Raw genomic sequence first — 68,915 nt, 5'->3', positions numbered from 1 at the left:
TTTCTTTGGTTTAAGCTTTCCTTACTGCAAATTAACAGTCCAGCTGGATTGGTTTTTGTCCAGGAAAGTAGCTTTGTAATGTCAGAAGAATGCAAATATTTATGTTTTGTTTTTTCAACTTTCTAGGACCACGGCTAGATTTTGACCCAGATATTGTTGCAGCTCTTGATGATGATTTTGACTTTGACAATCCAGAAAATATCCTGGAAGATGATTTTGTTCTGCAAGCAAATAAACCACAGAAGCGGTAGATAGAGCTTTGTTGAAATATTTGTCATATGTGAATAGGAGAGACGCTACTTGCTATTGCATGTGGTGGTGTAGGAAGCCACAATGGTTTCAGATTTCAAATTGAATACTTTGGTGTGTTGAAAAAAGTGCTACCTTGTGTTACTTGGATGGCAGCTTGCAAAATGAAATTTCTTACATTATCCTGGCAGTAGGTTTCAGATGTTACTTTGAGCTCATGGATTATATGCAGTATTTGGAATAATAGTGTTCTTGTTCATTGTCATCTATTACATGTAAAATACATTGGTAATAGTATTGATGAAGGCTACTGGGTGTTTTTGACCCCTTTACAAATGCTTTGTGTGATACCCCACTGCATTTTATCTACTTAGGTTTTGGTATCATTCTCATAATTTCATGAACACTAGCAATTTTTGCTTGTTTTAATAGTCAAGAATGCAGCTGATATTTTTCTGCTTTGACTTGTACAGCTGAATATAAAAATAACTTCAGTCTCAGTGCACAGATGCATGGTCCAGCTAGAAATGCTTTCAGCTCTCAGAAAAGTATCTCTCTCAAGATTTAAATCTGTTATTGCCAAGTTGTTTCAGATAACCCAGGATAGGTCAGAGCTATGTAAAGGTCCATGTATTATTCTAAAACTGTTTTGTGCTTCTGTTCAGGGGACCTGATGCTGAGGATGAAGATGAATGGGAAGATATGGAAGATGATAGTGATGAAAAGGATAGCTGCAGTACTGATAAAGACTATGATTCAGAAGGTCCTTTGTCAGATGGTGAGGTTAATGGACAGACAAAAGAATTCCTTTTTATGCAAGAAGAAACTAGGAGTCGTTTCACGGAATATTCTATGACATCTTCAGTAATAAGACGGAATGAGCAGTTAACCCTGTTGGATGACAGATTTGAGAAGGTGAGGCTGCTCAAGATTGTAACTGTGAAGGGTGTTAAATGCTTCTTTTTCTATTGATTCATTTCATCAGGCAGTGTTCTGTATACCTGTGCAGATTTTGCTGCTTTTAGCAGTCAGGGCATCAAGCTACTGCTCTTAGCATGTATTCTGCATTTAATACTGGGTACATTCAGAGGCTTGTGTCACCTAGGCTGTAGTGTTAATTGCTATTGGAAGGCCTAGCACTGATGGAGGTAACCAAAATTACTCCAGTGACTGTATGAGCATTCAAAAGTGTTACACTTTTGTCTGAGAGGCTCAGTTCAACACAGCAAGCCATTTACAGGGCCCTGGTAAAGTATAAATTCATGAACAGAGCATGGAAATAGGGTGTAACTTTTGTTGTGCGCAGTGACAGGCTTCTTAATTCATAGATTGAAATAATGCATCAGAATAAAAAACGTTTTTTAGAAGCTGGTTTATATATTATTATAAGGTAACTTTGTGAGTCCTATGTGGAAAGAATACTGACAGTAAGGAGGAAATCCTACTGCAGATGTGTTTGGCAGTTGTTCAGCAAATGAGAGGGGAGAGGGAAAAGAGGCAAAGGAAATGTGTGGCTCTTCTTTAAGCTGTCAAGCAGTTGCATAACAAATGTGGTCTAATTACAGATATCCACTTCTTTATTTTAGTTTTATGAACAATTTGATGAAGATGAGATTGGAGCCTTAGATAACGTGGAGTTAGAAGGCTACATTAACACAGACAATGCTCGACTGCAGGAAGTCCTGGATGATTACTACAAAGAGAAAGCAAAGAAGTATGTATTCCCAGAAGTACTGCTTCACATAAGTAGTTCTGTAATCTTCTGTTTATATGGAAGTTTTGGGCGTGTTGTTTCAAGTTTATGCACTCAAAAGATTGCATCCCAAAATAAAAGCGGCTGTATATGAGTATTATCCACTTGCATGATAGAATTAAGTGGAGATTTTTATTAGTTTGAGTAGGTCATGCTCCTTTTGTATAAGTGTGTTGAATGTAATGTAAGCAATACCTATTAGAGGCATTCATCCTCTTGAAAAAAAATAATTCTTTTGTTGACTGTGTCTTTGTCCTAATGTTTTTAGTTTATTTTGAGGAGGCTTACTTAAGGAAACTTCATTTTTTCTGCAAATTGGATTGGAAATAGCTGTATTGGGTCTGGGGCTTGACTTAAGGGAGTCTGAGCTTACATAATTATACATTTTCAGTAAGAGATAAACTGTATTTTTTTGTTCTCTGAACTTCGAAAAAGTTGTGTGAAACTGGATGCTCTTGAACCTGATGAAGATTTGGACTCTCCAGCAAATGAAGAAAGTGAGGAGGAAAAGGAAGAAATAGTAACTGTAGTTATTGAGGAGCCAAAAGAAAAGTGGGATTGTGAATCCATTTTGAGTAAGTATTTTGGAGTTTGCTTATTTGCTCTTAGGATTTCAAAGTAAATGATAGGTGATTTCAGAACTTCCCTGGCAGTCCTTCAGGTAAAATGGTTTATTCTCTGAGCACAACAGGAGAAATTCCCAAAACCTATGTAGCAGTACAATTCATAATTGCTATTTGCAAGCCTTTCTTGACTACTTTCTTTTTTTCTTTGTGACTTAGGTACCTATTCAAACTTATATAATCACCCAACACTTATTAAGGAGCCATCAAAGGTAAAATTACTAAACTTACTCTGATGAATAACACTGGGAAAACATGAGATAAATGTGTTTGTTTTCTCAGTGGGTATCAGTTTTAAAAGACAGGGAGCAGAAATGAGGGTTGGGGAGGGCTCTGGTATTATTTCTTCACTAAAGAAGAGTTTGGATATATTTTTTCTTATTAGAAGGAAAACTCAGTCAGGTAAAAGTTTCTGTTATAGCTAGGCAGAAACAGAGCAAGGAATTTCCTTTGTTGTTGTCTGTGAGACACCTGTGAGACCTGTGTAATCTGTGTCTCACAGCCACATACTTGCTCAAGTTTATTTGCCTATGGTCTGGCACAATTTATTCTAGTTCTCTGGTCTTCCATATGTTCCCTGTCATTAGAGCACAGCTTGATATCCCCAGATTTGAAATGAAACATTTTTCTTGCAAGCTTATGAAGTGACTACTAGAGTTCTTTATTTTTTTCAGTAATATTTAAATAGAAGGAGAAAATGTTTGTTTTTCTTGCTCTGGAAGGCCAGATTCTGTCACAGATGTTTTGATTTCTTACTTTGGGATTAATGTGTGTTTTTGTGGGGGAGTTAAATAGTATGAGGAGACTTAACATTTATTACTGTTAAATCTGGATCTGAAGTTTTTACACTGATAATGCAGTGCCACGTACACTTCTTGGAGGGGCCACTAATTCATATGCACTCTCTATTTTAGCCCAAACCAATAAAAATTTCTCAGAAGACTGGAATTCCCCTAGACATCCTGCCTCAGAAAGGTCTCACTGCTAAGCAGGTGGAGCGCATGCAAATGATAAATGGCAGCGACCTGCCAAAAGCATCAACACAGCCTCGTTCCAAAGCTGAGAGCAAAGAGTATCGCAAAGCCAGAAAACAGGCAATAAAAGAGGAGCGAAAGGTACGCCTGACTGCAAATAAAACCTTGCAAAGCATTTTATGTCACCTGAATTCTGTCTTACAAACTTTGTTTAAACAAACTCACTTGTCATGTCTGAAGGTAGTGGGAAAATCTTGATGGTCTCGAAGGACTAATTATTGCTTCTTAAAAAAAAAAAAAATCTACTGGAAAGAAAGTTAACATCACGCTTTTGTCTTACTGATTTCCAGTATCAAAACTTCGGGTCTGTTACTGTGGCCGCTACTGCAGATACAACTGCTGAAGGAACATCAGATTTCCTTGCAATCTAGAGTAGCAAAGGAAATAGTTACTTCTCACTTTGTGTGATCTGAAACATCATATCTGAAAAAAATGTGGAAAATCCTAATTGGCCACAGTGAAATCCTAGCTGTCTTACTTAGGAACAAAAATTGCCAGCGTATTAGAAGCTTTGGCTAACTAAAGATGTTTATCCTGGTTGTACATGGATTAGTTTGACTACTAATAATTAGTGCCATAAATAATACTATTGTCCAGATTGCTCTTACTTTCATAATCTTGAAGAGTTAATTGGAATGGTTTGATTTTGCATGTCAATTCCTATTTTGTAAATTTCTCATTATTCCTATGTACAGGAACGCAGAATGGAGAAGAAAGCCAACAAGCTGGCCTTCAAACAGGAGAAAACAAGACAAGAGAAAGAGTTGCTCAATCTGAAACAAAATGTGCAAGGTCTGAAGCTGTCCTGATGAAACTGAGAAACTTATTGTGGAAATATCCCCAATTTTTCATTTGTGTTGAGAAGGAAACTGCTAACTCACACCTTTGCCAGTCCTGATCAAAGAGGCTTCTTCAAATCTCACTGTCACAAGACCCAGTAACTTGTCATTTTTCTGAAGTGAAATTCTATATAAAATGATGTATTGGTGATATCTGTTCTGTCATGAGTGACATGGCAGTTGCTGCAAAGTTTCATTACAGTAGAAGTGTTTTAAAATTACAAATATTTTTCATACAAGTTATCACTGAACAAAGTTATATGTGTATATTTGTTGAATGTATTCAACAAATCAGCAGAATCCTACAGATTTGATCTGATTAGATTATTCTATTAAATTATTTCAGTTTACAAACAGTATTTTCATTTATGTCTTTTTCTCTCTTATACTGATGGTTGAATATAGTTCCTTGCTATAATACAGTTTTGTATGTCAAGGAGTTTACACTCACTCCTCCTTGGGGTTTTTTTTGGGTAGATTGTTTATTGTTTTGGTACTATGATGGGAGCCTTTTGTAAACAAAGGCGTCTGAAAAGCTGTTCTCCAGCTAGACATCGCTGTTACCCAACCGAGTTTTACATTTCTGGCAAATAAAATGTGTCACAAGGAGTGTTGCAGTTACAGTAGTCAGTAACCCTTAATGTTGCCATTGGAATTGGCTTTGCTGGAAGTACTCAGTCTGAGTAGGATGGCAAGCAAACAGCAGATACTTGGATAAAAAGTGTGTGTTGCAGATAGTCACCGTCTTGGTGTTTCTAGAATACCCTTCCTCAGGTCTTGTGTTTAACTTGGTTTAGTTGGAATACAAACTTAATACCCATTACTATTATAAAAACTTCCTAAAGATGAGCTGAGGGCCAAAATCTGTAGGTTTGGTGTGAACTTAAATGTTTATGCTGTGAATATGAATTATTTTGATAGTGACTGGTTCATAATGTGAGGGAAATGAATAGGATTTGTAGTCAGCCCTGAAACCTTCTGTATTCATAAAAAAGCCCCTCAGGTTTATGTCTGTATATTACAGACATAAATCTTCTGCCTTTATGTGAAAAGTTAACTTTTACTGGAAGGGACATGGTAACCAATACATCAGTGCAGTGGCCTGACTACTGGTGAATTCAAAGCATCTTCAATATTCTTCAATAGTTTTGTGTATACTAGATGGAGACAAGCTAAGACTGATAAAGTCTTTTAATGTACAGAAAATTCAAAATACTTGTTTTTATTGGAAGAAAGCTTTTATAATATATTTTGATTGGTAAAGTGTCATGATTTTGGAGAAGGGAATGAAGAGGCATCTGAATCTGCAAGTCTTGGTCACTGCTCAGAAAGCTAAAGTATCGTGTACAGTATACACATCTAGATTAAGCCTTCATTTTCTAGAATTGTCTGTCAACAGAATCAATAGAAATTATCTGTAAGATTAGAAAAAGTTTCAGCATTTTCCTTTAGCTGATGCCTTATACTAGTTTTCATGTGTTTGACAAGCTTAAGCGGGATCTGCCTGTGTCTTAATTGCTAATTGTATAGTCACTGATTCTGTGGTAACTGGAACACTGACCACCCAGTACTCGTGACTCCTGACAGCAAAACAGAAAAGGAAATCAGAGAAGCAAGTCTGTTGAGGTGAGTCAGATACCAGGAAATAAGTTCAATGGAACAAGTAAGGAACAGATGCTGTTCAGTGCTTTGGGGTGGAATATGATTTTGTGGTTTACCAAAAAGGACAGTCTTACTAAAGCCAGTGCACACGTTCTTTGCTAGGCTTCTTGTCACTGATTCAGTGGTGCTGTGCTTATACCTAAAGTCCTTTAAAATAAAAACAAAAACAAAAGGAAAACCAAACATCTAGAGGGGATGAGAACAGAATAAAGAAGTGGGAGAGGCAAAGGAAGGCACTTGAAATGAAGACTGTAGTCTGGACCAAGGACAGACAGCTGTGCTTGGAAACAAAAGAAGAAAGACATTTAAACAGAGGCAATAGGAAAGGAGTCAAAAAGATTACAGAATTGCTTTGTTCCTCTTCACTTGTAATCAGTGAAACACTGCAGTAACCTTAACAGTGCTTTGGAATGTGGTAAAATCCCAAGGAAAAGGAAAAAACAAAAGCAGTCATTCATCTGCTTAGCAAGACAAGGATTTCTTTTGTTTTAGCAAGCAGAGGTAAAGAACACTTACACGAGAAGTCCTTACAGAAGTTAATTTAATGAAGTACCTCTGTAGGTTGCAAGTCAAATGAAGAGAATTGTCCTTTTCCTGAAGTTTTTCTAAAGGCTGTTTTTGTTTAATAGAAGTCATGTCCCTGCTCTGAAATGAGTGTGATTGTCTTTGGAGTTAGAAGGGCCTGAAACTACTTTCCATGTAACTTCAACACCTACTTTTTCCAAAAATAAAAAGGTGATTTAAATGCAAATCTCAACAAACTTAACACCTGCAAAGTAAGGTCATCTTGGAATGCTGTTTAGCGTATCATGGAAGCATTCCACCTTAATAATGGAGGTCGTGCCATACTTTGCATGACATTTTCTACCTAAGCCGTTACTGGGTATCTACTAGCTGATATCCAAACCATAAATCGGGGTGGGTGCAGGTCACCTGCCCTGAATTTAGGCAGTGATGAACTTAAGTATTGTTCCACCACCTCCTCTGCCAACTGTGATGTCATAGTGAAAGCACGTACCTAAGCAGTCATGTGGAAAACAGAACGCTGCCTGTCATAGCGAAGGAGAGCTTGTGCTGTGTTGGAGCAGGATAAATGAGGAGGGAGTTCTGCAAAAGGGAAGCCTGGTATGCAACGGGAGAGTTGGGTTTGATAGTTCTTGGGTCCTTTCCAGTTCAGAATATTCTGTAATCCTATGGAGATGTCCCTTTCTGACAATGAGGTACTGTTCCAGCAAGAGCCCTGTCCAAATGCCGACTGCCGCAGTCATGACACCCTGTGCTGTGTAATCGAGGCTCCTGCATGCTTTGCATTTTGCACAGCAGCCTGAAATCAAGGTCTGGCTCCTTCTACAACCCGTGGAAAACACTTTGCATATTTTGTGGTAAAAACTTCTTTTTAATGAGGATTTCAATGCATTTAGCTGAAATGGGTAATGAGCACTGAGGGAAGGAGGAGGTGACTGCTGGTAGAGAAGTGGGTTGAACAAGTTTAAACAGCAAATTATCTAGTGACTGCTTTCATTAGTAAACTTGATTAGAGAATTTATTGTGCACAGACACACTGAATTCATCTTCAGTCTTTCACTGGCTTAATTTACCTGCTTGTCCAAAACCATGTTTACTATACACTGAATTTAAAAGAATGTATTTTCTCTTGGTGAGGCATAAATTACTAACTTGCAGCTCCCTATTTTGCTCCAGGATTTTAGGCTGAATTTGTTGTTTCAGTCTTCTTGGGAAAAAATAGACTAATAAACCATCTGATAAGTAGTTCCTTTTACAGCATAATGTTGGCACCAGGCTCTGTTCCAAAGCCTGCTGAAGTGAATGAAAAGATTCCCCTTGACCTCCCTGATCCCTGGATTACAAACTGAATGCCTGATGGCACCGTTTGCCTGGCACAACCCAAATGCAGGGTTTTTCTGCAAGGAGTGGGACTCTGCACATAGCCCTCTGCTCTTCAGTTTGCGTTACTGATCCTGTGTCTCTGTGGTAGATCAGATCAACCCTGAAATAGTGCTAAAACCTGATTTGGCAAGGAAAAACCCAAACAAAACAAAACAAAACATACACTGAAATCAGAGTGACTGCGAGAAGCAAGACAAAGGTGCAATTACTTTGCGTTAGTAGTCCCATGTTTGGTATCTCAAGATTTGTGAAGAGCATAATTGTTTTATTGAGCAAGATAGTTTGAAAAGAGAGAGCTGTGTGTTGTAAGAGAGGTGACAAGTTTTATGTCACCATGACTAGGGTGAGATCCAGCTCCTTACAGTGGCTCTCCATGCCCTGGTGATGCAGGACTGGTTTGCTCCTCACTGAGCAAGGCACGGGTGTCTGCTGCACTTCCAGTACTGCAGAGGAACATTCCTCTCAAGTTTGCTGTCAAAAATGTCTAGAAACAGAATGTAAGGACCTGAGTCATAGGAGTAGAAGGTTCAGAGGCAAATGAGGATTTGGAAGTGTGTGTGTTTTTGTAGAATGAGGTATGTTTTAGTCCAGCTGAGCTGTAACCAAAATTCCTTGCTTAAGCGTCTGCTTAATTCCTATGGAAAGAGAGTGGACAGCATAGAGAAATTATTAAGAAGATCAAAAGAATAACTGAGAACTAGAAAGGGGGAGTAAGCAAAATAAGATAGGAACAGGGTCTTTACCAGCTGTGGATGGACTCATGCAACTCACAGTGCAGGAAAGAGGCTTTAGTTTGATCCTTGCTTCCATGGTGTTCCTCACAAAGGGCATTGCCCGTCCTGTTGCAGGAGAGTGATGCTAAAATCTGAGACATTTCTGAACCTTACAACCTCATTTGTTGTGAGGCATGTCCCTTATACAAATTTGGCACTGGATATCGTATCTACTTAAAATTTCCCTGTGCTTCCAGCTGCAGGTTATATCCCTCGTTTTCCTTCTGTGTGTCAGGTTACAGGTGCTGGTAAGCAGCTGCTCCCATTCAGCCTGGAGCTGTGGCTCTTTCAGTGGTGTTGGTGGGATGGGCAGCACTGCTGTTTGTCAGGGGAGGCCCCACTCTGGAATACATCTAAACTCAGAGAACTAATAATGAAAATATTGGCTCTTGAACAGGATCAGACTGGTCTCCATCTTAATTAAGAAATTAAGAAATAAAGAAAACCAGGTGTGGGGGGGGGCGAGGGGGGAGTCCAATGGGACAGCTCCTGTTCACAGACCCAATCTGTTCTTGTCTGCATGTCATCATTTGGACTGCTCTCCAGTCTGTTCCTGAGCAGAACAAACTGGAAATGGCTTCTATTTCTTATTTGTGTTGAACCGCAGCTGTACTTGGACAGCTTTTGGAAGTTTTGATGAAGTTCTTCAGGAGTTAAACTGAACCCAAAATAAATACTGCTGCAGCTCCCTGCTCCTGGATGTAAGTAATTTTAAAGCCTGGGTAAGAAAGCATCATTAGCAAAGCATCACTCCAACACATAAGCAACAGTTTTTCTTTGCATCCCAGCTGATCCAGTGTTCCAAGGAAGCCTTCAACAGGAAGTGCAAGCCCTTCATCATTTTGAGACAGAGACTATAGGCAACAGAAGTCACCACTGTGAAGAGACAGTCCCTGCAAAGGATATAGTTAAAGCTGGTGTGTGTGTTATCTCCATGTGAAGTCTTTCATCCAGTAACACTATTGTTTCCTCCAAGGACAAAGCCTGGATGTTGTGGATGAGTGTCACATATGTGCTTGACTGGGTGCCAGATTCGTTCCTCCCCCTCCCGGTGCTGCTGGTGTTTGGGAATATGAAGAGCCAAATCAGTAGATGTCATGCCTGCCCTGGGCACATAAGTGTCTCTGCTCTTCGAGTAAATGTTCAAATATATTTTTTAAAGGCAAGGTGAATCTCTAATAGATTTCTCTTCACCTAAATCTGAAAGAGAGCATGATTCAAGACAGTTGATGCATGAATGCCCAAGGTTGAACCTGAGAGCTGCCCTTGCACAGATGAAGTTGCAGGGATTCACTGCCGTTTTACTGAAGGGTTTAAAAATGGGTTTGAGCTGAACTTATTTACCAGAGATGGAGGAAAAAGATGCTTAAGCTCTTACTGGAACAAGTAATTTTTCTAGGGAGGAAGTGAGTACGCATGGACATGCAAGGATATTATTTTATCCAGAGATGCCAATTCACTACTGATTTGGTCAACTGCTGTTGTAAAATGTCCTTTAAAATCAATTGTGGGAAGAAAGAGAAGTGCACATAGGTTTGAAGTTAAAAGAATGTGACAAAGGGAGAAGGGAAGGTGTCTTTTCTAATAATTCTGATTTTCTGATTCTTCCTAAGTGCTCTTATGTCTGCCATAACCATGGTATTTTGTTGGAGTGCATTGGGTTTTTTATCCTCCTTCTTGTGCTGTCAATAGACAGTGAAAGGCTGTACCAGCTTCCCTATGCCTTTCAAAAAATGGAAATTTCTCAAATTTCTTTTGTTTCTAATGTTTTCTTTTTCCCTCAGGAAAAAAACAAAAAAAAAAAAAAAAAAAAAAAAAAAAAAAAAAAAAAAAAAAAAAAAAAAAAACCCAAAAAAAACCAACCCTTGCTCTAAGATATTTCTGTCCCTTGCAAGAGGGAAGTGTTGTTTGTATTGTCTTCTATTTCCATTACAGAAACAGTCAGGGAAGAAATCTAACTGGAAGCAGCATTATGAGTATTTTCTTAATACTATTCAATCAGCCAAGCAGGTCACAAAAGCTGTGAAGGAGAGCTACCTTCTTCCACCTTCTCCCCCACCAAGCACCAATCCACATTCCTGGTCTGCTTTCTTATTGTGGTTCTTGTACTGATCTTTGATAAGGCAGTGACATCTTATTAACCACAGATGGGATTCAGTTTTGCACCCCTGGCACAACAGAATGTGAACATTAATTCTCTCCATAGACTCTAATTTTCAGCTCAGTTTTTTGGATTGAATTGAGTAGGAATGCAAGGCAGAGGCAATGGAAGAGGCAGAGGAAGAGAAAACTAACCATACATTTTAAACTTAAAAGCAGTACATTTGGGGTCTGATATTACCACTTCAGGAGGAGAGTCAGGATAGCTGTACTATCCTATACCAGAGGGTGAAATACATCCTCTCTCCATTCAAAACAAGTAGTGTACACAGGCTTCCCCACTCCCACGGGGTGCCTTTTCCACTGTCCCCTTCTCCAGCCAGCTTTGCAGACAGGGAAAGGCATTTAGGAAAGGACAGGTCTGGTTTACTACTTAATACCAAGTTCAGCCTCTGCACAGAGCTCCCTGTGTTAAAAGTTACAGATCCAAAAAGATGCACACACAGACAATATCTCATGATGGTGTGATTTATAAAATGTGGGAGAAATCTTGGAAAGGGTGTCAGTGGAGTCCTGCCTGCCTCAGGAAGGCAGAGAGCAGAAGGGAGAAGGATCGCTTCCAGAGCAGGAATTCATGACTGATGGCAAAAGCAGCTGCCATGATTCCAGCCTCTCTCCTCTCCTAGATGCCAGCAATGCAATATAAGCAGCAGGACACATCTTCCTTCCTTGATTGGGGTCAAGCTTCTCTCTGAATTTCCGCTGCTGAGTTCTTTAATGACTCTGTTACTTCTGGTCTTACTTTACCAGCTCTAAGAGCAGACCCTCCCTTTCCTTCTCCCTCTTGGAGGAAACCAAGTTGTGCAAGAGCAGCAGCAGTTGTGGAGAAAGGAATTGGATTCTTTTCTCCACAACTAATTGTCTTCCTAAATGCTTTTTAGGAAGGAAAATTGCTGAATGGCCTAGTGAGGGTGTATATCCTATACTACAGGACTGTATATCCTGTACTACAGGACTGGTGAGAAAGTACATGGATTGTGGGAAGGAAAGAAAGATTTCAGTTTTGTCTCATCCTCCTCCAAATAGAGCCTAAAATTCCCCATTCTCCCCTTAAGTTCCAGGTGTCCCTGCTGCACCCCTGAAGCCAGGAATCTGCCCTGTCTCATCCTCCCCTCCCCTGTGCTCAGAACCATTTTGCCCACTCTCCTGGTGGCTGTTTGGGCCATATTTTCAGTATTGTTACTGAGAGAAATAATTTGTAAGCATACTGTATCTTTAGTATTAAGGTAAGGACGCTCGGCCCGCTTTTGTAAAAGGCACTGGCCACGGAGGAAAGGGTCTGAGAACATCAGAGGCAGTGTGATGGCTGAATGTGACTGCATTGACCCTGAACGCTGATTGTTCATTGCAATGAGTGGGACTGTACCTGCCATAACAGTTGCTGAAGAGCTTTTAGCAGAATCAGGACAGTAATATTGTCAAAAGGGATTTTAGAAAGCACCACTTCATGTTCTTCATAATGCTGCTTCACACCCAGAACCCTGGCTCTTGGATGTGCCTCAGCTGATGGGGCACAACTGCTTCAGCAATGTTTTCCTAAATCACAGAATCAATTAGGTTGGAAAAAACCTCTGAGTTCATTGATTCCAACCTATGACCGAGTGTCCTTGTCACTGCCCACCTGGACAGCCACTGGTGGGTAGGAATCTGTGTGCTGAATTAGTGCAGAGAGTCTCCTGGCAATATCCCTTAGCCGGGCTCCAGCAAGGAGCAGACTTCCCCATGGAATGAGTCTGGCTGACATACAGGACACTCAGTTCCCCTCAGGAGCAAGGCAGCCACGACAGCCACCCTTCTTTTATTACCTGTACTTGTTATCCCTCTGCTTGACTGCACTGATGTGGGACACCCCCCAGACAGAGCTTCTTCTCTGTCATCTGCCTGACCCTTGGGGTCCAAGGATTCACAGCTATTCTGTAAGGGCCCCTGGGAAGGCAGGGGAAGCCAACAGGGAATTCTTCTGCCCCCCTGAGCGGGGACCTGTTTCCATTTCCTGCTTTTGAGTCTCCTTCTTCACTTGATGGCAAGAGCGGTGGAGCTCCTCAGACTCCTGCTGATCTTCCATCCACTGCATTTCTCTCAGGGATGGAAGGGTGCAATTCTGAGTCTACATCTCTTTCGCACTCTCTGATAATTCTCGGCCTCCCCACCTCCTCTTTGAGCTCTGCTACAGGCTGAGCAGATCATCCAGCTGTTCACAGTGCATGCAGGTGCCTTTCCCACTATCCTCCAGCACTTCACACCGGGCTCAGACACTCCCTGCAGCCAGAGGCCTGGATATTCACATGCTTCTTGAGGAGCTCTGCTCAGACTAGTCAATTGTGAGGTTGGGAAGGAGTAGGACTAGGACAAAGATAATAAAATCTGCGTTTATTAATCCCCAGGATTTATTCCTGGGGATTAATAAAAGCAATTACTGTTTGCAGGGTTAATACCATAAGCAGCATTTTAGTGTCCCAAGTGTTTTTCTAAAGGAAGGTTCTGTAGTTCTGCTAAGTTTGTACTTTGGAAGCTGAATGGAATTCATCATAAACACCTGCTGGTGGGGCCAGGTGTTGAACTGCATCTTGAGTGTTCCAGAAAGGCAGGGGGATTCTTCTCCTGTAGCGTATAAACTGTGACACCAGCTGATTTTTTCTGTCAGACTATATACAGTGTCCTTTATACTCTCAAAGGTTTGCTGAGGCTCCGTGACAGAGGGACATGGAGTTTTGTGGAAAGCAAGCTGTCAGCCATGCTGCAAACTCAACCAGACAGGCTTTGGTAAGCAAACACAATCACACTTGTCTTGTCCTGGAAGGAGATTTGCTAAACTAGAGTTTGTGGCCAATAAAGGCCTATATTAATACAAGAATTGAAATTCCAGGGAAGTTGATGAACTCTTACAACAAAACGCATGCTGAATATCATCTGGGAGTTGCCCATAACTGGAGCTCTTTTTCTGACTAAAAAAGTGACTGAATATGACAGTACAAAAAACTTGGGACAACAACTTCAGACTCTTCTGCAGCTATATTCCAGGGTAACAGCTGTAGAGAATCAGAAATCTGACAGCTTTTGCAGTGCTTTGGGAAAGCTCTACCAGTTCTTTAGGGCTCCCTGCTGTTGGAAGGTTTGCTGTTCCCTGGTCACTAGACACAAGGCCAAAGGGCAGAGCCCCTTCGGGGAATCACAAAAGTACAGCTAATCATCAGTGTCTTGAAGTGAGATCCTGTTTTGTTATAGAAGAGAGAATAATATCAACAGTTCCTTTAGGAGACTACTGCTGGTTAGGGGGGGATTTTGGTTGGTTTCTTTTTTTTTTTTTTTAAGATGTTGAAAAATCTTATTACTCTTTCACCTATTCAGAGCAGCAAAAATGGCTTACAAATGTGAGAGGGTGGACCTTTGGCCTGTTCCTTCCTAGCACTGCTTCAACAGCAATTTGGGGAGTTTCCACTGGGGTCTATGAGCTCGGTGCTAGAGTTGAGTGATGATTGTGCATCTTGTTTTACTAGGACAAGCAATCATTGACTGAGAGAAAAACTCCAACATTAACACCTGCTGTGTTAGCACTTCTGGAGAGAATACAAAAAGAGAAACATACGCCAGGCAAAGAGCTCATTTAATCATATTTGTGTGCTTCTTATAACAAACTCTGAGGTATTCTAGGTCGGGGAGGCATTTTTTAAAGTAGATCCTAGGTTTTGGAATCTTGCTTTCTGATAGAATAATGCAGAATTATCAAATTCGACTTTTTTTGCTGGGCTTTTTTTTGCAAGTCCTAACATGGAATCCTAAACTTATTTCTATACAACACTTGCTATAAATGAGAGAGGACAAAAATTTCCATGGGGATGTTGTTGATAGTGAATGGCTTTCCTGGTCATTATCTTGATCCCTTGTGTGGATTGTATGCACAGAGATTTTCATTGGGTCCTCAGGAGGGACCCAAACGTGTTTTCAGTTCGAGGGCCTCAAACAGAACTATCTATATAGACCTAAAATATAGAGTCTGACTTTGAGGTTCTTTTTGCCCATAAAGAGCTCCATAACCTTTATTGTTCAACTTTGAGATTTATTCCATCCTTTTTACCTTAAGTCCATTTAGATGAGGTACAAATCTTTGTGTTTTGTTTGTTCCGAATGCCCTTGTTTATTCAGCTTTAAAATTAACATCACCCCATCCCTAAAATAGTTCCCTCTAAGCAGGATACCACATAATACATTTTCTAGGAACCATTGCTACTGGTAATCATGACCTGTATTAGTCTATGTTTAGAAGGTTCTTTTAAAGTTCTTTTAAAGGTTATTTGTAGTATAACCTGTGAATGATAGTACACACTGCTCCTTGTATCAGTATCTTTGATCCCTACATTTATAAAGTTTGGGAATTTATGTAGATTATCATGTTTTATGGCAAGTAAATTTAAAACATAATGATCTGCAGAGACCTCTTCAGAAACACCGAAGAAAACAGGAAAACCTACGAGTGTATCTCCTGTGAAAACTTCCTCAGGAAAGTCTGGGTAAGAAATTCTTATTTTTTATTTCAATATTATAATGTAAAAAGAACTTGTTTGCTTTTGTTATACAGAATATCCTGTTGCAGTGTTTGCAGTATGAAGTCCTTTGTATTAATTGAAGTAATCAATTTCACTGAAACCTGTTGCAGAGCTCCTCAGGGCCTGCAACAGACCTGTTGCAGAGCATCCTCAGGCTGCTGAGAATACTAATTTTGGTGTTGAATGTTCTTTGATTTGGAACAGCCCCATCCCAAGCAGGCAGTGACTGTGCTCTGCTGTACCAGACATCTCTAGAGGATTTGCTACTCGATAGTGCAAACCTCTCCAGCAGATCTTATGCACTTCCATTGTGCTTCCATTGTCCAAGTGTGGAAGCTGCCAGCATTATTTCAGTAATTATGCCAGGATGACAGCGTGGAGGTTCTTCCTTCTCCTTGATGTTTTGTTTCCCAGACCATGATGTTTGGTGCTCCTGCTCCTCAGACCATGCAGTCACTGGGGTTCCCATCTCTGGACATGCCCAGCCATGTCAGAGCAGCAAGAAGCCCTTACAGCCCCTGTTTAAAGGTGATTGTGGTGCTGTTGCTCAAGAGGATGGCTCAGATGGTCAGCATCTTGCAGCCCTCTGAAATGTATACAACTGCAGAGCATGAGTCCTTAGCAGGAAATATGGCCAAGAATGATTCCCCATAGCTGGCAAGGTATTTTGAGCCTGGGAGAAATCCTTGTGAGAGTGCTTGGAGCAGGGGATGAAAAGGAACATGCACAAAACAGCCAGTTGCAGAGACTCCCAGTCAAAGTTGTTGCAGGATTCCTCTGTGTGTGGTTTTACTCTCCTTGGTTGCTGCTGGCCAGCGGCTGGAAACCTCAGCTGTGGGGAGCACTGCAATGGGCATGGGAGTGTCCAGTCCACAGTGCCATTATCAGCTCCACCCACCTCTTTGGCTTTGCCAGCTACAGGAAAACTGCTGTTAGTACCCTGGGGTGTCATCTGTGCTACCTGGGACTATGTTAACAGCTGTCAGCTCCTGTGGTTATCACACAGGTCTTGCAGATCTCCAACAGGGATTTATTGATACCATCACCATTCTCAAGGTTTAGTCACTGAATTCTGAAACCTGGGGCTTGACACCTCCTTTCCCTAGGGAAACTGGCTAGTCCAGGTATCACTGGGGTCTTAGTTGCAGCCAGTTTGCAGAGGCTTGGTACAGCCACTGCCCCCAGCGGGTCCCTGGGATGGACACCCACACTCACATCTGAAATAGAGGACAGAGGAGCTGTGAAAAAGACTGGTTTAGGTGAGCTTGCAGGTGCTGGGTATTGGCAACTGCTGCTGCATTTTCTGTAAAACTTGAGCTTTTCCAAGTGCTTTACAGAGCAGGTGAGAAATCAGTTTCAGAGCTACCCATGAGCCTTTTTTAGCTGAGAAAGGAGATGTGAGAAACTGGCTTTGAGTGGTGCAAATAAATGGTCTCATCCCTAATGTGCCTGGAAATGGTTTCCAGGATGAGCTGCTCCATCACCTTCCCACAAATACAGGTTTAATCTTCTTGGAGAAAATAGAGTAAAATATAAAAGCTCTTTCTATAATAAGAAATACAAGTATATGGCCTGTTGCAGCTTTCAGAGCACAAGTGGACAACAGAAGATAAGAGTGACAGGTCAGCAAGGATGTGTTAAGTCTTTCTGCTGACACATTATGGAAGACCTTAAGCAACGCAATTTTTCAGCTCCACTTCCCCCTGAAATACTACAGCTACCAATAAAATAAGCAAACTGTAATTCATTGGCTCAGGTTTGGTTGGGGCTTTTTCTCTCTAGGCTACAAGTCTTATTATGCTATCCTGTTTAAAGCTGTGAGACTCTTTGTATCCGCTGCCAAGATTTAATTAAATGATTGCCTAAAGGGGTGGACGTTACCAGCAGTTCATTCAATGGTTTTAACAAAATGTAGGAAGATGCAGTACCATGTGATTTTCGTTTTCTTTCCCCTAATGCTCTGATATATTGAACAAGACAAGTGGACATTGTGGACCTTCATGTGAATATTTAATAGAATCTTCCAGTAAACAATAAATGATAGTGATTGATACATGATAAATGGCCAGGTGTGCTGTGCATCTCTTCAAAGCACATTGAGTTTAGACTAAAACCAAATCTCATTCTTGCATTAAACTCTTTAATTGCTTTTAAAAATTAATCAACAAGACAGAAATGTTGTAGAAGAATATTCCTTCTTGTTTTTTTGGTCACTTGATCCACTGTCAGCCTCGGATCACCTTCCATAAACTTTCAGTGATGAAACAAGTAGGAGCTTTTTAGCCCAATAATCTTCAGTAAGGCTTTCAATTAAAATCGATAAGGAATTTTCTTACCTATTAAATGCTCATTAAGTAAATGAAGATGAAAAATAGTTGGACATGGCAGTAATAAATACCACATTTTAAAGGGTTTAATTAAACTACTTAGACTAGCAAATAATGATAAGATGGATACAGAAAGTATGAACTGAAGCAACTGTAACTCCTAGGGCTAGAAAAAGCAGGCATGACAGTAGACCCAGTATATTAAAGCATTGCTGCTTAGCCTTTCTTTCAGTCCAGGAAGAAGAGGGGAAAAACCCCAATTATACTGTGCAATGTTACCACAGTTGCTTTCTTTAACAACCAAACAAATGAATCCTCAAATTTAGAGCAAGTTTTACTGTATTTGTTGTTGTTGTGTGTGTGTCCCCATTATTTTCTGTCTGTGTACAGAAAAGTAGGATTTCACGGCTTAGTTTCCAGTATCTTAAAAAAAAAAAAAAAAAAAAAAAAAAAAAAAAAAAAAAAAGGCAGGAATGGTGTATTGAGGAAACAATTTTTAAACATTCCACTAGAAATGAACCAATCATTAATATATGGAATGTACAACCCCAGTTCAGACTGACTATGAAAAACTCTCTGAATATAACAGCAACCCATTGACTAAGAAAATGGCAAGTTCCAACAGGAAAAGTTGGTAAATAAAACTGAAGGAAAAAGAAATGAACTTGGTTTCTGATAGAGGATGGGAACTTAGCAATAGATCTACTTGTGATTACATAGAGGATGCAGTCCTTTATTCCATGTAGTATAATTTTAGCTTCTTGACATTATTTCAACAGGTTCAGGTCTTTTTTCTTCTTTCATAAAACGAATACTTTTTTTTTATGAGACCAAGTCTTTACTAAATTTTGTTCTTTTACAGTATAATTTGATTATAGTAATTCTGTTGTTTATTCACCACATACTGCTCTGCTTCTTGTCGGGTTTTCAAGCAGAGTTCAGATAAAAGCTATTTTTATCTCTATTTGAATGCGAGATAAAATATCCTAAGATTTCCCAGATCTCTTACCTGCTGTGCCATGGCCTATCCTACCTTCTCCATGGCAGTTCTCTGCCCTTACATCCACTTCTGACATTTGGAGGAGGAATGAGCTGTGCCAGAGAGGGAGCACTGGTCAGTGCTTGGGCTGCTGCCCCCCTCCACCGTACCCACAGTGGATGTGGGGCTGCCTCTCCCCACGCTGGTGCTGTCACAGCCCTGCATGAGCCAAGGGCAGCGCCACCACAGAGATGTCCTGCAGCTCGAGCCTCAGCTACTGATGGCCTCTGAGAAATGCTCTCAGAGGTCTCCTAACGAATACATTCAGAAAGTCCAGTCCTCTTACGGTATTAGATGACTCGGGGGTATCTCATGTCTCTTGAGTTGTAAGACTTTTAAAACAAAACAGGCTTTTTTGACAACATAACTTTTTGAAATAGCTTGACTTTCTTTGTCATGGGACATCATCAGCTTCTGCTACATTTATGATGTCAAGAATCTGGAAAAAGAAAATTGAATGGGCTGATGGGTTTAAGCAGCATTGCACATTTAAGGTTTGCTTCTGTGCTTTACTTGCAGACCATCTCTGTGTGCTTTTAATGTACTTTAAAATGCATCAGAAGTGGCTATTTTCTTTTTATCTGAATGAGACGGTCTTTAATCTCTAGTTACATATGCACTGGTAAGAAATGCTTATCATCTTTCCATATTTTGGAGGAGGCTGAGATCAGGCAGCAGCACCTCTCTCAGCAGCCCAGAGCTCAGGTACCATGCTCCAGGGCTGAAAGATCAGCTGGAAGAACGTGCTCAGTGTCTGCATAATGTCTGCTTCTTAACATCACATTTAAATTCAAGGACAAGTATTTAGGTAATTACTGACACCTCTTATAAAAGCACAAACCAAAATGACAAAATGTGTATGATCAGGCAGTGCTACAATTTTTTTTTTTTTTGTAGCAAAGAATTTAGGTTTTTGGGGTTTTTTACAAGTACATAAGCTTGCGTGAAGCGCAGTGAATACAATTTGCACGAACAAGGAAAAAAATACAGTTAAGTGAATATACACACACACACACCTTTCCAAGTCCAGATGAAAATAGAAGCCTAGCTGTTTAATGTGCATGTAACACTGTTTGCAACCTTTTCCCTATTCCGGAACTCATAATTTCAATAACTACTCACTGGACATGACTGTGCAGTACCTGTTTCCCTCCTGCTGTTGTCATTACAGGAATGACCTTAAAATTCCTTTTGGCTTGTCTTACGCCAAAAATTTTCACAACAAGAAATACCCCTCAGCACTGCATCTGCAGAACATATTCTTTCATGAGCTGCAATAAGACAATCCTTAATCCACGTACCGATCAACTTGTAAGAATATTCAATGACATTGTACAACTACAATGATCCGTAGCTCAGTAACAGCAAAACAGCAACAATTTAAGAATTATTTTTTATTTGAAGCTCTCTGGAGATATTCCTGTGATTAACGAGGGAGAGGAGAACATGCTTTCTCCATGTTATATTAGTAATGGCCATGGGGTACTATGAACTCTCTTTGGATTTAATGGAAGAGTAGTTCTTGGGGTTTGAAAATTTACTCAGATTCAGAAATTCCATGTTTTATTTTAGATGAAACAGAATCCATTAGTAACCGAGCCATCCACTAAAACCATGATTATTTTTCGTAACTATGGGTTAGGTAACAAACTAAATTATGAAGAGTTTGTTTCTTTGTTTAATAATGTCATCTACTGAAAAATGTGATCTTTACAATTTCTGCTTGTTCATGCATCAGGTGATAGGACTGTCACACCAACACACTGTCCACAGGAACTGTTCATGGACAATTTACCCCAGGAAACAAACATAAGTCCCCATGGTTCTAGTCTGCAAGAAACAACGCCTGAAGTCCAACTGCAGCAGTCCCAATGTTTCTGAGCAGAACCCCCATGAGTGCAATGGCTTCAACCATTATCAAACCTGCTAATTTCAGCTGACACTTGTAAGGCAGGTTCAGAACCTGGTTTTGAGCATCAGCTCACCACCATAGCCCCTCTGTGCACGGACTTGCCCCTGGCTCCACACGGGTCCTGCTTGGGCACAGGCTCCCCAGGGCCAGGGCTGGATTTCTGTGAAAGCCCATATTTTCAGATGGTTGCAATTATTAATCATTTCCCAGACTAAACAATGGCCATTTTTATTAACAAAAGGTGAATAAAGGCCCCTTAGGTAGGATGCATTATTTTTTATTAATTGTTGAATTAATCAAGCTGTTGACCCAATGGGATACCATAAGCTTAAATTTAAGCAAATGCTCAAGTGCTTTACTAGAAAGAGAAAGAGAGAGAGAAGTGTCTGATGTCTGGACAGATCCAGCTCTAAAGGAAAATTAATGTTTTGTTCTAACTTGAGTCAATTCCCTTCCCATTCTGAGAACTGCATGTATCCAAGACTGCAGTTCTTACACAGTCGTTCAGAAGTGGTAGTTATTTCCAGCCCTAGGGAAAAGGCACACAGCTGAACTGCCCTCGAGAAAACAAAATCTAGTTTAACATAATCATAATAGTGGTGAACTTCATTGAAGAAAGTGAAACAAGGCTGTAAGATTTACTCTTGGAATGATTCTGATTTAAATGAAGGATTAATAAAGTTCATCAATTAAGTGCTTAACAGAAATCTATCTGATGTTGATAAATCATTTGTTACATTTGTCATGTGTACAACTTTGCTGTGATTTATGGCTCATTAAATTGATTTCGTTGTGATTTCCCCCCTCTTCCCATTCACCCTAACCCTATTTCTCCTATTGCAGCAGCCATAGTTTTATTGTGCCTGTTATGATACTTTGCTGTCACTGAAGATAGTCATTCAGTTGTTTGCATGAAAAGAAACAAAAATATAGAGGGAGCTGAGAGACATATGTTAGTTCTACTGTCGTCATATGCTAAAAAACTAACAGTATGAAAAATAGAGCTTCTTGTTTATTAACATCCTGAATTTAACTACCATGTTCATAACGTGCTTTGAAAAAATCTGGGGCAGTTTTTCTTCAGAACAAAACAAAAACACCCCGGTCCTAACAGATTTAAGTAAGAAGCACAGTCTTAAAAAAAAAAAAAAAAGGAAAAAACCCACACAGGATGATGGTTACTTGAAGGCATGGTGAAAGTGAGGCAATGTTACAGAATTTGTAGTGGATGGAAAGGAGCGAGGAAATTGATGCAGCTGGTTTATGGCCATCCCACCAGCTGCTAGCTGAAGACCTTGCTGTTGGCCAAGGCCATTCAGCCTGTGTGACGGCTCCTCTGAGCCAAACGCCATTGTGATGTCCCCAATAGTGTTCTGGTTGTCACATGGTGGGAGCTGCCAGAAGCCCATCACATGAGTGAGATCCATGAAAGGCAGGCTTGCAGTTTCAGCTGCTGCCTCTGTCTCTTTGTGCACTGGGTACTTGTTAGTATCCCCTACAGGCCCTGAGGAAGCTTCTTCCATATTGATTTTGTGGAGAGACTGAGGTTCTGGTAACGGCAGGTCCTCGAGAAGATGCACATTGTAACCTTTAACATCCACTTTTATCGGTAGATTCTTGAGGGATCCTGCGGCAAATGAGGTAGAACTAAGGTCATATTTGTTAGGCTGATGAAGGTTCAGGTTGAGGGGGACAGCTGCTGAACATGGTGTGGGAGGGACAGCCGGGAGGCTGTCTGCACAGCCCATCCTTTGCAAGTGAGAAGACTCAAGAGGAAGAGCAGGTTGTAAGCTTGACTGGGAATGAAGATGTGAACAGTTGTATTCCTCTGCTTCTGAACTATTCACAATCCCATTCGGCACAGGGACCCTTTCAGGAAGAGGGGACAGCATGCTGGCATCTTCCTTCAGTCTGTATGAAAAGAGCTGGTCAAGGAGACCCACTGAGTCACCATTCTGCAACCTGCTCTTCAGCAGTTCTTGTGGATGAGTCTTCCTAGTATGGCGTGTCAAGTGGTCCTTCCGCCCAAACCTCTGGGCACAGAACTGGCACAGGAAATCTTTGCAGCCCGTGTGGACCACCATGTGACGTCGCACATCTTTACGGGTATAGAAGTGACGCTCACAGTGGTCGCACTTATGTTTCTTTTCCTTCATGTTGCCAGTCGGTTTCCCTGCATGACTTTTGAGGTGTTCCAACAGAACCTCAGTACCACCAAACTCTTGGGCACACACCCTACAGGTGAGGTCCCCGCTGGTGGCAGCATGAAGAGCCAAGTGTCTCTTATAGCCTAGCTTGGTGTTGTACTTCTTGCCACACTCTTCACACTTGAAGGCCATCTTGTTGGGGTCATGAGTCTGAAGGTGATTCTTCAGATGGTCTTTCCTGTGAAAGGTCTTTTCACAGTAGCCACACTGGTGAGATTTCTGTGGAGAATGAGTGGCCGAGTGCCTAAGAGGAAAAAAAAAATACAAAACACAGGCACAAAAAAGTTATTTGTGTTCACCTTTATTCTAGTACATTAACTCTTGCAGCCTCAAAACTTGAAAACACTGGAATTCTTGAAAGAAGGCATTCCCATCATTTCTCAGGTTATTAGTAAAACCTACATTTTGTGAGGGGGAGGAAGGTGTTAATCATAAAGCATAGAGTAGCTTAAAACTGCTCAACATCATCTTTTTCAGTAGCCACCATAATTAAGGGAGACTAGTTTTCTCCAATTCTATCAAAAACAGTAATAATAAAAACTGGACCTTGGGGATTAACTGTCACTAGAACACCCCAAAGAAAAATATGTCTTTTTCCCCCCCACACACCACCAGCAGAAAAGGAATGCCTTCGGAGCTGTACCTGAGCAGTTTATATTTGGAAATGAAGGCTTTCGTGCATCCGTGCTGTGAACACTTGTAGGGACGCTCCCCTTTGTGCGCATAAGTGTGGACGGTGAGCTTGTCAATGGAATCAAATATCTTCCCGCAGAGTCGGCAGGGATAACTATCTGGCTGCTTCACTTCTTTTCCCTTCAGCAGTGAAGACCGACCATTTCTCCATTTAGGTATAAACCTTACGAGAGCACCACAAGTGCTTCCTGAGCTGGCACAGCTGAACTTTGCAGCAGAGGAACAGGAAATGGTCCCAAAGCATTGAGTAATGCTTTTGCCTAATGATGCTCCTCTCAGTTTCCCTTTGAGTTTGTTTTTTGCTTTTACAGGTCCCAATTTATTTGGTGGTCTGAACCTCGTAGGAAGGACTCGGTCTTTATGGATGCACTGGTGAGATTCCAGCAGAGCAAAAGTTGCAAAAGTGCCTCCACAGCTGGAGCATATCCAAGGGTCTACGGGCTCTTTCTGCAATGAGAACAGAGACAGGTCTTTCTTACTAAACATTCTAAGGAAGGGTCATATTCTTCTCACTCATCTTGTCCTGTGCTTTTCTAAGATCCATTATTGTCTCTGGTGATATTTACTTCCATGTGCTACCACCTAGTTGTTCAACTGGCAATAGATTGTGTCTAGGAGTAAAAACTCAAAGGTAAGGTAAGGTTGGCTAAATACTAATTTATATGTTTTTATTAAGCATTTACTGTAACAGTCCTGAGTCCTTCACCTTTGTTTACCTGTGCTTACTGAATTTCAAAGTCTCTACATTTGTTGCATTTATGGAATTACTCATAAACAGTTGTAAATTGTACTTTATCCTTGGTCTGAAGTAGTTTATCTGCTATTTCAGCCACACAAAAATGGGATGGGTTTCTGTACAAAAATGTAGTTTAGCCATACAGATTTCCTTGTGTCTCAGGCTGACTCCATGCTTTACCACACAGCAATGGCCAATGGCTCCAGGAGAGACTTCCTCACTTTGCCTGACATTTGGCATTAGACTTCCATTAACTGGATAAGAAACACCTTAGGTTTAGGGATCTCAAGCCTATCCTGACTTAAAACCTTTTTTTTTTTCCTTGTTTTTGCAGACAGTCTATTATTTGGACGTATTACTTCCATGGAAATAAGAGCTCTACTGGATTCAGTTGAATTCACTTTAAATACTGATATTATAAACATGCTGATGAAAACCAATTACCAAAAAACTCCCATCACTGATGAAATACACTTTCAATTAATGCATGACTGTGCACCTCCTCAACTTCATCTACCTTTTATCTAAGTTTCTCATAAACTGTCCTTCTTTTCCCTTGCTCTTGGGCTAACTTGCTCTAGAGAGCATGGTGAGGCTGTATGCAATCCATCTTTATTTCCAAACTGAGCCCTCCTCTTTGCTCAGACTAGTGTCTGATGCTGTGGTTCTCCCTCACCCTCCTTCTGGGGAATATTCTGAAGGCCTCACAAGCCTTCTTGGAACATGAATTCCTGGTTCATTTGTATTCCTGGTTCATTTGTTTCACATTCTTTCTAGATTAAGTATTGATTTTCACAGCCATGTTTTCAGCACTTAACAAACTTCTTCTATCAGTTTAAGGATTTCTGCTGTGATACAGAGGGGAAGGTATTTGAATTAGTAGAGAAGGGTTACTGAACAGGAAAGACTGAAATAATTAGTGGGTACTCTGGCCAATCAGTCAGAGCAAAAGAAGGGGAAATGGTGAAAAAAGTCTGAGGCTTGACAGCTTGGTTATCCAAAAATTAGTGCCCAGCTTAAGTCTTTCCAATACATCAAGTGGTGCCAAGTACTTTGGACTACATCTGATGGCTCCATTGGATTACAAACACAGGACAGGAAGATCAGCCTTTCTCTGGGTAGCTGCTTGGCTAAAATTGCTAAAAGTACTCTGGCCTACACTTGCATTACTAGAGTTATATAAACAGAGCAAACATGTAAATAAACCATAATTTACTATTTCTAGTGATGGCTTCAATGCAGAGTAGGGGTACTTACTGCTACTGGAGGCAAAGGAGAAACATCTGATTCTTCTTTAATGAAGACAGCAGAAGCTTCCATAAATTTGGCATAATCGGCAGCATACCATACTTTCAATTCTGTGTGGGGTTCAATTGGCTGTGAATGTTAAAAAACAGAACATGTTTACTTGTGTCAATTTTCCTAAACCAAACAATAAGAAAAATAGGAGGGGCAGGGATGTGCAGTGTTTTGTCCTTACCCAAACTGCATTTTTTGACTCTGTTTAAATTATTGGTAACTTAGTTTCAAGATTCAAGCACTTTTTGAGCATTATTGTCCACTTTCTTGATTGACACTTTCTGTTTCTAAAAGTGGAATTGTATATGCAGAGATTTTGGATGGGGGGGGGCCTGTAGCAGGAGGGATGCCTCAATGCTCATAACCTTTGCTCAGTGAGATATATTTGTCTGTGATATTCAGACATCCATCAGTCTTTCCAAGCAATATCCCATGCCCATTCCTTGATATCTGGAAGCCCACTGGACACAACACTTAACTACAGAGTACAGGCAAAGGAAAAATGCCTTGCGAATGCACAAGATCTTGGATGCCTCCTGGATATGTCACACTGAGCATGGGTGCAGAGCTGATCAATATGTGGACTGCAAGGCAAATTGGCACCTTCCTCAGGCTGGCTCTAATGTGTCAGGCTTGCTATGAGTGTGCTTTACTGTAACTCTGCCCTCCTTCCACTGAAGCCTTCCCCCACAGGATTAAGGGAGGCCATAATCTGCAGTCTTCCATCCAGTCATGCTTGCCCAAATCTCTCCTTGGACTGGACTATGACCTCTTCTGACAAATACTTTCAGTCAATAATATAGCAGAGAGAAAAGGAGAGGCATGATTACCCTCACTGGCTAAAGATCTATTAGTTCTTTAAATGCTAAACTTTGGGGTCATGATTTATATGACTCCCTGACCCTGTACACAATTTTCTTCATCTATAATAAACACCAACATTGCTGCAACAGGAGTAGAGACAAACTGCACTGTACTTGTAGTTTTATTTTAACTAAGGTAAACTCATGCCACAAAAAAATAAAAAAAAAAAAAAAAAAAAAAAAAAAAACCAACAACAACAAAAAAACCCCACCAAACAAACTGGCCTGGAAGGAGAGGAGCTGAGTCTTATTCCAGAAAATGTGACATTATAAAATCCCTTTATTTTGTAATATTGGTGTGGGATAAGCATGGTAGGGAAAAGACAATGTAGATCGTGAATACAGACAGGTGAGGGGTTAATTGTGGGTTTAATGCTGAAAACTGAATTTTTTACTGTCTGTTAGCAGACACAAGCCTGCCTGCTAACTACAACCAATGTGGGTTGGGTGTACATTTTGATAACAGCTGGCCTAAACAGAAATGGTCTGTCCTGAATTCTCCACTCAATTAAGGACATGAGGCAGAGCCATTAAGTAGGATGTTCATTATGCATTGTGAGACAAAATGTTTAAGGATGTCTTCAGACCTTGGCCTGTGACAGCTGAGACTGATACCACAAAGAAACTGCACAGCATGACACTGTCACTGCTTTCTGCCCAGTATTCCTAGATCAGCAGCCATGTCCTTTATGGGAAGCTGAGAGCTGATCAATGTGACTTTGTGGGGAGAGCAAGTGCATCAGTGTGTGAAACAGTCAAGTAATTCAAAAGCTCTAATCTCAGTAAAACTGACATTAAATATCAGTAACCAAATCCACTACAAGTGGATTTTACTCTGTGCCACCAGTGACAATAAGAGAATAGGGATCAGAACTGGGATCAGACCAACAGCAACCATGGATGATTTTTATTTCCTCACAGTTATATACCTTTTAAAGCACTTTTTTCTAAGGATTGCAGCCATTAGGTCAGAAAGTAAGCTAATGGTGGTGTCAGGATGCCACTTACACATCTGCTTTAGTAGCTGTAGTTTCATGTCATGAAATCCCATTTTTTTGTAAAAATAGTGGGAAAGGAGCCAATCCTACTCCATCTTAATCCACTTTACTAAAAATGTCTTGAGAAAGTATCTTCAGAATCAGCCCTAAGCCAGCCCACAGCATGACCAGCAGGGTGTGCCTAAGTGTAGCACAAGGCCATCGCATTCATTGAACAGGACAAATCTGCAGGGTGCCACAGCACCCTGAATGATACTGGGACTTGGGAGAAATAAAACCCAAGCAATGCCCTATGACCCACAGCACAGCAGAGGTTCCAAGACACATGCATCATCCTAGGACACTCTTTGTGTCAGTGTAGAGGATGCAGCTCTCCATTAATGCCAATGTGCAGAGTTCTGCTGAAGTCAGCAGAGAGCTGGTTCGACAGAATTTAAATTATACTGGAAATTTTAAGTTACCAGTTTGTAACAATTACTTCTTGGAAAAGTTCATGCTTCCCAAATAAAGTATGAATAATCCTGTCAATTTCACAAGCATGTAATGCATTTCAAATCAAGTTGAAATCTCAGATTATATGGACTGCATGAGAATCTCAAACACAGCCTAAATATGTCTCAAAGTAGCATATACTATTTCACATTTTCCTTTTTTTTTTTCTTAATAATTATGCTGATATTAATCCCCAAATCAACTATACTCCATACTGTTATAAAAGACTTTAAGGGTATGAAATGTTATTCTCTCATCACCACTATACAGTAAATATTTTTCTCAATGTGCACTGAGAAAAATGGAGGAAAAAATGTAAATACTACTATGCCATAGAAATATGTGTCAATCTTGGATATGAAACTGAAATGCTGGGTTTTAATTCATAGTAACTACTTTTCACTAATAATATTTTTTTTTATTTTAATGTTGCTTCCAATGATATACCAGCATGATGTTCAACAGATAGATTTCTGTTTCCCAAGTGTGCAAGAGTTATTTCTGATTAAAACCAACTCTGCCTAAGAAAATGGCCAAAACAATAAAAAACAAGACTGCATGTTCTAGCTTCATTCATAAACACAGAGTACCTTGTTCTCTCTCTTCAGACAAGGATGCCAGTTCAGAATCTCTAACATAAACTGCTAATTTCATGGCATCATTGCAGAATTCTAAGTTTTGCAGTTAAGTTTTCAGATTTAGTGTGCATGGAAAATTGTACATGAAAATTCACTCAACACTTCGTTCCTGAGCACATGGTAAGGTGCTCAGAAAACAATATGTGTCCCGAAATGTAATAAAAGAAAGGAATTTGTTTGTTATTTCCAGAATGAAGTACTGTTGAATGTAATAATGCCAAATAATCCCACCATATCCACCTACCTGGCATTAAAGAGCATTCAGTTTAAACACTGTCATCATGAATGATTTTTATCTTCCCTCAGCTCAGTTTCTTCACTACTCACAACAGCAAGTACACAACACCTTTTCCTGACAAACCCCATACACTGCTTGCTTTACTACAGATTAAATTACATTAAAGGTGGTATGTAAGTAATGATACAGTTAGCAGAATATAATCAATCTGTCATTGTAAAGAGCTAGTCTTTCAGAACCTTTGTCTATAAATTTCCTTTTGGATGACAGGTGGAGCAATGTAGGTTTAACTACCTTAACTGTTGTGAAGTAGACTTCTCCACAGTGCTGATAAGCCACAAGGGTCTGTTCTTCTTGGTTCCGGGCTAGCCGGACAAACATCATCCAGTTTCCACAGTCCTCATTGGGAGTATCCAGAAAGTACTTCCCTCCATCTTTCAATACCTGAAACAAAGGGGGGAGAACAGGAGGATGAATATGATAAAATCAAGTCCTGTACAGAGGCACATTTGTTTTCTTTAATTTGCAATCACAGCTATCAATTATCTACCTTGTCTTGGTCATATGTCCCTTGAAATCATGGCTGTTTTGAAATAGATCACTCTTAATGAACACTGAGCACAAAAGAAAGTGAAGAACGAATACCTGCTGAGCAACCTGCTACTAAAATAACTGTAGGCCTTTGTATGTATTTTCCATTTATAGTTCATCATTTTTATGTTATATAAAGATAATATTATAAGAACTAAGTGCAGGCAGGTAGAAAGATAAGCTTTATGCCTTAATCTACTTCCTGAGCAGTCGATAATCTCAAGCTTCAGTGCTACCACATTTTGCATGGAACAATTGTATGGCTTGTGTTAATAAGTTCAGAGAGGTAACATACAACATAATGGCATTTTAACAGTCTTCTCTTTTTCCTCTTAACAATGCAAAAGTAAATACAAATGAACAATTGGGCCAGAAAGATCTTTTCTTTTTCCTTTACTTCATTCTTCCTTGATTCCCCTCCAAGAGAATGCCCCTATGAGGCAAAAACTACCGACCTCAAACAAGTCAGTTGCTTTTCTGCAACAGTGTCTCAAACATGGACAGACAAAGCTGCACAACTGATGTCAGCACAGCTTGTATTTGTTCTACTAACCACATAACTGAGCAAGTAACTGCAAAAAAAAAAAGAGTTGCATTTTCATTGCTTCTGGGAACTATTTTATCTAACTTCATCACGTTTCCGATGAAAGCACCTGCCTGTTGGACAAGTTTGGTCACATACTCATGCTAGGGAGAAGTCAAGGCAGCTACTGCTGTCATGTAGGAAATCTGGGACTCTAATCTCCTCTTCTGAAGAAACAGTCCATTCATCAGCCAGAGCTGCGCTTATCACTGTACACTTTTAAGCAAATGGTGCTGACTGATAGAGGATAGGGTGTGGTTTACAATGGCTTGGTGAAGAGGAAGGAACTGGGTGCTTAGCTCATCCATCCATTGTTAGAGAAGTACATTTTCTGCTTTTTTAATAGTGTCTAATCAAAAGACTGATGATATTTAGTAATAGAGAAGAACAAACCTTTTCTGGCGTTCACATGCTATGAAAATCCCATAGACAGACAGTGTTATTTTCCAGGCAGATGATTCCCATGATTTCCATGTGCAAATCGAGTTTACAACAACTACTGAAGCTATTACTACTTTGAAGCTCTCAAACTAAAGTTCTGAAGAATTTCCTCACAACACAGTGTTTTCCAGTCCCAGGCTATGGGAGAAAGCTCAAATGAAGCCACAGAGTGTGTCACAGGACAGCTGCTGCTGGTGTCTCTCTATTCAGGGAAGAGAGGGCCTGACAGGAAATGCAAATTCTGGAAGAACCATGACCTGTTGGGAAGTCCTGACAGAGGCTGTGGCTTGACCATGGACTCACTGTATGACACAGAGCTGTGCTCAGCCACGACCCTGACAGCAAAATGCAAAGACTGGGGCTCAGAGGACTGCAATCAACTGCAGCTCCCAAGGAATCCCTGTGGGAAAGGATGTCCATGTAGATTTGTCTAAGCTGGGCTAGTCTTGAGAGGCCAAGGTTTTTGCTGGATAAAGTACAAATAATAGTGTAATGGTCCAGGTGCAACAGTCGGTACCTATGTGTGCAGCAACAGAAGGTACCAGCCCTAAATAACAATCTGATTAAATAAACTGAGGTAGTGCACTGTGCATCAAACTCTATATATAAATTAACAATTATTATTAATTAATAATAATAACATTTAAAAATAATTAAGAAGTGTTTCCCTATCTGTTTCTCCCTACTAAGCCAGTGCCTTAGTGTGTATTTCCGTCACTCTTGCTAACTCAGTGCACAAACTCAAACCTCCCAGTGGTATGGTGCAAAGCACAAACCCTTTTGTGTTACCTGGGAAGAAAGTTCAGTAGCCATGCTCCCTGAAAAGCTTACCAAGAGCTATCAGACTGATAGGCCTAACACTCTAGAAATGGTAAAACTAGAAAGCAGGAAACCTAACTTCTAGAAAACAGAGTATACAGGAATATTTGGGTACTTCAGGTTATGCTGTATTGCCTAATAATGTGATTTACACTCACACATCAAAAGTACAAATAATGAACTAGATCAGATGGCAAATTAACTGACTAAAATACCTAAATAAGTATGAGCTGCTAAAGACACATATGCACTCCATAGAAAGGCAGTGGGTTTTTACCTGCAGGACTAGTCTGCTCTCATCATAGCAGGTCAGTTTTGTAGACAGTTGACCAACATAAGGGCCAAATTGTGTTCTCTTCTGTATTACTTTCTTTGCAAATACACCAAGAACTGTGAAGAAAACAAAGAGCAGTCTAATATTAGTACAGACATCACAAACTATGTCTTGTATGCTTACAGCTGTGAAAATGGAGATAAAAAAATAGTGCAGAACACAAGGATTCCTTCTCTAGACAAATAAACCTACTAAATAATTCTAAGGTGAAGAATTTAAAAAGGATGTAAATAGGTACTGATTTTTTTTTTAATGGAACTATATTGAATAAAAAGCTATCAAAAATCCATGACAGGATGTTAAACTGAGTATGCAACACAAACGTGTTGATACTCCTCAATCTACAAACTGATGTTACCATAGTCCTCTGCCTTTTGGCATAATTTGGGAGGTTGTTCTCTCCCAATAAGAGCGGAGAGAATCTATAAAAACACAGTATTAGCCTTCTTAATCATTCCAGTTATTCCACAGACAGATCAATGGAGTGACAGTGTAGGCATCTTGTCATTCTCTGTCTGAAAAGCAATCTAGGCAGGACTAATTTTCCACAGGTAGCTGTGGAAAATTTGCACACTAAACATCATTCCTCTGTTAAGGTTTGGGCATTCAAATTGCTTTGCTTTCACAAGGAAATAACAGTCTTTCTATAATATGAACTGAAAATGCTGCAAAAGGTAAATTACCCCACTGTGATCTCTTGAGTTTGCAGGGGGTGGATAAGGGATGTCATTTACCATTTTGTTTCTGACCTTTCATTGGATACTTTTTCCTGTTTTGCATGCTTGGGGAAAAGAGAAAAAAAGTGATAGTGCATGGCTGTTATTATTAGATACAAATTCAACATTCATTAAACTTGAATTGACTGAACAGAGCTAACTGGTTGCTCACAGCTAAATGTCACACCAGCTCTGGCTAATGTCCTGCCATCAGTTGATGCGTCTGTTACCAGAAATCAGTCACAAAAAACAGTAGCTGACTGTGAGCTTTAGCTGTGCTCAGCTGAAAACAGCCTTCATAACGTTAATGCCCAATGATTATGCTTTGAGTTACTCATGAAAACAGGCCAGTTTCTTTGTCTCCTTTTTCTCAAACGTGGGAAAAAGAGCTAAAATACTTACTCTGCTGGTTTCCAGCTCTCAGCTCCAACACTCGCAAAGTGAGGTAGTGAGGTAGGGTGAGGCGGGCTCGGCTGGGAATAACCCTATCTTTAGCCCTGATGAGTGGTCCGTGGAGTTTGCATTCTCCTATAAGGCTTTTACCGCAATCCTCACACCCTACAAATCCAGAAAAGGGAACCTGTTACTAAAAATGACATACTGCTTTCCAATTTGGTCTCTTCTAATTTTGTCATCTTGAGAACACATCTGGAATTACGAATGCTTTTCTTCACATCAGTCTTCTACATTAGGTAGTGAAAAGATTATCTGCAAGTCAAAAATAAACAAGGAAGGTTTAAAATAACACCTCCAGTTTCTGCATTCTCTCCTGAGCAAATTGGTGGGTCCTGACTGCCAAAGATTTATACATTTGCTCATTCGGAGGTGTCACAAGCAGTGCCTTTAGAGACCAGGATGGGAGCAAAACTGGACTTCACTGCATGCCCAGCTGTAAAGACACACATATTTATACAGAAATGTGGACAAACTTGTTAGCAATAAGCTAGGTAAGGTTGGTCCCTTCCAACCTTACCCATTTTGTGAATATGAAATTCTGAAATTTGCAGAGATCCAAGGAATCCAAGAAAGACATGGTGTCTGCTGCACAGACCATTCTCAGTAGAAGACGGGACCCTCAGAGTCCCACGAGAAATGAGTATGATGGGCGCTACAGCCACAGCTCAGTTGACAATCATGCAGGGGCAGCCTCCTCATAGGCTGCTCTGCCTGTGGAAGTAAGGAAAAGGGGCACACTGCATCTCCCAGCTGTTGGTTCCCAATAATGACATCTGCAGGCTGAACACACAGACCATCCAGAGAACTCATTAAAGAGAAATACATGTCTGCAAACTGACTTTCCCCTGGCACAGTGAGATATTTTTGGTTCAGTGCAGCTCAAACTGGTTGCCAGGGAAACTCATACAGAGCAGTGACAAAACTGAGCAATGAGACTTTCCAGCAGAAGGTCATCTCAGCACTGGTGTCACACAGGGCGATGGGAAAAAGGGGACTTCTTGCACAAAACCTTTTTATAGACAGTAGAAACCAAACCAGTGAGCCAACAATGCTTTACGACTGAGTTAAAAAGAAAAGCTGATATTGGTCATCCATGACTACCTCGTTTTGTTTTCCTTCTGAAAACTCTGCTGAGCAAGTCTATTCAGTAAGTGACAATACAGAGCAGAGGAGGGGAGCCAGAACAGCCAGGAGAGCCCAAGGGAGCACTGTAGCAGAGACTGGGCCAGGAGAGGTGAGCCTTCCTCACAGACAGGGGCTCATAACCAAGGGTCATAAAGGGCTCGGGAGACACTGCCTGGGGAGACATCAGAGATAGTCTTTGAAAAAGGACAGTAGCACCAGAAATATCATATTCAGGGTACCTCAAAAAGGTTTCTGTTTGTAAACACAAGCAGGCACTCAAGTAAATCATGCACCTTGAGAGTCTAGTCCAAAATCTCCCCAGATAAGCCTGAAGTATTCCTACCTAGTTCTTTGGGCTCTCCATCAACTCCAGCTGAGGAGATAGATAGACTTGTGTGTTGGTCAGGCTGCAGGCACTACCATAGTCAGTATGTTTCAATAATTTGTGGACCATGGAAGTTTTCTTCTTCCATGGCTTCCAGGCTGCACACTTGCACTGTGAATAGCTGAAAAACATTACTTATTTTTGCTAGTGCTACAGATAAAGAACATGCCCCTTACAGCCATCACTTAAAATGCACAAAAAGCCCAACAATATAGCTTCCAGGTAGATTTTTCTTGTTATACATTTGTTTATGTACCCATAAGTCCTTTACAGCTAGGTTGCAAGAAAATAAAAATATTTTCTTGGTGATTTAACTTAACTGGCTTTTAAATAAATTCACCCTTCTGAGGGGCAACAAAATTATGAGGGCTTCCTGAGCTTGCTTGGAATAATAGTGACTTTGTCTCAAGTCAAACAGCTCCTGCTTGGAGAGTCATTGTATGCAAACGGCCGAAACACATTACCAAAAACAAAATGGAGACAAAGAACTGCTGTTAGAGGAAGGATGTGTCTAATCATAAAGTACACGACCTTATCAATCCATGCCATACCTCTGTGATTCATCACTAGCAAGCTCCTGAGCAAACCTTCCTGCTGCCCCAAGGCAGTGCCCACCTCCAGGGCTCCAGGGTGGGCAGCTCCCAGGAAAGCTGTAAAGGGAAAGTAGGGGGGGAAGGGTATCCCTTGAATCAGCTTCCAGATTCTGCAGCAGTGCTCCATTAGCTAACCCTCCTTGGTCCTCCAGATCCAAGACATAAGGTCTGGAATGATTCACAGATGGGTAGTAGAGAGGCTCTCCTCTAAAATCAGGAACCGCTTTGCATCTAACTGGGTGTTGAGCAAGGGTCTCCAAGCTGAGCAGCTCCACAGACAGCTGCCTTGGCAGCACACTCAGCAGCAGCACAGAGACATCAGCTAGCCCTGCACAAAACTACCTGCAGAGCTGGAAGTGCTATTAAGCACCTTGCTAGCATGGCCTGGGATTCTGACCTGGCACAGCTGCCCAGCACCTTGAAATATGAGATTAGCTCAGTTGGTTAGAGCATGGTGCTAACAACACCAAGGCTGTGGGTTCAGTCCCTGTACACTTAAAGAGTTTGACTTGATCACACTTGTGGGTCCCTTCCAACTCAGAATATTCAGCAATTCTATGAAATATCCAGAGCTGTCCAACACTTGTTCTAAGGTTTCCTATGTATATGGGTCACGAACATAACTAGAATGACTTAAGTTATTTAATAACAGGCATACTGGAATTACATTCACTACACAGTATTTCTGACCCTACACTAACATGTTAGTACCCTGACTGCAAATTTATTGCATTCTAAAAGTTGCCAGGTATACCAGAAAAACACGATTGGAATATTGCAAACAGAATAACTTCAGGAGCTACTGAAGGAAACTGAGATCTTTGTAATTTCTCTCCCCAAAACTAACAGTACAAAACTGTCAAGTTCTTTCTCAGAGACAATTACAGGCCAAGTAATGATCCTTCATGTTTCAATGCTAAATTAGAGATGCCATTGGCAAAGGAATGTACATAGAGCCACAGCACAGAGTTTATAAAGCTCACACACATTTTATGCCACTTTTTAACTTGGCTAATTAATCAAAATATATTTTTTCAAGAACAGCTTCAGAACACGCTTTAACCTGTTCTGAAATAGGGTGCATCCAGCTACGGAAACAACATACACTTTGTTGTATTCGCACTAGAAATGAAAAACACTTGGTCAGAAAAATCACTTTCTGCAAAGAAGACTTCTTCTGCATTTTGCTAGGCACCTTAATACCTCAACACTTTTTCAGTTTCCTTCCTCCCTTAAATTGTATTTACACAAAAAAAATTAATGGATTTGAGGTCATGTGCAAACATGCAAGAAAAAGTAAAATTGCCACTATTCCTCTGCTTTGTTGTGATTTAGATGAGTAGGCAACAAAAAGAAATAAACAAGATTTACAGGAGTTACAAGCTATTAAAAACCAGACTCTGTCATTTACTACATCCTTAGAAAAGCAATGCTATATTGTCCCCTAGAGGGTACTTCTTAATTCTTCCTCTGTCCTTGCAATGATTCTGAAAAAATTCCTTTATAAAATAATGCATTTTTATCTGTCTGTATATAAAACTGCACAAGCTAATAGATCTTGCAGCTGTTAAGATATTTATTTTGCTGGACCTCCCTGCAGCAGAGGCAAGGCAGGCATACAGAAGAGCACCTGGAGCAGGTGCAGGTTCTGACCAGGTTGCGGGTGTGCAGCCACCACCTCAATCGCAAGGACAAGGCGCTCAGCCCTGCCAACCACCGCTGGAGGGGCAAAGGGAAGGGTACATCTCCCCAACACCCCCCAGCTGGTATCCCTGCACCTGAATGCCTCTGCTCCCAATTCTCCCACATATTGGGAGGCATGGCTGGCAGCAGCCAGCCCCTGGCTTTCCCCTGCTCTTTGGGTCATCACAAAACTGAGACCCACTGCCCGCAGGATGCGCTCCCACCACATGAGCTGACTGGACACTGGTAGCTGAGCTCCCAGGGAGGAGAATGGGCTGTGAGTGTGGCTCACCTGTACTGGCCTCACCATGCTGGTGCTTCACCCCAGTCCAGGTCTAGGTGACAGTTCTCCTTTGCTGCAGCCCATACAGCCTGACAGCCTCAGCTGTCAGCCTGCCTCGTCCTGCAGACAGCCCTGGGACCGCCACGCTGCACTGGGACAAGCTCCCGCAGCCAGCGGTAGCCAAGCTGGCACGGCAGCTTGGGCAAGCTGGACTTGAGCACAGTCAACAAACTGGTTTCCAAAACAGCAGCACGGCTGGAGCACTGTGCCACCCCCACAGGCACAAGCCCGGCCTCGGGGAGAGCTCATTAGAGCGGGCGAGGAGCCACGGGCTGCGGTTACACAGAGCCCTGCTGCTGCACAGATAACGGGAGCTATACATAGCCATACTAGGAACTGCAATCACTGTCCTGATAGCTCACACATGCCACCAGATCCTTAACCAGTCAGCAGCAGAACATCGCTTCTTAAAACCAGTTTGCTAAAAACTAGATGCCTATCAGGACCTCCTCCTTGCGTTTTCTCCAACCCCTGGTTTCAAGCGAGACTTTACAGTACCTGAACATTTCAGTGGCCCACAAGATGCCTGCGGTGCAATTACGTTCCCTGCGAAGGCAGAGGTAAATAATTTCTTTCCAATTGTCCACTTGGAGCAAATGCACCCTGTGAGAAATGATCAGAGGCTGAGCAGACCTTGGCATTTGCTGTGCTGTTTTGCAGCATTAGAATTAGCTCCCATGTGCAGAGGGAACAAAGATCAGTGTACACAGCAGTTGAAATCCTAGCCTAATTACAATCATAAGATTTGCATAGCAAACAACAGTAATTTATTCCAGAGTAAAACTGTAGCGCTCCGTTAGCCTTGTTCAGCCTTCACAGAGAGCAACTCTGCAAAAACACCTTCTGGATATTTTCTGAAGTACATTACAATGCCAGTCTTGGTTCTCTTAGCAAAAGGTGCATGAGGGTTTCCAGCCTGAGGTTTGTTCTGCAGCACTCTGCGCTGGAAAAGCTTGAAATCCTTGTTCTACAATTTATTTGGCAAAAAAATTCAAAGTACTCAATTAGCAAACAGTTAACCATGAGTTATTTTCCCATTATTGTGGGCCGCTGACACACATTTTCTCTGAAAAAAAACATTTATAAAAGAAGAGACTTATAGCCTAAGTTTGATGCGCAAAATGAAGCTTTTAACTGATTAATAATTGATTCTATTTATATTGAAGTAAAATAGAACTTGTCATAATTACCAGAATTCAGAATAATTTTATTCAAATCCTATTAACTTCTGATATTTTGTTATGCTAAATTGTCTACAGAATGATCTTTACTTGTTAACTGGAAAAACTGATCCCTAGTCCAGCATCAAAATAGGTGAACATTTCCTCAATGTCTCCTTTTCATGTCTTTTACACTAAAACCTTCTGTTAGCAGAGACATACAACTGCTCGGCTCTGCACGGAAAAAGAGAAAAAATACATAAATCAAGAAAGTCCACTATAGGCTGACCTTGCAATCATAATCATTCACCTGTATAAAGACTGAAAACTTGCACTTCTGTGCATGACACTGTATTATTTGGGAAGCAGGTGCAGTGCTTTCCATAACCCTGCACCCAAAATAACACCACCCTGACAAGGAAGGGAAAAAAAAAAAAAATAAAGAAGGCAGATTTACTCCTGGGTGCTTGAGAGGGAAACTTTAGATTTCAAGCAGAAAGCTCCCGTCTTTGACACATGGAAACCCTGAAGCCTTGCAGCCTCTACCTGGTGGCACCAGCACAGAAACTGTGGACATGCTGCTGGGGCAACACTGACCCCTTACCAAGGCCTTGTGCTGCCATGCCAAGGCTTTCTGGTGAGAGGACGGGAGCTCCTGAGACAGAGGTGAAGGATGAGGAGGAGTCCTGGTCCTGCTCAGGCTTTAGTGGCATCCTGCACGTAAATGCCTGCTGCTCTTGGAGCCCCCTCCCTGGGAAGGAGAACAGTAGGTGGTTTGCAAACATCCCAGAAATCATTCTGAACATTAAACATATTCATGGGAACATGACCTCACTCTACTAAAATGTAAAACTTTAAAAATGAGTTACTATATTTGGAGACAGAAACAGAGAAAGAGAACAGCAAACATGCCTTACTGCCACCCCACCCCATACATTCAGGCAGACTGGCAGGTCAAGCTGATTCCCTAAAACCCAGCACCACAGGTGAACCTGGCCCTCAAGCACCCTGACCCAGACACTGATTTGCCGTGACACCTTCCCTCACCTCACCTCCATCCTCCCTGTGCTTGCCTTTGCTCCAAGAAGAATGAAGATTTGGAAGGAGAGTACACCCTTGGGTTTTCAGCAGTGGGAGATCGTCTATCAAGGCACCTGCTCCTCACAGCAGTATGATCCTGACCAGCTGTTCTTATGGAAGAATGCCTCTAGAAGGGTGGCTCAGCACTTATCTGACTGTAAAGAAACCTCACACAAAGCATGTGTCCATTTTTCTGGCAGACACATGTTCCAATATGTAAATTCCTCCAAACTGCAGAACTATTTGTTATACAAACACTTACAAGATAACAAACATCATGATTCATTACTAGTTTCTAATAGGGAGTCATCATGACGATAATCAAGCTCATCTGGGAACAGTAAGTCTTTCACCTGGTGGCCATGAAGTACTACAACAGGCATAGCCTAAAGGAATTTAAACAGCTTTCAGTAAAAAAATCAGTGTCACACCAATCCCCATGACACTTTTTACCGTGCTTTTTCTGTCTAGCAAATCTGAGGAGCAAAACAGTTAGAGAAACCTCAAGGAGCACAGCTGGGCTATGGAATTCAGCAGTTTCAGCATGTTCCCATGAAGGCTGTGCAGCAAAAGCACACCTGTGCTCTGCTGTATTTTACAAACTGCACAGAAAATAGTTACCTTCACTGTCTGAACATCTGAAAAGGCAGTAACTTAAGCATCTTTCCTGCAAAACTAAAGGAGAAAAAAGTCCCAACAAACCAAACAGGTGGGAAAGTATGTAGGTGCAAACTTCACTGCAATCTGATCAACTAGTTTATCAACGTTCTTGGTATGTTCATTCATCTAAAAATGACCTGAGGTCAAAAAGTTCATTGATTGATTGAAAGCTAATTTAAAAAATAATGATTTTCTGGTTATTCTTGGGATAAAACTTATGTGTCACATTTCCAGTACACCACATGGAGTTTGGTTGTTATCAGAACCCATATACATAAATGAGCACAGTTCAAGTGAAGTCACCTCCTATAGTTTACATGTAATAGCTTCTAATCAGCACAAACAAAAGACTTCTCTTTCTGCTGAAAGCTGAGAACATTTCAAACAATCATATTGAAAAATGCAGTTGGATTTTCCAGGGTTTTTTTTTCCCTTCTCTCCCTCTCCCTCCACTATCTTGGCATGAAGTCATATAAAATTAGATCTGGAAACAGGGAAGGAGGTTAACAGCAAATTCACAGAAACAACTACTATTTTTTATGAGAAAGAACCTGAGTCAGCATAGCATGGTCCTACAAAATGCCCAGCAAAAAGCTCTCTGAGAGGGAAGCTTTTCTGTTGCACTCTGCCCATCTTCCCCAGCAGCCAGCAGCAGTCCAGCCTGGTGCTCCTTGTCTGTGACACCTTCTGCTTGCTCTAGGTCTTCACTAGCATTGTCCAAACTGCACTTTTCTATTCTGTAGATGGCAAGACTAAATTCCCTCTGTCACAGAAACAGAGACAGCCACCAGGAGAGTCATATTCAAATTGCTCATAGGCACCCTGCGGCTCCTGGACCACACATTGGACCCCCTAATCTGCATCTACCACACCACAAATTCTACCTACCACAGCAGAAGCATTTTATATATCTCAAGCACTTTCCTTTTGGAGAGATTTTTGGCAGGACGGTTGATTTATTTTAGTGTGAGACATTTTAGTGGAAAATGTGAATGCTACTGTGTCAGTTCAACACAGACACCAGAATCTTCCATCTTTGTAACACAGAAAAAACCCCATATAATACATCTTCCTAAATGCATCTATGTACAAATACACATGCACGCAGCCACACACACACCACATTAAGTGTATCAATACTGTCAGCAGTTTTATTGATGGCAGGTCAACACCACAGTTTCAATTCTGATAAAGGAAGTGCAGCAATTATAATGACTAAAGCTTAGTATCGATTAGTTGAAATATTTCCAAGCCTTGCAACATTCCCTTAAAAGGGAGTCCTAGATTGGGTCTCTTTCTCCTTCATTGAACTTGGTTGTTAGTGGCCACCAAATCCAGATGTTGTGTTGAAGAGACTGGTGGAAAACTTGGTGAAAAAAGCTACCTCTCCTAGGGAAACCAGCCCAAATAAATCCTTCATTTTCTACTGGTGGCTTTCAACATGGACTTGTGGGAACTTTACCAGCAAAGACATTAGCAGCTTGGACATATTTCAGCTGCTTACTGGAAGAATAAACCAGACAGGTAGACACACTTTGGCAAAAGTAACATGAGTTTACTGTAGAATGCAACGGGGAAGCATGGCATGCAGAGTGAAGAGACACTGTACTCATCCTGTGGCTGCAGAACCTGATGTCTTCAGAGGCACATACAACAACATGAAGCAAGTACAGCTACGGGGAACCAAAGTGCAGTGTTTGCACCCCAGGACCCACTTCTGCAGGTATTAGTCTGTGCACATGGCTCCACTGATGTGCAAGTAGCCACACTATGAAAGAAAGAAGTCCATGTGGAGAAGTGAACACATAGACACTTAGGACTGGTCAGGGCTGAGACTTTGGAGTCCTGAAAGAACACTCCAGTCTGTACTACATTCAGTGGAAGCTATTAATAAAACTGGAAAATGAGTTAACTTCCTCAGTGAGCCATCCAAACTTCCTGCTGATATTCCCACTCACCCAAGAGAAAAAAAAAAAAATGTTTGTTTTTTTTTTCTTATCAATGAACCGTAAAGTACATATCTAAAATACCAAAATGAAGGAGTACTCACCCAAGAGAAAAAAAAAAAAAAAGTTTTTTTTTTTTTCTTATCAATGAACCCTAAAGTAAATATCTAAAATACCAAAATGAAGGAGCTGTCATTTAAAAGCATTGGCTTTTGAAAATGAAGGATCATTAACAGCTCAGCAGAACAGCTTTAGTTCTTACTATGCACCCACTTCGTAACAGACAACTTCTGTTACTCCTTGCTTCATTTCCAACAGGAAAAGCATGCTTGATTCCCAGCCTCTCTGGGAACAAAATGGGTAGGAGAGTCTCATCCTTAGCCTTTATGACCCTGTTAAATTATTCTCTTCTTTTAAGGCATGAAGTGAAACCTTTAAAAAAAACACATAGGCATTGGGAAGCTCTGCTGCTGAACAGACACAAAAATTTATTTCTATAAAAAAATACATGTGCAAGTATCATATGTGTGTTTCCACTCATTCATTTTCTTTTTCCTAAGATCCAACTTTTTTTTTTTTTTCCCTACAAAAAATATTTTTACGGGGAACCATATGACAATTAACTAATGTCTCGACTGATACTATAATAAAGAAATTATCTCTATCTGCACTTCTTTAACAGACTGATTAAAAAGGTTAATAAGATTGGCAGCAACAAATTAGACAACAGTGTAGTACATTTTCCTTACAATAACTATTCTCTTGAGGCATAACAACAGCCCTGTAAGACACAGAAATACAAAGTAGATGATTATAGATTATTACAAGAGAATTGCATGAGAGTTGCAAAAATTTGTGGGTTTAAAAAAATTGCAGATTTTTTCTATAGATTGAGCTCTCAACTCAGATTGAAGTATCTCCATACAGCTCTATTTATTCTGCTGACAGTCATCTCAGTTTGAGATCAAATAAAATTCGAACAGTTTTTATAGATTTCTGATTAATCTGTAGTTTTAAAAAAATTATTTGCAAAAGTCACACGCACATACACAAATAAATTCTTACACGAATCTAAGAAGCAATCTTGCAATGCAAAGTTGCAAAGAATTTGTTCCTGTTTTCATACTTTCCCAGCTAAAAGAACAAGATGAACAGATGTTAAAGGCATCACCTTGGGGGAAATGCACCATTCCTCAGATATATATTTACATAACTCTGGTTATTTAACATACATATTTACTTAAAGCTGTGTATGATTACATATCTCCCCTTGTATTTGGTATATTTTACTCTGTTGGTTAGAAATCCAATATATTATACTTCTTCCACTTCAACACTGCCAACAGGTCAAAACAATTTCATCTTTTAGAAAGATGTTAAAAGAGGCAAAGGCACAACTGTCCTGCCAGAACATCCCTTTGCACCTCCCCACTCACAACTGCCTAAGCACCTTCCAGTCCAGTAAGTTAAACATAACACACTCTGCCTTGTCTTATCACCCAAGGAACAGGGAACAAGTGCCACCTTCTGTGTCACACATGAATCATCCACTTTCTTCCCCATTACATCAACTAAAAAAGCCCCGATCAACTGAGCTTTCCGCAATTGCGACTCTTTTCTATTTGCACCATTACAAGTACCCAGGAACCCTCACTGCTCAATGTTTTCATAACACATCTAGATTGCAGCACTAAAAGGACCTACAAATATATCTCCTGTCCAACTTAAACGTTAACTTTATATTAACTTTAGCTTTACATTTTAATGGCTTCCAATGCCTATCATGCATAAATACACTTAAGTGAGGTCAAAAAACAGTCTTGACACATTTGGATAACAATAATGACAACAGAACCTACAAACTTAGTGCCTGCTTGAGTTCAGTGTTTCCACATCTTAATAAAAATTATAAATGCAGTTGCTTTTTTTTGCTTTTTATCTCTGAAAATCTTGGAAACTTAACAGCAGAAGCTACAAGCAAACATGTTGATGCTCTACAGTTAAGCAATGTATTTTCATTTTAAGGATCATAAAGTAAACTAAAGAAAGCATGTTTGCATATGGAGCCCAAATTCTTCCAAGAAAAACAGATAAGTTATCTGCTGGGAAAAGCACAAAATGCAACAAAATTAGTAAGATTACTAGCTCAAAATCACTCAAAGGAAAAAATGCCAGACTGAGGAACACAAACTATTCCAACAAAACATGAAATTTCTCACTACTTGAGAGTTTTCCAACTACTGCACCCATGCACAGACACTTTTAATGGGGTTTGCAACAAAACTCCAGCAATTCCTACTGCCACGTAAGAAAAAGGCTGCATGGCAGCAATTAATTTGTTCTGAGCTTGCCCTTACACTTAAAATATCAAAGGAAGAAATTACATTACTTAACATTTTTCCTGCTATCATAAGTGGGCCACACCTGGAAGTTGTAGCTGCACCAGCCCAGAAATCTTTTCCTTCAGTCACCACAGAAACTAATATAGAAACTCTGGCAATTTGTTCTCCTGTTTTCAGTAGAAAATTTACATATGAATTACACACCAAATGCCCTTGGTCTGATAAACTGTTCTGGACTCGCACAATTAAAATACTGCTTCTTCATTATCATCCTTCTCTTGCTATTCTTTTCTGTCTTTATGAAAAAAACCACGTACACCTAAAGCCAGCAGCAAGCGTAGTGGTCAGTCTACCTCTTGCCTGGAGTCCATGCACGGAAACAGAGTTTGGGAATATATCCTCACATTTCAAAGGATTTTGAGATTCCCAGATTTTCTGCCAGACAGGCCCTCTTGTTAGCCACTGCCTTGTGTGTAAGTATTGACACAGCAGTCTGTACCAGTTAAGAAATCATCTGATGCAACTCAGCTGACTTTCAAAGGTATAAAAAATTACATATCATAGCTTACATGAATGATTGATGTTCAGGACCTGACTGGAAGACCTGAATACTGATCTTCTATTACTTTTCATATTCATTAATCACCATCAGATAAAGAACAAATGAACTCACACAGAGGCTAGAAAGAGCACAAGAGTTGCTTAGGTATTTCCCATGACAGAATACAACTCAAACATTGGTTTTGCACTCAAGAACAGTACTGCAAACATTTCATAATTGCACTACATATGGGAAACCAAAACAAACCTTACCTTATTTCAAATGGCAATTCTAGTTAAAAAATCAGGCTATGCTAGTACAGGGTGTAAGGAACCATGCCATCCTCCTTCGGCAGACTTTTCCAAATGCCCCTGTATTCAACTAAGTCTAACTCCGCTCTATTTTGTTTCCCCAGGAGGACCCATTCAGGACCATGTGCTCCTTTTCAGCTGTCAATAAACAGAAGCAGTGAATTCCCCAGCGCTTCACAAAGCTAGTTAGGCATAGCCATTCATTTCTTCAGGAAAACAGGGCATTGATTTCAGCAAATTCCCAGGGAGCAGCTACAACAAAGAGATCAAAGACCCACCTCCTTTCCTGCCTGGCTTTGGCCGGCTGGGCTGAGAGGAGCAGCAACAGGTTTTCCGAAGAGCGGGCTGTGTCCCCACCACTGCACGCTCCATTCACGCCCATCGCCTTCCTACATTCCTGGGACAGCCCCCGGCGCTAACCGTGACAAACCCCTACATTCAGGCAGCATAATGTACTGCACACTACTTCATCCAAGGATAAAAAGAAAAACAAGCTCCAAGGGAAGTCTGCTGCTTCCCCGACCAACCAAACCTCAGTAGCTGACAGACTTTTCATAAATGTCTTTTTCTTTTAGCTTCTCCATCTAAACCAGAGAAATGTTTGCTACCTCAAATTCATTGTGCTGAAACTTCTCTGGAATGCTGGCTTTTCTGATTTATTTTCACAAGCTTGAAGACTTAGCTGCTGGAGTTTGAGGTCTAGCTGCAGCAGCCCTTGTATTGTGCAACCATGATATTTTCTTTGTGCAATTTGCCCTAGACTGCAGTGGGTGTTTTTCTAAGGAATTTAAGGGGATTTGTTCCAGTTTGGTTAGAATTTTTACTTTTTTTTTTCCATTATACATCTTGTCTTCATTACTGTAGCCTGGAACAAGGTTTTTAATGCTAAAATTTGACCTTGTATTGAACCAAGTATTACCAAAAGACAATGTCATGGTCAAGCTTAAGGATTGGTGGTTTGGCTACACATCTACTGCTAAACAGTAAGACCTGGTGCTGAGACCACCTGGCACCAGCTCCACAAGTCTAAATGCTCCTCATGTCCTTCTCTTTTCCCCCATAAACAGTTTGGTTATATCCAAGTTCCTTAACTGGAACACAGTCTGATAGATATTATCCCTCACACACACCCTAGTGTTTGTTGCTTGTTAGTGTATGCTAGTACTGAGCTCACAGGCTGGCATGAAATATTCATTTATATACAGACAGACATAAAGCTCTGAAGTCAATTCATACCTGTACAGATTTGCCATGTCATTCTTTAGCATTCTTCTGCGCACTGACGTTTTACCAAGGCACTACCCAGCTGTCAGAAACACCCACCAGCTGGAACCTGGAGAGTTCCCTCAGCACTGGCACTGCCTCCAGGCCACTGACACATCTCCACAAATGTCTATCCCACTAACATGAGCAAGTATCACAGGACCTGGCATAGCACAAGCAGTACAATACTGAGAAGACCAGGGACAGCTGGTAGGGATGACAGCACACTGCACAGAAGACAGCTGAGAACACAAGGAAATACAGAACTGCAGAATTACTGAAGCTGTAGGAGACCTACAGTAATGATCAACTAGCCAAGACTCTTGCTGAATGCCTACCCTTTAATACCATTACCCAGGGACTTGTCAAGCTGTATCTCGAATACTTCCAGTGTGGGCAACTCCACCACTTCCCTGGGCAGCCTGTTCCAATGTTTGATCGATCCCCCATTGAAAATGCCCCTTGCATCCACAAGCATCTCCCTTGAAGCAACTTGTGGCCATTGCCTCTTGTCCTGTCATAGTGTATGCCGGGAGAAAGGCTGCTTCCAACTCCTTTTCCCTAACCACCATTTTTGTACTGAAAGACCATGACTTGATCCCCTTTAGCTTCCTCTTCTTTGAGCAGAACACACCCAACTCCTTCATCCCTACTCAGGTGACAACTTGTCTAGCTCCCTGATCATTAGGGAGAACATGAGAAAGGCACTGCTACTGAGCTGAAAAAACAAAAAATGAAACTGCCAGCACATAAAATTGCTAAAACAGACAAACATCTAAGTACAGCTGAGGAGTCTTGAAAAAGACTCCTGTGCAGTCACCCTGCCCCCTGCTTTCTTTAATATTTCACTCCTGATAATAGTTTTGTGTGTTGTATACAATACAGTCAGGCATATTACATTCCTCATTTTAGAGTTCTCTCTGTATCTAAATGGCATTCAAGCATGCCTTGAAATTTCCATTTCACAGAAGAAATTTTAAAAATGCATTTTAACAAACAACTTGATCTCCACATATAATTGCTATCTTCCATTAAGCCACCAATGGTTTTATATTTATTAACTGATTGCAGTTATCAATGAAAAAAAAAACACCAATCCTGTTTTCCTTGTCCCTCTAAGGAAGTACTGAAGAATGATAAAATGTGTGTCTGAAATTTCCCTTTCTTATATTGCACAGTGTGCAGCTGGGCACCCCTTGGAGACAATGATAAAAAAAGGCAGCTGAGGCACTGGAGGGACTCCAAAAGAAAGTATGTAGATCAGACCAATAAGCAGAAAAAAATGTGCTTAATGCTTCAAATAACTTAAGCTGGAGTGAGAGAGTGCAAGTATCAGAGAAACGTGAGCAACAACCTTCCGTGGTAGTTACAACAGCAAAGCATAAGGATATACCACTTATCTGTTATGAAGAAGCACAAATAATAGTGATAAGGCAGGAGATTTGGATGTGACTGGGATAATGATGCCTTGGAAGCACAGGAGTTAAATTCACAAAATTATTTAAAATCCCCAAGCACATCACTATGTAGTAATCTGGGATGGTATTTGTGCCAAAGATAGATAAAACATTTTAGACAGAATTGCAATTTTAAATCTCAATGAACCAGTCTGTTCTTATACTTGGGCCAGATTTTTACAATTTTACTCACATTAAGTCATGCTTTACTCCAAGAATAATCCCATTGATTATAATGGTAATATTGTTTCACAGATGTCCCAGAAGAAACGCAAATGTAAAAGCAGACTTTATACTTCAGATAAAAGGCATCAATCATGAGTACATCTGGGAATACGATAAAAACATATGGTACAAAAAAATCACTGTGGGATGATGGAAATGTACTTACAGAGCAGGTCTGTGGACATGTTTACAGATCAGGCAAAGGAAACCTACACAAAATAAATGAAAGAAGAATTATCAGTTTTCTGAACTAGAGCTATTCATGTTTATATCTCATGCTAATAATCATATGCATAGTCTTTTAGTTCTTTAGGAAATAAGGAGAACGTATCTACAGAAATCTAAAAAGGAAAAGCTTCAGTTTTTAGAGAAAAAGTAAAACTGATTTAGAGGAAAAGAAAAACTGATTTCACAGACAATGTAAACTGACAATATTGATGTAATGCATTTTAATTAAGAGCAGTTCACTGTATTCCACATCTTCATTAACTTTTATTGTTATGTATTTTCCAGGCATTGATTACAACAGAATTTTCAAGCATCATGTATTTTACCCCATTGTATGCTATTCTGTGTTTAAGCCTGATATCTCTTAACAGTCCTGACCCTTGCGGAGTCAAAAAGAACATTAACCAAATATAGGGCAAGACATGTTATTTGCTCTCTTGAAGAACTTCTGAAGACTTTTGGTTTTCTGCTGAACTCATTCATTTTGTTCCCTTCCCATTCATCTGCTGGTTTTTGACCTGTATTTTATTTACTATAAGCACACGGGAGTAGAATCTGAATTTCCTGTAGTTGTCTGATAATCCCCAACACACGGGTATCCTAATGACTGAATAAGGCTACTTGGAAATAATAATGCATGTATTAAAAAGGGGACACACAAATAACAATACAAATCACATCAGTGTATGCCATTTTATGCCCTGTATAAATCAGTGTTTAAGGCAGCGTTTAAAGGGGCGTGTGTGTATGAATCAGGGTGAATGAAAGACGTTGAGTAAGGCCATGTGCTGGGTCCTGCCCCTGGATCACAACAAACCCAGGCAGGGCTACAGGCTCTGGTGAGGCTGCACCTCAAATCCTGTGATCAGCTCTGGGCCCCTCACTACAGGAAGGACCTTGAGGGGCTGGAGTGAGTTCAGGGCAACAGAGCTGGGGAAGGGTCTGGAGAACAAATCTTATGTGGAGTAGCTGAGGGAACTGGCTTTGTTTAGCCTGGAGAAAAGGAAGCTACGGGGGACCTTATGACCCTCTGCAACACCTGAAAGGAGGTTGTAGAGCCAGGTGGGATGAGTCTCTTCTCCCAAGTAACAAGGGACGGGACAAGAGGAAATGGCCTCAAGACGTGCCAGGAAAGGGTTAGGCTGGATATTACAAAAAAAGTCTTCATCAAAAGAGTTGTCAAGTACTGGAACAGGCTGCCATGGGAAGTGTCCTCATTCCTGTGGGTATTTTAAAAACATGTAGATATGGTGCTTAGAGACATGGCAGTGCTGGATTAATTGTTGGACTGATGATCTGAAGGGTCTTTTCCAACCTAGATTATTCTATGATCTATGACAATGTGACTCTGATGAAGACAACTGTATTTTGTTCCTGACTGAAATGGATCCAAAAAAAAAATCTTCATTTTTAAAAATACAATGATAGTTAGTAAGATACTTCCAAATTAATTTGGGCTGGTTGCAAGAACTGAGTTGTGCTGAGAGAAAGCAGAAGTAGAGGGGCCCGCATATTAGAGGGACATCAGTGAGTCCTCTTTCCAGATAAAACAGGCATGCTGACAGCAGGCTTCCTAAGCAGCAAGTGTCCTAGTCTGATTTCCATCACCCAGAAAACACTTTATTTCTGAAAAAAATCTATTCTGCAGTTTGACGCCATTCTGGCTTAGAGCAAGACTCTTGTCTGTGGTGTTAATTTCTAAAAATATAGCCCTTGCAGAGGAAACAGTGGACTTTAATGGCATCCATATGTGACTGCACACGCACCAGCATTTGTCATCCCCAGAAACAGCAAGCTACATGTTATCACTGTCAAAGCAGTGCCATCAACTAATAGAGATTTCACTTCCCCCACCGAATAACTAGATTCCTGATAAAATTATTTAATTGTGTTGGCATTCAATCTGCAGAGTAATTACCTGGTAAACCATCACAACACAAGTTCTTCCCTCCCATATATTTTGAGTCATTAGTACATCTTCATTGTCACACACCTGGGGTGCAGCACTGCCATGTCATGAGGAAGTGCAGCCTCAGTCTATGCCCTCTCTGGCCCCCACACATCCTCCATCCAGCCTGATTACAGTGACACTGTGGTCCATGAACATCCCAATAAAGTTTTGGTTGAGTTGTTCTATGATGTCATTTTGGAGATAAATCACCAAAGTGTTTTTCTCCACAGGCCACTGATGCCTGAGAAATTTTTCCCCCTGTCCAATTCTATGATCAAACAGTGTTAACAACAGCAACCCCAAGTGCTCAGGTTCTGCCCTTGGGAAGGGCACAGAAACTACAGTCCAAGAGGGAGAACCTCTCTGAGGGCATCTCAATCACTGCAACACAACCCACACACAGGACAGAAGAACAGCAGGCACACCACCACAAGGAACTGCTCCTCTTCCAACAGCTGGTTCAGACTTTCTCTCTGACAGAGTGAGGATAAGTACAACAAAGCTTGACCTGTATTTGCAGGGGCAGGGGAGTTAAAGCAGAACTACAAGCTCCTTCATAAACTACGCCAGCTCTGACCTGCAGTTATCCTCAACAGGGACACAGAACTGCCTGTCATCCTAGCTGCACAAACCATACTGTAAATCCCTCTCCTTCTTCAAGGGCACGAGGGCACCCCTTGTGTAGTGTATTCCTCCTGACCAAGGGGGTTGCAACACATGCAGAGCTGTGGCAGCCACAGATACTGTGCCAAGCAGGCACAGTGCCTGGCAGTTTCTGGCCACATCAGTCACTTGTCCATCTAAACTCAGGTGGCTGGCCAGGAAACACACTGAGCTTTAGACAAAGGCTTGTAAGTATATTGGCCAAATTTGCTGTGCTGTCCACACAGTCAAAAGAAATTGTTTGCAGTTGCTCTTAAGTATCCTACTTTCTCATCAATGAATGGGCAGAAGAGGAAGAGAAGTTGAGTGGAGGATGTTTCCCATACATGAAAATTGCAGCCTAGAAAATGAGAGGCAAAGCCTAATGAGGTTTTTACAGGCTTTCAGGTATCAGGAAAATAACTTATTCATTTAGGTTGAGGAAGACTTGGTGGTTAAGTATAATAGATGGTTAACAGTCAAATGATAGCAAAGCAGTGATTACAGGCACTTTGAATGATGAAAAGTTCAGTGCTTTGTGGTGGTAGAAAGTGGGTTGCACCCATCAGAGGAAGTGGGGATGGGTTCTGCACTGCCTAGAAGGACATGTCACAGTGTATTTTGTGTAGGAGCCAGGATTTTAAGGATTAGGTTGTTTTCAGTTGCTCCGCCATTGCCAAAAATTCAGAGACTATGCATTTTATGTTTTATAAGTGATTGTAGTGGGCACACTGTGGGCATGTATGACTCAGAACAGATACATATGATGATGGTGGGTCTGCCCTGAGATGTCCAGAGTCCACAGTGGGAAAGGCAATGACTGCTCTGCTCTGGTGCAGAAGACATGGAAGTAATGAAAACAGGCAGCAGTTTCCAGGTATGGTTCATGAGGAGGATCTACAATGAGGATCAAAGTCATTGCTACACCAAAGGAAAGATGACTGCCACAAGGAAATGCACAGCAAGGAAAACCAGCCTGCACAGGACCTATGGGGCCGTGAAGGCTGCCAGAAATGGCCGTGATAACTTCCTTGCTTACCAGTGGTTCACACTGGGAGGCAGCAAGAAGGGCAACAAAGACTCCACCTTCTACAGCTGCTGCAGGTCACTGCGGAGTTCTAGGAGGATGACAAGGTTTTACCAAAAAGCACTTGTTTCCCTGGCCTTGAAGCTCATCTTTACAAGAGGCAACAAACTCCATGGCAAGGGAAGCCAGGAAACTGCTGTGTGAGGGACCTTTGCAATGTCTGCAGCCTAAGACCACAACTTGTTGTTCGAGACAGCTGCCCTGCAAGTAACACCCAAGGATTCTCACAGGGGCTCATGTGACAGAGCTATTCCACTGACCTCTCTTTCACAAGGTGTACATCTATCTTCCCTGGCATCATACCACAGAAAGCCAAGGGAAAAGCAAGCCCACATATGGGAAGAGACATAAGTGGCAGCAACAGGAAAAGCTTTCACACTGTGGGTGATACCCTTGCACTTGCAACACGATGCCATCTGTAGATAACAAGAGAACACGCTGCCTGCAAAAGAGACCTATGCCATGCAGACACAAAGACCTGGGTCAGAGCTTCTGAAATATGAACCCACTGTGAGCTGAAACATGGCTGTTCTGAACCAGTCAGCTTCTGCCCCCACCAAGTCCTCAGAGGTTATTGCAGAATTCCTTACATTGCTTTCCACATAAAAACAATGTCCAAAAACCAAGACAACTGTCAACACAGGCACACTCTTTGTGATCTGATGTTATACAGCCTCCAAATGCACCTCAGTTTCATGCTGCCCACCAAAGAGGCACATTAGTTAACCAGTCATCTAAAGACCAATCTCACTATGTGAAGTCATCTGTCCACCTTACTCATGCAGCTGAAAAGGAACACTGCTATTCCTTGGATACTCAGAAGAATGCCCAGCACAAATCATTTATAGATTCACAACAGCCTCATATAAGTGACATTGTTATCTAAGTACCTTTTATCATATTTTAACTAAGTAAAGGTAAAACACAAGTAAATGTATTTTTTCAAGACATCTGTGGTAAGAAATAGAGTTGCAGATGTCTCAAATGCATAAGCAAAGATGTGACAGGAAAACCACACTTAACCTACTTACATTGAGATTAAATCAGGAAGGACTCTCTTTCCAGCACCACAGAAATCAGTTGCTGGGGTTTAACTTTCAGCACACCTGATGACTCAGGTTGCAATCCTTCCGAAGAAAACACCTTCAGGAGACAAGGAATCTATCAGAGAGCATTAGCATTCCACTGATGTCCCTTCTTGTGTTCTTTTGGCTACTGCTAGTGCTTGTGCTGGGCTAACTGCTGACATAGCTTCTCTTCTTCCAAATTCATGAACAAGAAAGACAATAATAATGATGTAGAAATTACTTAAGATTAACAGAGTACTAACAGGGAAAAATTAACATGCACAGCCAAAATCTTCATCTAAAGAAACCCACACAGATTTTCTAAAGTTTGTGTTAGTCCCACATGTACCTCCATATCAGGATTTAGTGCATGCTAAGTACAACTCCACAAACATATGATTTGTTTGATCTAACTGATCAACATTGATATTCTTTGCATTTTTAGTTTATCTTATATAGAGTCCCTCTATATAAGAGGGACTAGCAAAATAGATGAAATTATAAATCACTTTATTTACAATATAAAATAGTATTATTTGTACTTTTACAATTACTTGGGTTTTTTTCTCAAGTCATGGTATTATTTTATAATTACAAAAGAGAAAAACTGATTTGCCATCATCTTTTCTTTATGTACAGGATTCTACATCTTTTCTCTTGATTAAGCAAAAAAGCTTGTGAAGCACAACACATGAAAGCTTGAGTCTACAATCTAGAAATCTGGCTCACTAATATTGCAGAAGGTCCCTAAGTAAGTCTTATTTGTGAATGTAAAAAATAAGGAAAACCCAATATTATGAATGTAATGTCTTTCTCTTTTACAAAGGACTATGCAGAGGTAAAAGAACTGTACAAAATCATAAGGCAGACTGTGAATGGACAAAAGACATGCTCTCAAGGATGTTTTCTCTAATGTATTTACTAAGGATATTTTATATACCTTCATGATAATGTTTTCAATGTTGTTTACAGACACGCAAACACTATACAAATACATAAGCTGGTCCTGCTGCTGAAGGAAACTTTATAACTATATACACATCTCCACAGATTAAAGACAGTAATATGCAAGCAACGAAAAGCCCTGTCAGTTCCCAGTGACTTCAAGAGTCACCTTATTCAAAATTTTTGGATCCCTTGGCTAATATTTTGGCAAAGCTATACCGAGCATTAAATCTGGATACATTAAAAAGTCCTGCCTTACCATTCCCTCCACCAACCAATCAAGACTCTAACCCGGTTTTGATCACTTCAACATGTAGCATCAGCAAATATGGTCCACACACAGGCACCTAATCTATCAAAGCCTGTTTTCAGTTTAAAGCAAAAAAACCTCAATTTTCATTAAAAGTAAATGCATCTTATATTCTATGCCCTGATACCAGAAAGACAAAGATGAACAAATCCCACTCCAGATTGCAAAGCAAATTCTTCCTGTTCTGAAATATGGCACTGTCTCTCACCATATTTTCCAAGCCTGTATCACTTGACAATGGTCTATTTCAGTCAGCAGAAGATCTGTGGCAGGCAAGGCATCAAACACAAGTCTTTGCCCATCTCCAGTGCCCTGATAAGAAGAAAAGCTATTATATAGATTTTTTAAAAATAGATAGTAACAAAAAGGAGACAAACTCCTAGGAAAAGTTACCAAATGGCATCTCATGCCAACCTGCCTTACTGAAGGCTGCTCTTGTTTTTTGGCTTTGCAAAGCACTCAGAATTTTGACTGCGGTCCAGCAAAGCAATTCTGCATTTCCCATGTTTTCCCACCATTGACTTGCAGGGAACTATTTGTACACATGGAGACAAACCTACACTTCATATTTTGGTAGGTCAGGATCAGGGCACCAATCATCCTTCTGGATCCTTATTTTCCTATGAGAATTGGATAAAATGAGCTAAAAAAAAAATAAATCTTGTAAGTGTGAGCTTTAGAAAGCCTCAAGACCCAGGAACATTCCTAAAATAATTTGCATTCCACAGCAGCAGGGCAAAACCATTTCCATTTCAATGAGCCCTTTGGAGAGGACTCTGGTCTACTGGCTGAAACTCAGGACTGAATCCTAGCATAAAATAAACACCAAACCCACTTGTACAAGGTCACGTGAAAAAGCACTTTTTCCTGCTCTCCCTCAATACCTATCACTTCAAGCCTGCATCCAACAATTATTTCAAGAAGGGCACTGCCACTCCTCTGCTGGACAGTCTGGTCAGCAGGGAGATTTCCTGTCCCTTCCCTGCAATCATCCTCAAGCAGCTGTCCCCAAAGAGTCAACAAGTCTGTGGCTCCAAAAAAGGTTTGACAAAAACCTGGGGTTTAACACTCACTTCTCTCATGAGTTTGATACAAATAACACACACCAGCAGCTGAAAACTTTCCAAATGTGGTGAGCAAAACCCACAGCAGAGACAGACAAACAGACAAGTTCCCACACGGTGCAACAGTCACTCCCGTGACCAGAGAGGGGGATGCGCTTTTAGTCAGTACTTTGGCAATGTCAGTAAATTTCAGGAAATCATAAAAACAGATTTGTCATCTAGAAGCCAACACCTTAGCTCACACATCTTGCTTAGATTATGGTAATCTAAAACCTCCCGCCCTCAAAATGCTCACGATCTTGCACATTATCTACAACATATGCAACCTAAGCACTATTGCAACAAGGTGATGCAATGTGTAATGTTGCTGCTATATTATAAAAACACTCACGTTCAAATTATTTGGTAAATTTCACTTCTCAGTTTTGCTCACTCTCATACACTTTTAGCAGTTTTAAATTTCAATGCTGTGAAATGACTACTTCATTCAGAAACTTGTAAAAGTGAGGAAGTTTTATCTGAAAAAGGATTTTAGGTCAAGAATATTGGTATTTTTCGATTATTTTAGATGCAAAGTGATCTTCACAGTGATTCTAACGGGTTTAGCAGCTTAGTCTCTTTAGTTGCTTCATAAAAGCTGGATGTCTCTTACCTAAATTATGTAGCAAAACATAATTAATGCTCTTCCACAACATGCCTCGCTGTTTGTTAACAGCTTCTTGGCTAGTAGAAATGTTTTCTTTTTCCTCTCCACTCCCAAAGGCTCCATACTTCAGAGATTTGCTTGAGCTGCCAGAAGCAGGCAATGATAACAGAAGTACATCCTTATAACTCTGAAGCACAGGTGAAGATTTCACTAAGAACTTAATACTCCAGGCAGAGACAGCAGGAGCTGATTTGTTTCAATTAACGCTACAAGACTTACACTGGGTAACAGCTGCCTGTCACATTGCTCCATTTGCTTGCTTCAACCTGCAAGCTCAGATTTCCTTTGGACAGCAGCTGGACCTGTCAGTGGCAAACTCGGCAGCAATACCACCCACATCCTTTCCCTCCTGTTCTCACACGTGGACTGGCTGGAGAGGGATACTGCATGGGAAATGCAAGCTACCACTTCATATGGTACAGAGGCAAGGGATAATCATTAGAACTAATTTATTAAAATTAGCCATCACAATAATTGTCAGGGACTGATTCTATTGGAACTAAACTGTAACTTGAGGAGTGATTTCTTACTGCATTTTCTTAAAAGGCATGTTTGTTTTAGGGGTTATATTTTCAGAGTAGTGCCTAGAATGCCTGTGGTGCACAACTCTAATAATAACCAAATCCTCCAAATGGTGCATATATAACGAAACGCTTTAATAATGAAAGCTACACATGTTCCTAAATATTACTTGTCTGTTTCCATATTTTTTCCTTTGGTTATCAAGCCATTTAATGACTCCGAAAATCTGCAAATTGTGGCTCACAGATTATTGTTGAATAAAAGCAGATATAGATGCAGACTATTCATATTCAGCCCAGTAACCTCTTTCTCAGATAAAAAGAGTAAAAATGTTGCTCCCCACTGTCAACTAAAGATTAATTGAACCTTTTGTTCTCCCATACAGACAACTGGTCACACAGGCTTATAACTGGACTCTTGCCTTTCTGAGGTCTGGACTGGAATTGCATGGTATACAAACCTGTTTGGGATTCTGTGCCACTTCTTGCACATTACTCAAACAAGAAGTCAAAAAAATGTGGCATTACATGCACAGTGTTCATGCTCGTTTAAAATTTCATCCTGCAGGGCAATGTTGTTCTGCTGTTTTGTCCAGCAAAACTGAAACTTGAATAAATTAAAGGAGACTGTCTGTTCTCTACACAATGTTCTTTTTTTCAGTGAAAGAGAATGTGAAAGGAATTATGAAAACAGGATAACAAGGTCAATGATGTGGAGACTAAAGGTAAAGGAAGAGCCACTACCTCCACAGAATGACAAAAAAAACTTAAAAACAAGTCACTGTTAATTCCCCTGTCAATACCAAATAAAGAGCTTGGAATATGGTGCACCACACACTAATGAATGCCAAGTGCAGGCTGATATAAAATACACCTTGTATTTCAGCAGTTTGGCATTTTTATTGCAGCCACTTGTCTGTATGCCAATTTTTCAGAGACAGCCTTGGAACCTGATTAACTTCTCCATGTGCTCTAGCAACAGAGGCAAAGAACACCATTTCTTCATTTAAAAGTGATCTTGACATAAAAAAGTTACAATAATTTAGAAAAAAAAACAAGCTAAATGATCTCTAAACTTTTATCAAAATTCACTGAGAGGTCACTTGTCTTCATTCCTTCACCGAGTTGCATGACCTCAACTCCAACTCTGACATTTGAAACATCCATTTAGTATGGTTCTGTGAGTTAATGAAAAGCAACCTGAAACAACTCAGATGTTTGGCATTTGCACCCCAAGTTACCAGAAGGCTGGTTTAGTAATTTACAAAAACCTACATGAACATATTCTGTCAGACGTTTATACAGCATGTGAGGTCTGCAAGTGGAAGAACTCAGGGTTATCTAAAAGTGCCCACTATCAAATACTTGGATGTTTTCTGTCAACAGCTACCAAAGTGTATTTTCCTTGTTTATGACATTCTAATCTCCAACATCTACTACAATCTTAATAACAAACTAACAGATTTCTAATAAATGGTTGCTAATGACTTGCTAACCATATTCACAGTGGGAGAACCCATATGATTCAAGGGCCAGTGCTCTGCTGGGACAAATTTAGGCACAGGTCACACTCTCCACAATTATGCTGTCTTAAGTTGTTTGGTAAACTTTGTGGATTCAACTTTGGAAGAATATCCTTGTCAAAACACATGATATTCAAATTAAAATTTATTGCAATTTCAGATTCTGGGACCCAAATATATTGTTAGAAGTATGATAGCAACTATAACACCTCAGTAGATGTGCGACTGCCATTTCTGCCATCAGGCTAGAATTTAATATTAAAAATTATAACCTGACTATGGGTTTTTGTAAATTAGATGATTACTTAATAAATTTATAAAGTTATCAGTGCAAATCGTTGACCACAAATATAATTCAGAGACTTACACAGTTGAAAAAATTAGTGAATTTGACAAGTAAAAATTTGCAAAGTAATATATCCTGCTGATATTTTTACAGATCAAAAAAAGATACTCATTCTACATTGTCTCAACTATTTCATGAACTATTTTTTTTATTTGGGTAAAAAATATCTGAAACTCTCATCTGAAAATCTCATTTATATTCTCTGTTTTCTATTAGTTTAAGAAGTCCATACTCATTTTTGTAATGTCTTATTTTAAAATTATTTTATAATGCTGAGATTTTTGATGTTGATAAAAGTGGTACGAAAAATTTAGGAAAAATCTGGTACTTTTATTTTTGAAAGACTGAGACCACAACTCCTTTTCAATCAGGTCACTTTGATGACCTCTAACATTGTAGTATACACTCTGTAATTCAATATTTTATTTTTGTTAGAGGTCTACAAATCTGTAAATATTTGGCTGTATAGGTCCTGGAGCCTGCAAAGACTTGAAGTGTTCTGAGATTCAGGCATCAACACTGACAAATTGTTGAAACAATAAGAACAACTTAAAGGACAAAAAAAAAAAAAATAATAATTTCAAGCCTTATCTTTTCTATTAGAGTAAGACAAAGGGTGGAAAGCAATTTAAGCTCCCATTTATCCTTGTTTTGTTTTCTATCTTGTCAGTCTCTCTGTTTTGGCGAGGGCAGCCTTTCTTCTTTTCATTCAATAAATGCTTAAAAATTAGGATGCATTTCTATTAGCCAGAGCCCTCCACAGACTCAGTGAAAAATCTGTATAGCAAATTCAATTATTAAAAAGAGAGACAATTCCTTCTATCAATTACACTAAGAGTATTTCAGAGAGAAGAACAGCATGTAAATGTGCACAAGTCAAGTAAAGATGATTTCCAAGTGTGAAAATTATTCTTGTCCCTGGCAGCTGCTATGTGAGAAGTAATAACGTCCAGAAGCCTTGCTGGGCACAACCAGTGACAAGAATATCATTACGATCCATCTGCAAGCCCCAAGAGATGGAAAATGCCAATCCTTTGTTCTAAGCAAAACTAGAAATCCAAAGCAACATGTTTCCAAGCCAGGACATAGTGAGTGTCACCACACGAAGACCTCCCTGACCCCCTCAAATGGTTTTGAATAAGGGCAAGCTGAGAATACCTTTCAGAACTACAGAATTTTGGTATCACAGGTTTTGTAGTAAATGTGTTTGCTTTGCCTGCATATTTACTTGCTTTGCGGGGAAAGGAGTGTTAGGTTTGTAAAAACAAGTGAGTCATGAACAAGTCAAAATATTTCCAGTAAACTTATTTTTGCCTGAATACCCTGAGTTAACTGAAACCAAAACATTTTGCAGACTTGTATCAGTTTCACTGGCTTGTGATGAATCGGTGCTCCAGGCTGTGCTACATTTTGCTGAAATTGTTAGTTACAAAATCACAGAATCAACTAGGCGAGAAAAGAGCTCTGATCATTGAGTGCAACATGACCAAACACCACCATGTCCACTAGACCATGGCACTTAAATGCCACATCCAGCTTTTCATTAAACACCTCCAGGCACAGTGACTCCACCACCGCCCTTGGCAGCCCATGCCAATGTCTAATCACCTTTCCTGTGAAGAATTCCTTCCAAATGTCCAACCAAAGACTCTCGTGGGCCAGCTTGATACAATGTCCTCTTTGTTGCTGGTTGCCTGGGAGAAGAGACCAACCCCCACCAGGCTACAGCCTCCTTTCAGGAAGCTGTAGAGAGTCAGGTCTCCCTTGAGCCTCCTTTTCTCCAGCCTAAACAACCCCAGCTCCCTCAGCTGCTCCTCATAAGACTTGTGCTCCAGAGCCTTCACCAGCTTTGCTGCCCTTCTCTGGACAAGAGAAATTTAATTCACCTTCATTTGGGGTCTAACAGCCTAACTGTGGAAATCCTCACCTGACATATTTTTTCTTACTTTCATTGGCATCCACCACTGAGGACCAACACTGAGTGATCTCTTTCCAGTGCCTGGCACCAACGGGATGAGGAAGGGCTATCTGGCTGCCAGGTTTACAGGAAGCAAATGATGCATCTACTCAGGATACCTCATGTGCTAGTTTTCAAATTTCCGCTGAAAGAGGGAGGAGTGGTTTTGTCATAGTGCATTTGAACTCATTCTGGCCAGCAGCTCTGGTCTTTTCTTGGATGAGCCCTGAGAATACAAAAAAAAAAAAAAAAAAAAAAAAAAAAAAAGTGTTTCAGCCGGCAAACAATCTGCTGCTCTTTCTTACTCTGAGAGATATTAAGTCACTTGCCTAATTAATATGAGTGATTGCTGAGATACCTAAGTGCAGTTGAAGCAGAAAAAGATTTTGTTACACTTTCTTAGTTTGTCTTAATGACTTTAAAAGGGTTTAATGTCTTTTTGTGTCTCTCAGCACATAAAAAAAAAAAAAAAAAAAAAAAAAACAGAAGCCAGAAAGCATCCTAGAACATGCATGGAACATTTCTGGAGCATTACAAATGCTGCCTCTCTGCACAGAAGGTTAAGCTGGTTGCTAAGACTAAATGAAAATTGAATTGAAATAGAACTTATGATTACAAAACATATTTCTGGGGGTTTTGTACTTTTATCTACCAGCTTCTCTTTTGTTACGCCAATCAAACATCAGTTATTTATTAGTAACTTCTTTCTCTTAGCTAATACTTTCCAACATTTTACTACCTTCCCTCTGCCTTTTGCTTACTCCCTCTTTGCAGATCTTTGTTCAGCAGCTCTACCTCCCTTCCTTTCAAACTCCTCTTGGTTCTCTGCATGCCATATCTGTGATGATGACTCTAGAGATAATTCCACCCAGAAAAGAAGTAATAGCTACCTCTTTGGGGACAGAATAAGCATTGAACTACTTTAGTTATGTCTTTAATATGTGCTTCACCAGTCCTTCCACTGCTTATTATTGCAGGACAATATAATGATTAGACACTTGGTGTCTTCTTTGGGCATCAACACGTCAAGGCACTGGTGAAATAGAATTCTAATGCTATATAAATAACTTGTTTGTTGCTCAATTTTACAGCACTTTTATTGTAATCTTTAAAAAAGCCATACTGAATCGAAAGTTACTTATTTCTGCAGGACAGGACAAACCAAAGCTGTCCATCACATTTTACAGCTGCAGTGATTGAAATAACATTCCAGCTAAAGTACACCAACAAAATTGCAGTGACGGTTTATGACCAAAAAAATCATATGGGACTCTTGCAGTTGTGATTCTCTCTGAAAGACAGAGAGAACCACATGTCATGTGTCATTCACGCAGAAGACATCCTTGTTTCTACTCAAGAGTCCCTCAACACCATTAATAGCAACAGAAACCTGGAAACAAGAGTGAGTGGAAGAGCAAAGTTTAATATTGCTCAATGTACTACATTTGCTTGGTGTTGTGCATGTTAGCACAGGTTAGATACCGCTACACTAATATTTTCCTAAGTGCTTTCCTAAGCTTTTATTTTTTTATCGCAGGTTGTTTGTGAAACGGCTTCTAAAATAGTGCTCTAGGTGCAAGACACAGAAAGATAAAAGAAGATTTACTCCGTCCTCCAAGACAGAACTAGTTTACATATGCATCCTTGATCCTTATTTAGCACTGAAACTCATGCCACTTTACAAAAGATCAATCAGTACAAGCAGACAAAGCAAGAGAAAAGAGGAAATGTGAAAAACATAGAGACAGTAAAGTCCATTGGAAATAGCTCTTGCTTCTGGATTGCCATGTCAGAGACATCTGGAACCCAAAACACTCTTTCACAGCAAATTGCAAATAGTCCATTTACAGAAGAAAGCATTGGAACATAGAGATAAATCAGCAAAAAAAGCAAAATCAGAAGAAAAATATTTATTTGATTATCTCCAGGATACGTGTGCAATTAAATTTTATGATCAACTTTCAAGATTTTCCCATACAGAATTCAATTCAACTGACCTTCTTTCTGTCCTAACTCTTGTTATTTCCTGCTAGTTATCACAAAATAGCAGTATCCTTGGCATCATTCACAGAGATTTCCTACTTCTTTCCACGCAACACAAGAAAAGAACAATCCGATTCTTCTGGGTTTAGTGACAATTAAATGATGCAGCCGCCTGCACGGTGGCACAGGCTGCAGTAGAAGTGTGAAGTGTGTGACTGCTGTTCCCTTGGTATTTGGAGCAGTCTTGTTGGCCTCATGCTTATCTTTGAAAGCAGGAACATCTTAAAATAAAAGCTCAGAGGGGCCAGTAGGGAACTAGCTGGCAATACTCTAGTTTTGAAAACATCTTCTGGGCCACATAGCTCTTACTGAAGAGGACAATTTAGATTCATAAAGTTAGGTGTAAGGTCAAGTGCTCAAACACATCAAACTTACAATGACTGCCTTAAATATAGTGTGTGTATTCACTTATGGGCAGGGTGGGAGTTGATGTTTTTTGGGGTTTAATTATCACTCAAGAAATTAGGAAGTTGACAGAGGGACAGCAGATCAGGTCCCAGCACTGGCAATGCACTGTAGATTAAATGTGTCTCAATAGTCAAGAGGAAGGGAATTATCTTATGGTGCTTCCTTTCCACAGAGTCCTGGCAGAAGGGCAGGCACTGAGAGAAGACATGCAAGTGCTCACAGAACTTCACAACAGGAGGTTCTTGATGCAGAGAAAATTATAGAAATTAGAGGAAATTGAAGTTATTGCCTTTAGTTAGAGAGCATGGATTTGTAACCTGCCCTGGTTAAACTTAGAGAATAAACTACATTATTTAATGGCCCCCTTTAGGAAATAAATAATTATTTTCTGGTATTTATGTGATTTTTTTGTACCGAATTCTCCAAACCTTCCACTAATGTTCTCACTCTGATACACAGGTCCAGAGGAACTGGTACAGTCCTTGTAATGTTATTTCTCTCTTTTATTCCCACTTGTCCCGTCTTCTGCTTCTTACACAAATAATCTTATTATCAATTTTCAGCATCTGCATGATCAGAACCACCAGTTCCTATTAATATGTCAGAGCACTGAACAATTCAAAAAGTGGTGCCGGTCAGCCCATTACACAGTTACAGTACTCCAGGATCTATTTCAGCTCCCATTAGGTTTGCAAATGAGATTTTGACTGCTTTGACTTACAATTCAGGGCAAGTAACACACTAATGGTGGAAACTATACTGCAGATACAGTGGCACCAGGGCAGCAAACACACACAACAAAATCGAGGAATAAGAACACAGTTTGTCACCGATCCTGTGACTGTACCTGTGCTTCTGTTTAGCACAACTCCCCGTGTTCCACCCAGAGCCACCTGCCCCGCACAACCCATTTTGAGTTGTGCCATGTGAGCACTCCCCATGCACAGAGGCGGAGCGGTGCTCCTTGTGCTGCTTCTCCAAACCAACAACAGGGACAGGAAGGACCAGTGAAGGGAAATTCCCAATGACAGCATCTTTATTTCTCCCCGACGAAGGGTCAGAGCACAGCAGAGATGTTGCAGGGTCACTGGCATACTGAAGACCTCACAACAAAAAACTCTTGCAAAGTGCCAAGAAGGGACAGGAGTGCTTGACACCTTGTGCTGCTGCATGTACTTAGGTGTCTCAGACTTAAACAGCCAGATTTTCTGCTAAGCTTTGGGACAACCAAGAATCAGGTTGTACCTGCTGATGTTAATTTTACGACTGCAATGCAATCCAATCTGAGTGTTCAGACTGGAAACCTCTTCCCCATTCTGTCAGAGCTGGATTGCTAATCTCCTGGTAATAATGCCAGGCACATCCTCTCCTACTGATTCCTGGAAAGAGGAGTATGTGTCATTTCTATTTATTCATGAAGATCCTCATCATGTTAGACAAAGTGGCCACAGACAAACATGCATGTAGATATATCATGTACCCAAAACATGGCTTGGATTCTGTCCTATATAATTGTTTATAAATTAAAAATATCAACTGAGGTGGGAAGATTGTGTTTTAACTCGTATTGTAAAGGCAGCTAGTATTTTTGCTCTTCATCAACTACTTTAAATACCTTCTATAAAAGCAGTTTGCCTTACTGGCTATGCACAGCAAGGTGGAACATACTTGTTGTGTTAAAGTCAGACAGGAAGCAACAGCCCTCAGAGAAAGTTTGGCTGTCCAATATCCACCTTTCTCAAAAATGAACTGTCATTTGACTAAGTGACAGAAGCTTCTAATAGAGAAATTAAAAAAAAAAAAAAGCAAAAGTTAAATTTTAACCAAGTTAAGTACTTTAAGAAAAAAAAAACAAATCCTAGGTAGTTGTATGTAGTAAATGTAGTAAATGTAGTAAATCCCTCTTCCACACAAGAAAAAAAAAAATTAAAAAGTTGTGTGTCCCGTAGGAGTCAATGACAGCTCAAGGCTTGACCTCGGCAAGCTGTCACCTCCTGCAGAGAGATGGAAAACTGTGTAAATCGTGCTGCGGCGGCTTCTGCCGGCGGGGGGTTTGATGCAGGCGACGAGACCCGTGTGCGAGCGGCGGGAGCAGCTTTGGAGCCGCAGTTGTTTTTCCACGCGGGAACAAACCTCCCGGACCACGACCCGTGCGTGTCTCTCGTCACGGGGGTGCCACCGCCGCACGCGGGTCACCGCACCGCCCGCTGCCCCACGCTCTGCCCTGAAAGCCCCGTGAGGGCTGCGGGGCTGGAGAGAGGCACAAAGGAGAGATGAGGAGATGTCCCCTCCTCCTCCAAATTCGCGGTCCTGCGGCCTTTCTGTGCCAAGAGGCAAGAGGGGCCGGGGCGGGCGCCCATCCCGGGGCTCCGGTGATCGGCGCTGCGGGCGGACAAGCGGGAGATCCTGCACGGCCGGGGCGTGAGGAAAGTCGAGGGGGAGAAGAGGAATATGAATAAGTAAAGACGAAACTCTCCTCCTGAAGTCGGACACATTGTGACACAGTTTTCCTGCGGCGGCGGGCCCGGTCCGACAGCCCCGGTGCTCGGCGCCCGCCCCCCAGCGCCCCGCCCGGAGCGGGCCCCCCGCTGGCGGGCGGGCCGGGGGAGGGCCGGCACGAGGGGCGGCCACGCCGCGTCCCCTCCCCGCTCCGCCCCTGCGGAGCGCCGGGACGGGGCGGGGGGTGAGCCCCGAGCGGAGCGCGGGACGGCCCGGGGATGCAGCTCCTCCGCCGGCCGTGCTCGGGCGCTCGCTGTGCGGCGGCGCTAGCGGGAAGCTTGTTCTCAGGGGAATGCGGGTGCCGCGGCTGTCCGTGCTTGTGAGGATCCGCAGAACGTCCTGACCTGCACTGCTGGTGTTTAACAACTTCCCGGGAAGGCAACTCACAGTATTTAGAACGTCCTGCACACACGTCCCGGTTTTGCTTCCTTTACTTGGGACTCAGCGTCAGACTCGCACCCCAGCAGGCCGAAGGGGAAGGCAGTGTATGCACTTCCCCTGAAGCGACTAGTATCTGTTTCTTTTACTGTCACGAGTCAGCCCTGAGGAGATGATTCCACCTTCTCCGTTACCACCAAGCTGGATGGCACTTTGAGCAACCTGACCTACTTAAAGATGTCCCTGCTCAGGGCAGGCGTGGCACCAGTTGATCTATAAGGCCCCTTCCAACTCCAGCTACTCTGTCATTCTATGAGCCAGTGTGGACTGCACTGGGTGATTCAAGTATTGGCTCCTCATGCTGTAAATGAGTAAATTTTGCAAAAGTTCTGGGATTCAGCAGAGGAGGGAAGTTCAGAAGGGCGTCACTAGTGCAGGGTGCACAATGTGAAAAGGTGACACCAGCGGTGTCCTTCCCGGCGTTTCTCCAGCCGGATTGCCGCGGGCTGTCATGCCCTCTAGTGCCTACAGCGCCCGCATCCTCTGGCTTCTCTCCGCTCCCTCCTGCACTCACGCACCCAGGAGCTGCAGACCCCCGTGCACCCCCCCGTGCCCCCGTGGGTGCAGAGCTGTCCACCCTGCGGCCCTACGTGCCTGCCGGGGACAGCTGCTGCTGGGAGCACTGACCCAGCACCGACACGGTGTTGCTGCAATGTAGCCCAGATGTACTTCTGTCACGGGGACTGTCCCACCCGAGGAACTGGCCTGTGAACAGACAACTAACTACACAAGGCAGTGAAGGCACATTTTGTCAGTCATGTCTGGTACTGTTTCCAGTGAACCGACAGGAAAGGACGATTACAAAGAAAACCGAGACTGGACTTAGCATGTAGAACCAGCCCCTCACCTCCAGGAGGGGCTCTAAGAGAGGATGCTGAGGACGATTTTGCACAGGCAGAAATTCCCAGGGGCAGGTAACTATTTGAACTTGACAAGCTTGAGGAACAGCTGCTTTGGCTCTATTACCTGCTGAGATGTCCATTCAAGTTTGTGAGGAAAGGAAAGACTAACATGAATCAAAAGCAATTTATTTAATTGCTGTAGTAACTACCTTTCAAAATAAAGAAAGTAAGGAAATATTGTTCCAAGAACATTATCAAAGCACTTGCAAAGATTATTATGATACTCTCAACATCCTTCTCGTGACCTGCTAGCATAGGGTGTGGGACAGCATTACTTTTCAACTGTAAACCTCACAGGTTTTGATGGATTATATTGTGTAAAAGGAGACAGAATTTCTGTGCCATTCATTGCACTAGTAACTTCTCTCTTGATTCTATCAGCCTGAAATCAGCAACTCCAGCATAGGGAAAACATGTTTTAATGCTCTACTGTTGCTTAGGTTCATCCTTCAGCATGGCTAGGGCACAATACCTGTAAATAGATAGGAATTAAGTCCTTATTTCTAAGCCACTGGTCTCCATTAACTTGACGACTTGCCTGTTTGTTACTCAGTTTCCAAATCTGCTGTTCCTTCTTGACCTTATTCTTCTAGCTAAGAAGAGGTGGAATCTGAAGGCTCTTCCTCAGCAACAGGTTGGTCAGTCTCCTCTTTCTCAGCAACTGGTTGGTCAGCAGCACCTGCCTCCCCAGACACCTTGGGAGCTGCATCTGTTGCCCCAGGCTCTTCAGCTGGTGCCTTTGTTTGAGCAGATGGAGGTGGATGGCTAAATTCATCTAAGCGCTTTTCAACCACGGTACGAATCAAAGCTGAAACAGAGATAGCCACCATTTACAACCACAGAGGAAAAACCCTACAATTTGAGAATTTTTTGAATATATTACAGACCTATAAATCCCTAAATAGGGAAATAACCCTGAAATAACTCTGAAAATGAAGAAATATCTAAGGACTGGAGCAATAAAATGGTATCTGGTTAAAAACTTCAACGGATTTAACAAGAACACGATAGATATTCTCATCAATATTATATCCTGCAGCAACATTCTCTTTAGGATGCTTGTTCAGTAGTCACATACAGTATTTTTTTCTTAAAGAAGAGACATTTCCCTTCCTTCTGAAGAGCTACATGAAGAAGTGATCCTTGAGTGTACATGTATCAGCATAAAATACCTAACGCACCGGCTTTAACTGTCCAAATCATATTATACCTTAACAAGTAAAATTCAGGGTCCTAATTAAACTAAAAATAAACAAAATGAAGCAAACATAATTGTAATACAAACCCAAAATCCCAGCAAGAGGAAAACTATTTAATGAAGATGTTATTCAAGTGTAAAAAAGTGGTTTGATCTAGGAGCGCACTGCTGAGCACAAATACACCATACTTTTGTGTTTCTACACAAGACAGAATCCAGGTGTTTCAGGTGTTTCAACTGCAGCCTCTAAACTAAGAAAAGAGCCCAAATATTTAGCTTGAACTAGCCAAAGAAGACTGATATTTCAATCTATTTCATAAGCAAGGCCAAGACTATTGACTGATAAGGAGGTAAGCCCTTGTTTTGAGGAAAAATATTGGTCACTTCTCAGTCAACCATGGCCCGCCATCATCCTCCTTTCAATGTAGGAAAATAATCCATAGCTCCATGAGCTTATACAAGAAAATTAAGAAATTTTCATGGTATACATGTGGCAGTACACAGGATGGGCTTTTCTGTTCCCACTGGCACAATCAGGTGTGCTACAGAGAACACTAAAGCAGTGGTGGCTGTGTAACACAGAGGAAGTAGAAGCTTTACAGCAGAAAAAATATGTTCTTTAACCATTCTGTTCCTAACATAGGTGTTGTATCTCCCAGCATTAACAAATCTCAAACAGTATAAAGTCAGAAGATAGTGGGTAGTGCAGCATGACTAACACTTCCATTGTTTCAGCTGAAAATCAGTTACCTAGTTGTATGTAGTAGTAGTTTTCCAACATTAAAACATGTTAATATAGTAAAAAAACCAAACCAAATCAACAAACAAATACAAACAAACAAAACCCCTAACACAAAAAAACATGGGTACTTTTCCTAAAATGACACTTCCTACCTTAACCCACAGTGACCATATAAATGTGACATTTGTTCTGACCAGCAAAAAAAACAATCAAGAACATCAGGCAGCCCAGATTACATTCCAGGATTTGGCGACTTACAGTCAAGCATTGTCCTTCCCAGAACCTTCTTCTGTAGTG

At 41.0% G+C, this 68,915-nt stretch overlaps 4 protein-coding genes across 8 annotated transcripts in view; 2 read left to right on the top strand and 2 right to left on the bottom strand.

The window, feature by feature from the left end:
* The window catches only part of LTV1 (LTV1 ribosome biogenesis factor), a 9,480-nt gene extending 4,623 nt beyond the window's left edge, over window positions 1-4,857 (top strand). The window contains exons 5-11 of the mRNA XM_041470111.1: window positions 127-247; window positions 915-1,164; window positions 1,836-1,963; window positions 2,438-2,577; window positions 2,785-2,837; window positions 3,540-3,740; window positions 4,355-4,857. Of these exons, the coding sequence (XP_041326045.1) occupies window positions 127-247; window positions 915-1,164; window positions 1,836-1,963; window positions 2,438-2,577; window positions 2,785-2,837; window positions 3,540-3,740; window positions 4,355-4,468 (1,007 nt within the window). The 3' untranslated portion in view covers window positions 4,469-4,857. The remainder of the gene's footprint in view (window positions 1-126; window positions 248-914; window positions 1,165-1,835; window positions 1,964-2,437; window positions 2,578-2,784; window positions 2,838-3,539; window positions 3,741-4,354) is intronic.
* A 3,545-nt stretch (window positions 4,858-8,402) lies between these two features.
* Window positions 8,403-14,609, top strand: ZC2HC1B (zinc finger C2HC-type containing 1B). Its single transcript, XM_041470047.1, is given in 6 exon segments — window positions 8,403-8,411; window positions 9,630-9,748; window positions 10,455-10,479; window positions 10,777-10,922; window positions 13,677-13,764; window positions 14,499-14,609. Coding segments are annotated over 6 exon segments (498 nt in total).
* A 3,737-nt stretch (window positions 14,610-18,346) lies between these two features.
* PLAGL1 (PLAG1 like zinc finger 1) lies at window positions 18,347-60,609 on the bottom strand. 5 transcript variants are annotated; one of them, XM_041470001.1, is made up of 8 exons: window positions 60,359-60,609; window positions 48,208-48,250; window positions 32,874-33,029; window positions 31,699-31,811; window positions 29,282-29,431; window positions 25,717-25,836; window positions 23,674-24,170; window positions 18,347-23,274 (listed from the first exon to the last, which is right to left on the bottom strand). In XM_041470001.1, exons 2-8 carry the CDS (start codon window positions 48,224-48,226, stop codon window positions 22,002-22,004), a joined length of 2,328 nt encoding a protein of 775 aa, XP_041325935.1. In that variant the 5' UTR covers window positions 48,227-48,250; window positions 60,359-60,609; the 3' UTR covers window positions 18,347-22,001. The 5 variants fall into 5 exon arrangements, with proteins under 5 accessions (XP_041325935.1, XP_041325936.1, XP_041325937.1 ...); XM_041470002.1 differs by lacking the exon at window positions 60,359-60,609 and adding an exon at window positions 54,480-54,523; XM_041470003.1 differs by lacking the exon at window positions 60,359-60,609 and adding an exon at window positions 52,981-53,001.
* A 6,179-nt stretch (window positions 60,610-66,788) lies between these two features.
* Window positions 66,789-68,915, bottom strand: part of RSPH3 (radial spoke head 3) — a 7,493-nt gene continuing 5,366 nt past the window's right edge. Inside the window, exons 7-8 of the mRNA XM_041469938.1 lie at window positions 68,877-68,915; window positions 66,789-67,486 (exon numbers count right to left, since the gene is read on the bottom strand). The exon at window positions 68,877-68,915 is cut by the window's right edge and continues 48 nt beyond it. Of these exons, the coding sequence (XP_041325872.1) occupies window positions 67,272-67,486; window positions 68,877-68,915 (254 nt within the window). The 3' untranslated portion in view covers window positions 66,789-67,271. The remainder of the gene's footprint in view (window positions 67,487-68,876) is intronic.

This window comes from Pyrgilauda ruficollis, unplaced genomic scaffold, assembly GCF_017590135.1.
Source record: "Pyrgilauda ruficollis isolate IOZ18807 unplaced genomic scaffold, ASM1759013v1 scaffold24, whole genome shotgun sequence".
Taxonomy (NCBI): Eukaryota; Metazoa; Chordata; class Aves; order Passeriformes; family Passeridae; genus Pyrgilauda; species Pyrgilauda ruficollis.
Note: the sequence above shows the minus strand (reverse complement) of the source record. Positions and strands in the feature narration are given on the sequence as shown.

Bases quoted from the DNA above. Each gene is read 5' to 3' on its own strand.
- PLAGL1 (XM_041470001.1), bottom strand. The intron at 31,812-32,873 runs GTAAGTATTTTA...TTTTCTTCACAG, and splicing joins GAGAGCTGGAAACCAGCAGA to TTCTTGGTGTATTTGCAAAG. The intron at 24,171-25,716 runs GTAAGTACCCCT...TTCTCATTGCAG, and splicing joins CTCCTTTGCCTCCAGTAGCA to AAAGAGCCCGTAGACCCTTG.